The sequence below is a fragment of the Leptodactylus fuscus genome, chromosome 1 (assembly GCF_031893055.1).
Source record: "Leptodactylus fuscus isolate aLepFus1 chromosome 1, aLepFus1.hap2, whole genome shotgun sequence".
NCBI classification, from domain to species: Eukaryota; Metazoa; Chordata; class Amphibia; order Anura; family Leptodactylidae; genus Leptodactylus; species Leptodactylus fuscus.
In genome coordinates this window covers 37,413,486-37,485,574 of record NC_134265.1, presented here as the reverse complement: position 1 = coordinate 37,485,574, position 72,089 = coordinate 37,413,486, and the positions used below count along the sequence as shown (strand labels likewise).

General features: G+C 43.8%; 2 protein-coding genes across 7 annotated transcripts; both read right to left on the bottom strand.

The window, feature by feature from the left end:
• Nucleotides 1–13,936: 13,936 nt before the first annotated feature.
• Nucleotides 13,937–54,070, bottom strand: LOC142198792 (von Willebrand factor A domain-containing protein 5A-like). 6 transcript variants are annotated; one of them, XM_075269726.1, is made up of 33 exons: nt 53,940–54,070; nt 52,244–52,364; nt 50,782–50,850; nt 50,275–50,477; nt 49,180–49,402; nt 46,906–47,072; nt 46,337–46,457; nt 43,286–43,455; nt 41,178–41,266; nt 39,233–39,374; nt 38,375–38,454; nt 38,139–38,253; nt 34,782–34,943; nt 33,674–33,777; nt 32,441–32,649; nt 31,674–31,706; nt 29,735–29,761; nt 28,529–28,564; nt 27,381–27,416; nt 25,481–25,513; nt 25,260–25,292; nt 24,940–24,972; nt 24,704–24,736; nt 23,330–23,362; nt 21,218–21,250; nt 20,072–20,104; nt 19,522–19,554; nt 19,372–19,404; nt 17,940–17,972; nt 16,360–16,392; nt 16,124–16,266; nt 14,801–14,927; nt 13,937–14,688 (listed from the first exon to the last, which is right to left on the bottom strand). In XM_075269726.1, exons 3-33 carry the CDS (start codon nt 50,834–50,836, stop codon nt 14,609–14,611), a joined length of 2,685 nt encoding a protein of 894 aa, XP_075125827.1. In that variant the 5' UTR covers nt 50,837–50,850; nt 52,244–52,364; nt 53,940–54,070; the 3' UTR covers nt 13,937–14,608. The 6 variants fall into 6 exon arrangements, with proteins under 6 accessions (XP_075125827.1, XP_075125828.1, XP_075125829.1 ...); XM_075269727.1 differs by lacking the exon at nt 53,940–54,070 and adding an exon at nt 53,568–53,598; XM_075269728.1 differs by lacking the exon at nt 25,481–25,513.
• Nucleotides 54,071–59,270: 5,200 nt separating this feature from the next.
• Nucleotides 59,271–66,087, bottom strand: LOC142192127 (uncharacterized). Its single transcript, XM_075262395.1, has 5 exons — nt 66,066–66,087; nt 62,025–62,723; nt 61,767–61,817; nt 61,609–61,668; nt 59,271–59,560 (listed from the first exon to the last, which is right to left on the bottom strand). Exons 2-4 carry the CDS (start codon nt 62,719–62,721, stop codon nt 61,613–61,615), a joined length of 804 nt encoding a protein of 267 aa, XP_075118496.1. The 5' UTR covers nt 62,722–62,723; nt 66,066–66,087; the 3' UTR covers nt 59,271–59,560; nt 61,609–61,612.
• Nucleotides 66,088–72,089: the final 6,002 nt, after the last annotated feature.

Below are 72,089 nucleotides of genomic sequence, written 5' to 3'. Positions count from 1 at the left end.
CTGGTGATCACAAATTCCCAAATCCCGGATCCCTCATCTCACATCATGTAGTCACATATTCTTTGCCAGCATCTCTTTAAAAACCTCTCATCTTAGCCTGCATACAGCAGCTATGTCAGACTGAAACGGCATCGTATCGAAACCAACATGGTGTTATTCACTAGATGTAACAGGACAAAGCATTATGGATCGGTAGCACTAATGATCACAATGTTCCTGTACTGTCCACATGTCCCATCTGCTCTACATTCTTCCAATTAGATAGCAAGCTGTCATGGCGCCTGACCGATTGGATAATTGGGAGCCTATTATTTAGTTTTCAAATTTTTTTTACGATTCCGAGAATAACTTAAAGGGATTGTCTAGGATTTTTTTTATGGAATGTCCTTAGGATAGGTCATAAATATCTGATCAGTTGGGGGTAATAGATGACCCCTGCATGGGTCAGCTGTACGGGGCTCCTTCCGACTCCCAAACCATAGACAACATTGAAACTGCAAGTAGTGGCCAGGTCAATGGGAGTTGAAGTGCAGGAATGTTGCTCATCCACTACACAAGGCACTGTAGTATGGTTAGAATAGCGCCAGTCCACGTTTTTGACAAACAGGGTATTTCTTTTTAAGAAACTGATCAACCTAAGGGCGGGTTCACACCTGCGCCCGGTCTCTGCTTTCTTCAGAGAAACTGGATAGGAGACGGAAACCAGCAGCCAGTTTTCAAACCCAATCACTTGAATGGGTTTGCAAAGTGACCGCCACGGAGAGGCAGAAGACGCTCACGAGTGGACACTTTGCAAACCCATTCAAGTGAATGGGTTTGAAAACTCGCTGCTGGTTTCCGTCTCCTGTTCATTTTCTCGGGCAGAAGATGGAAACCCGCAAACAATCACCTCCAACAAGTCCAGCTGTTTATATCTTTTAATAGCTGCTGCTCCGCTGATTCTACAACAGTTGGATTTTTTTCTGTAGACTTCACAGCTCTTGAGTAATCAATGCTGATAGTTTTGGTGCCTGATATGTTATTTAGACTCCGTACTGTCAGGTGGGCGGTGTCAGGCAGGAGCAGACAAGGGTTGTGATTCTGATAGTTTCTAATTGGAACTCTGAATCACATCCCCCTGCCTGACACCACCCATCTGACATTACAGAGATGAAATAACATATCAGGCACCAAAACTAACAGCATTGATTGTTCAGGAATGGTGGGTCCTAAAAAGAAAATTCCAACTGTGCTGGAATCAGTGGAGGAGCTCTAATTAACAGATGTTAAGAAATTGAACTAGTGGAGGTGGCGAAAGGTCTTCTTTAAGGACTCAAGGAGGTGTAGGTGGCCTTCGGGTGTTCCATGTGGAGACACTGTACCTGTAACAAATCTCAAAACTTCTATCTTCATTGGAAACCAAAGCTTTTGAGAAATTATTGTTGGATTTGGTTTAATATGAACCACTTTGCTCATGTCTAACCAGAACCTTCAGTTTGTTATGCAGGAGGGGGGGACTCTAATAGTAACATTATGGGCTTGTACTTTCCCTATGAGACCCACGATTCCTCTCACTCTGATTTGGGTATACAGGCCAATAGTAGGCCACAGGGCAGCCAGCACTCATCTGCTAGTCTAGAAACCTTAGCTCACCAGCTTGTCTCATGGTGGCTACACCACACATCACCACTACGGCTCCTCAGGTCTCCAAGCACCTGGTTCTAGCCCACTGACCATCTCTTGGTGGTTTTACTGGGCCAGTGCTCTGCCGCTTCTATCAGGAGCTCCATGCTTCTATTTGTCTGCCTGCAGACCATCAGCCATGCTAAATAAGGTTGCCAGAGTTTGGTACCATTGCCACAAACCATGGCTGCTCACCAGTCCGGTGCAACAGAACATACACAAAATAACTTACACATTTTTTATGTCATCTCATCATCTCATTATAAACTAGATTCATATGGGCCCAACTCGGAATAAAATTCACAACCCCAATATTGATATGGGATAGTGACTGCTATATACGCTGTAACCTAGGGGAGTGACCACACCACTCCAGCATCTTATGTCTCACCCCTCTGACCTAGGGGGACAAAGCCAAAAGTGATAGATGCCACTGCCTAGTGAAGAACCAGTCTGAAGCTAAACATGTCCCATGTAATTAAAGTTTTTTTTGGTTTTTATTCTGATAACCTATCCATAGGTCATCATTATCTGATGAATGGGGGCATCATCAGCTGATCCTGATGTGTCCTGGCATGGGATGGGACTGGATGCAGTTCTATTCCCATTAAAATTACAATTGCAGGTATAGTGGTGGCACCAGGTATTGTAGCTCTGTGTCTATTAAAGAGGTACTCCCACGTCACATACTCACCAGTCTTCACTGCTGTAAAATCTTCTTTCTTCCTGGTTTCTTGCATCATTTGGTGGGCGGGGTTTCACATGCAACCTGCCGTTTAGCTCCGCCCCAAAATTCCCGTGTAGCTCCGCCCACCCATATTGAACTATGAAGTACAGGCAGGAGCAACTCCATTCTGTGTTACATACAGAGACTGCCTGTCTCTGCCATAATGAGCCTGATAACTGGGAGAACAGAAGAAATGAAAGCAGCTCCTCTGCCCTATCTGCTAACAGGACCTAGGTCACGTGGTGTAGACACAGGAATAGCTAGATACACAGGCTCGCTCCCTGCACTTAGCCCCTCCTCCTTCCCCCCTGAGAGCAGCAGATACATCACTTGACTCATGAGCAGCTAAGTCAGGTCTGTGGCCACTAAGAATTGAATAAAGTAAGATAGTGGACAAACAAAGCAGTTTTGCTGAAGCAGTGTATTTAGGAAAAGTCTTACATTCACATTAACAAGCAGTATAGATAGGATCCTTGTGATCGGACAACCCCTTTAAGTGGGAGCAGAGCTGCTTATGGCCCCATCTGGTACAGTAGCTTTAGGCATCTTATTGGGTGTCAGTCCCTTGGGTGCCCTTTAACCTTGCGTCTCAGCAGCACAAGCCTTTGGCATGTATGCAGAACACCTGTCCTGCCATGCTGCCACAGGTTTTGGGATGCTGCATTGATGTTTCTGTCTCTTCTACCTGCAGACATGCACATCTATTGTTCTGCGGAGGATGACAAGGATTTCAGCATGGACGACAAGTCTGCATTCAGTCTGTGTCCTCATGTGACCGCCTCAACTCAGCAGAACATCATTAGTATTCCGGGAGCGAGACAGCAGAGAGAAATCAGAAAATTAGGTCCTTACTGATCCCCTGAAGTGTGTCAGTAGAGGGATGATGGGTAATTGGCAGAACATCAAGGAAAGTGGGCTCCTGACTGCCCCCTATATGCCGTCTCCGCAGATATATAATCAGCAACTAAGTGAAGATATTATATTCGCGGGATTATGCGTTTTAGTGTTATTTTCCTTTTTACTATGAGAATTCATTACTATTTAGAATAATAACTATTATAGTAATCCTTTCTATGTTTTGTTTGGGTGGCGAATAGAGGACATTCACTGCGAAATGACGGTAGTGAACTATCCAGAGCAATGAATGCCCTGGCCTTTTCTTTTTTGTATATGTGTGGGGTCTACTGGGGTGTATTATTGTATGTGAAGTCACTGGGGATCTTTTTACTGTGTGGATGGCTACTGGGGATCATTATACTGTGTGAGTGTGGGGGCGCAGGGGATCATTATACTGTGTGAGTGTGGGGGCGCAGGGGATCATTATACTGTGTGAGTGTGGGGGCGCAGGGGATCATTATACTGTGTGAGTGTGGGGGCGCAGGGGATCATTATACTGTGTGAGTGTGGGGGCGCAGGGCATCATTATACTGTATGTGTGTGTGGGCTACAAGGAAATGTTATACTGTGTGTAGGTGCATTGGGGATCATTATACTTTGTGTGGGACAATGGGACATTATAATCTGTGTCGGACACACTGGGGAGTAATATACTTTGTGTGGGGCACTGGGGAGCGTTATACTGTGTTTGTGGGGTACTGGGAAGCATTATAGGGTATGGAGTGCTATTGAGGAGAGTACTGTGTGAATGTGGGGGATACTGGGAACGATTATATTCTGTGTGTGGGCTACAGGGTAGCATAATACTGTGTATGGGGGGAACAGGTAAAAACTATTTTTTATTTTTAATCTTCTTTGCATGCCGCATTGGTGGAAACAGCTGAAATATAGTATCCAGATGGTGCCCAAATCATACAGTGCCCAGATAAATACTATAAAGGCACATCACACTTTGCTTGAGTTGCCCACCATGTTACACCAACCACACACACTTGCTGGCAGTAAAGAATAATCACCTTCTAGAAAGGATGGAATAAAACAAGGGCGCTATTCACATCTCCCTCTTAGTCTCTCCTTACTTGGCTTTATATCCAAACTCAGAATTTCAGGATGAGAACACGGTACCAAGATGGAATACAAAAATAAAGGTAATTGGCTACAAATGTAAGAAAAACGCTTTATGAACTAGTCCGGAAATGGCCGACTCCATCCCCCCTTTAGACTAAAAGCTATACTATATCTCTAAGCTCATTCCCAAACTATTGGATAGCGACATTCAGATATTACAAGAGTGATAACTAGACATTCCCAATTTCTGCATGTATTACTTAAAGGGAGTGTGTCATCAAGATGGCCTATTTTTTAAACAAAGTTTTTATGTTTATTTATTTATTAAAATTTTTCAGATCACTATATTTAAACAAACAAACAATTAAATCCTCTAATTTTCACTCCGGTGACTAAACCTAATAATAGCCAGACACTTGACAATTCCGTAGGGATTTTCTCTGCAGCAGTCACCTGATTTACAATACAGACAGGATTACAATAGAAGATAACACCTCTCACCTCTCATCATTGGATGCACTACTGACTATAGTCACTATGTATCTATTTCTCCTTCCTGCATCGATATCTAGAAAACTCTCCCATAGACCTCAATGAGTTGGTTCCAGACTATTGCTGTCTATGGCCATGAGACTGCTGTAAAGCATATCACTAAGGTTAGGTTCACATTAGCATTGGAGTCATCGTAGGAGACTCCGACAGTTTCTACTTAAGATTGCTGGAGAGAAGGGGGTCAACATGGTGGCTCAGTGGTTAGCACTGAAGTCCTGGGTTCGAATCCTACCAGGAACAACATCTACAAGGAGTTTGTATGTTCTCCACATGTTTGCATGTGGACAAAGACATACTGGTAGGAAAAAAAGTATATTATGAGCCCTATATGGGCTCACAATATACATAAAAAAAAAAAAAAAAATTGGTGAAGAGTACTCGCAGGACTTTTCTCTCTGCCAGTTTTGGTATAAAACCGGTGCAAACTTAGACCCCATTATAGTCTATGGGATCCACAAGTAACCAATTTTAAGTGTACAAGCTTTCTGTCTTTCAGAACCCCATGTGAACCTGAACGACAGAGACCCAAACACTGGTGTGAACCTGGCGTTAATGCTGTTAACAAAGCAGAGAAGAAGGAAGAGCAAGATGGCCGCCCCTATAATGATGTACAGACAATAAAATAAAATTTTAAAAAATCTACCAATATTGCCCCTCAAGTCTCACTTTGGGCTATTTTTGGGATATTTAGACACAGATCATTGCACCCTGGGAGGGAGAGAGCTGCTACATTTAGTGGCAGCAGCAGGAACTAAAGCCAAACTGCAACCATGGCTACAAAGACCAACCCCATCATTTATGCTATTCTTAGAAAAACGAGCCTTTCTTTTTACAATGGATTGCACAGAAGCCTCACCACGACAAGAGGAACTCTCTGAACTAGTGTCCGATACTTGGGAAATCTTTAGATCCATCCCTCTAAGCACAACGGAAATGCAATTCCTAATATGGTGTTTGGCATATAACTCTGCAATACAGACCGGGACATCCTCGCAGAGTTAGCAGCTGCAGGAGGAGCGGGGTGCACTGTCCAAGGAAAGACGGTTTATTACCACCCCCGATTTCCTGATCACTGTATCAACAGTGCTTAATGGGTCATATCTATCAATAGAAGTCTGAGACTTTTCTGTCTATATTTGCACAAAATTTATGGTGCACGGAATTTACGACATACACTCACCGGCCACTTTATTAGGTACACCATGCTAGTAACGGGTTGGACCCCCTTTTGCCTTCAGAACTGCCTCAATTCTTCGTGGCATACATTCAACAAGGTGCTGGAAGCATTCCTCAGAGATTTTGGTCCATATTGACATGATGGCATCACACAGTTGCCGCAGATTTGTCGGCTGCACATCCATGATGCGAATCTCCCGTTCCACCACATCCCAAAGATGCTCTATTGGATTGAGATCTGGTGACTGTGGAGGCCATTGGAGTACAGTGAACTCATTGTCATGTTCAAGAAACCAGTCTGAGATGATTCCAGCTTTATGACATGGCATTGCATTATCCTGCTGAAAGTAGCCATCAGATGTTGGGTACATTGTGGTCATAAAGGGATGGACATGGTCAGCAACAATACTCAGGTAGGCTTTGGCATTGCAACGATGCTCAATTGGTACCAAGGGGCCCAAAGAGTGCCAAGAAAATATTCCCCACACCATGACACCACCACCACCAGCCTGAACCGTTGATACAAGGCAGGATGGATCCATGCTTTCATGTTGTTGACGCCAAATTCTGACCCTACCATCCGAATGTCGCAGCAGAAATCGAGACTCATCAGACCAGGCAACGTTTTTCCAATCTTCAATTGTCCAATTTCGATGAGCTTGTGCAAATTGTAGCCTCAGTTTCCTGTTCTTAGCTGAAAGGAGTGGCACCCGGTGTGGTCTTCTGCTGCTGTAGCCCATCTGCCTCAAAGTTCGACGTACTGTGCGTTCAGAGATGCTCTTCTGGCTACCTGGGTTGTAACGGGTGGCTATTTGAGTCACTGTTGCCTTTCTATCAGCTCGAACCAGTCTGGCCATTCTCCTCTGACCTCTGGCATCAACAACGCATTTCCGCCCACAGAACTGCCGCTCACTGGATGTTTTTTTTCTTTTTCGGACCATTCTCTGTAAACCCTAGAGATGGTTGTGCGTGAAAATCCCAGTAGATCAGCAGTTTCTGAAATACTCAGACCAGCCCTTCTGGCACCAACAACCATGCCACGTTCAAAGGCACTCACATCACCTTTCTTCCCCAAACTGATGCTCGGTTTGAACTGCAGGAGATTGTCTTGACCATGTCTACATGCCTAAATGCACTGAGTTGCCGCCATGTGATTGGCTGATTAGAAATTAAGTGTTAACGAGCAGTTGGACAGGTGTACCTAATAAAGTGGCCGGTGAGTGTATTTATGAACAGAGCACCAGAAAGAACAGAAAAGTACGACTAGCTCGACACTTCAATGTGGTGTGTTGTACTTTGGGCATCTCTGGGACTCCCGTTGAAATGCTAGGAGAAGGGGTGGGTCTGTGACCCCTGCAGCGACATTCTAAATAGGAGTGCAGTCATCCCGATTGGTGGTGGTCTCTGTGGATTCAGGATTCAAACCCAGGACTCCAGCATTGCTGTGCTAACCACTGAGCCACCATGCTACCCACACAAGGTGAGCCATCCCTGAAAATCCAGGCTGTATGTTTGCCATGACATTGGGTTTGTCAAATATCTCTTGCTCTACTTGGGCCTTAGTCCTGGGGCAATCCAAAGTGGAAAATCCAGTTCATGCATTTTCTGGATTTCCCTGTCTGAGCCTAGTCAGGAGCTGGAACTCCTTGCATAACATTTATCTGTGACACTGGTAGTCCATTGTGGCTGTATTGTCTTGTGCTGTATATTGTGGAGACAATGGCGCTGCAAGGAGACAGGGACTTCCACTATCATTGATCACTACCAGATGTACGGACCAGATTTTCCTGTCTGGGTTGCCCTATGTGCATGAGGCCTAAGTAAGACGAGTTATTTGCCAGATTCTTCTATTAGCATGCAAGCTTAGCTTTTATGTTTTATGCAGTGGCGTAGCTAGGAATGGTGGCCCTTCACAAATCACCTTCCTTCCTCCTGACTGCCCCCGACCAAAAGAGATTTCCCCTCCCTTGCATTCCTGCATGCACTATTATGCCCCATTGTGGCCCTTGCACACAGTATTATGCTATATAGTGGCCCCTGTACATAGTATTATGTGCCATAGTGGCCCCTGCGGAGAGTATTATGCCCCATAGTGGCCCCTGTACATAGTATTATGTCCCATAGTGGCCCCTTTACATAGAATCATGTCCCATAGTGGCCCCTGTACACAGTATTATGCCCCATAGTGGCCCCTGTACATAGTATCATGTCTCATAGTGGCTCCTGCACACAGTATTAAGTTCCATAGTGGCCCCTGCACACAGTATTAAGCTCCATAGTGGCCCCAGTACACAGTATTATGCTCCATAGTGGCCCCTGCACACAGTATTATGCCCCATAGTGGCCCCTGTACATAGTATTATGCTCCATAGTGGCCCCTGCACACAGTATTATGCCCCATAGTGGCCCCTGTACATAGTATTATGCCCCATAGTGGCCCCTGCACACAGTATTATGCCCCATAGTGGCCCCTGCACACAGTACTATGCCCCATAGTGGCCCCTGCACACAGTATTATCCCCCATAGTGGCCCCTGCACACAGTATTATCCCCCATAGTGGCCCCTGCACACAGTATTATGCCCCATAGTGGTCCCTGTATACACTATTATGCCCTATTGTGGACCACCCATGAACAATTATTATACTTTGGGGTCTTTTCAGACACTGTTATTTACCTGGCTCTGGCACACGTGACGTCTAGGACATCACAAAAGTAGGCCTGAAGCCTTCTGGAGCCAGGAGAGGTAAGTAACACTGTTTTTTATGTTAACCTCACCTCCCCTGGCCCTCCGATCATTATACTCGGAGGTCTGAAAAACACCCCCCTAGTATAATGATAGTGTTTGTGGGGATCACGGACCCGCAGAAGGGGAAGCGCTGGCGGCCATGAGCAGGAGCCAGGATCGGTAAGTAAATAGGGCCCATTACCTGCCGGAATTACTCCAGCAGGTAATGGCTTATTAAAAAAAAAAAAAATCTGCATTAGTAGCGGCTGCCGGCGGGGCCCCTAATGTCCTGGGTCCTATGGCAGCCGCTACCACTGCTACCCCGGTAGTTACGCTCCTGCTTTTATGTTATGTAGAGGTGAGATGGGGAATGAGTTGCTTCAAGACACCTATGGCACCACTTATCTCTGCGCAAATCCTGGGAAGGTTGATATCTATAGGGGGCCCAAAGTTTTCCTTCCACTCTACACCAACTATCAGGAAAGCCCTACAATATTTAGTGATCGCCATGATATGGTAATGCCAAAATCCAAGTCCCACGTGCTGTTATACAGCCTCCCAACAGCTGGAGAGACACCGGTGGCAAACCCCTGATGGAACGGTTCCGTAAGTATTCAGCACAAGTATATTGTACATGACATGATCCTTCTATAGGAACGTAAGGACGGCGATCCCAAATAGAACTATGTCTCCTGTGTTTTGTGTTGTCACGGAGATATCAGAGTCGAACTCCTAAGGAAACGTGAGCTGTAGAAGAGAACGACTTGTGCCGGTGTCTGCCTCTCCGCTGATATAAATAATATGCACTTTAAACTTTACTAAGCAATTCTAGTCACGACTCTAATGAGCGGGAGCGGCAGGAACGCGGCGTATACAGCACAATGTGACTAAGAATGCACCGTACGCCTCAGCCACCTGCTATAAGGTGCTAATGGACCTGTCTGGTTTCTAGAAATAAACTTGCGGTCTTTGAAGACCAGGAAACTTCTTTTGTTTTACATTTCTTCAGTCCAAACTTATTTATGTCTACATTTTTTTCTGGATTTTTTTTTTTTTTCTTTTTTATGGATAAAACGCCATGCAGCAAATTGCAGCATATCAATTATATACCAGCGTTTCCTAACGGGTATAACTGAAATAGAAAACGGTGCGGGAAAAAACGCAATGCATTTCTGCTGTGGTTTTTCCCGGCACGCTTTTTCGCTGCAGCCTGGGCCTTCTCTCAGCGTCCGGCTCTCTTCTGTGTCACACGCCCAAGGTCACCACTAAGGCCTGAGATTGGACCTCAGCAGTGACATGAGCAGGCCAAGCGTCAATTTCTGGCGTTCTTCTATGACATCATCCACCCGGATGCCACATGGAGACCCAGAAGAGGAAGGGGAGTATAAATTTTAATTATTTTTCTCACCCTCCCTGTGCCTCCACCTATTACACAGTAGGGACTGAAGAGACTCCAATGTGTAATAATTTACCACTGGCAGCCATTTTAGTTCATCCAAGATAAATTCCAAATTCCTTGTTTCGTTTCAAAACCATTTGGAATATTTGGGTAGATTCTGGCTCGGTATGAGTCGATTCATTGATCCCTAGGAGGCATACGCCATGCAGGACTTTTCTCTCCGCATTTTTCAAGTGGAATAGGCAGGGCCGCACTTCTAATGAGGTGAGGCGGCCGCCTCAGGCGGCACTTTCAGAGGTGGCGGCAGCCACGGGACTTTTATTTATTTATTTTAACTAAACTAGTCCAGGACAGGGCTGCTCTGAAAACAAACCGAGCGGCCCTATCCTGGGCTAGTTTGGACCTCTGTGTCTGAGCGCAGGTGGCATCATCACACTGCCTGTGGTCAGATGCAGATATCTTTTGCTGGGTGAAGAGAAGGCGGCGTGGTAGCAGCAGCAGCAAGGGATCACAAAGGTAGGTAAGTAAATACTTTTGTTTTTTTTATAATTGGCCGCTACATGCCGGAGTATCCCCAGCAGGTAGCGGCCTATTTACCTACCTCCCTGGGCCTGCTCATAGCCGCCCCCCACTTCCCTTTCTGCTATAGGACGCGGGGGACAGCTGTGAGAAGGCCCGTGCCCAGGCCGCGATCCCCAACTACTGCTATTATTATAAACAGGGGTCTTTTCAGACCCCTGAGTATAATAATCGGAGCCCCAGGGGAGGTGGGGGAACATAATAAACAGTGTTACTCACCTTGCTTGGATCTTGTTAATCCTAGCAGGCTTCGGGCCTGTATGGTAATGTCTCAGACCACATGATGTCTGGGACATTACCATACAGGCCCGCCCGAAGCCTGCTAGGAATAACATCGGATCCCGAACAGGTAAGTAACAGTGTTTATTATGTTTATTCACCTCCCCTGAGTCTCAGTTTATTATACTCCAGGGTCTGAAAAGTATAATAATAGTTCAGGGGTGGGCCACTATGTGGCATAAGAGTTGGGTGGGCAACTGTGGGGCATAATAGAGGTTACGGGGTCCACTGTGGTCCCTGCAACCTCTAATAGAGGTTGCAGGGGGCTGTTGTGGGGCATAGTAGAGGTTGCAGTGGGCCAATGTGGGATATAATATACATATATATATATATATATATATATATATATATATAGTTCAGGTGCGTGGATGTGGGGAAGTGAGTAGTCAAAGAGGTCTGTGTGCAAACGTTACAGAGTCAAGTTACAGCTGAAAGAAGTGGTCATGGTGGTCCAAAGGGAAGACGTCTCCTGTAAGTAACAAAATATTACTGCATTGTATTCACTCTGCCCCCACTTCCGCCGCCAGACACGACGTCAGCAGGAGCGCAGTAACGGAGCCAGGAGAAGGTAAGTATTACACCTTCAACCCTCCCGCTTCCTCCTGCACGCCTCCAAGAGGTGGTAATACCGGACTTTGCTGAGGGGACGGTGTCTCCGCCACACCGGCCGGTTCTTTATCTTTGTACACAAGAGACCAAAAGGAATACTGTGGCATGGCCTGTGCTAGAAGTCTCTCACTACTGAAATTGCTGCTGCACAACTACAACTCCCAGCATGTCAGCTACTCCGAATAGTCTGCTATCTACTCCTTCCTGTACATAAGAGATCTATCAGAGAACATCTAGGATGTATGTGGCACGAAGCTGATGACACAGGTGAGTCAGTGGTGATGCCCACACAGCAGTCAGGCGGAGGCAGCGCGGAAGTAGTGGGGGCAACAGTGTGCGGGGGCTGCAGATGGTCATGTTTGGAGACAGCCGGTCGTCATGACAACAGGAAGAAGCGCTACCGAGCTCCACGGCAATGTATGACGGTGTGTGGTGTAGAGTCTCTGCTGATGCCCCCTCCCCCACCCCATAATAGTGTGGTGTCCATTAACAATACTAAGGTGGGATATACAAGTACCCCTGACAAATGTCACCAGAATATGAAAATCAGTATTACTAATGTAATAACTAATATAGAGAATGACTGTGGTATATAGAGATCAGGAGTACTGTGTGTTATATACAGGTCTAGAATAATAACTGACCCCGGTATATAGAGATCAGTATTATTGTGTGTTATATACAGGTCTAGAATAATAACTGACCCCGGTATATAGAGATCAGTAGTACTGTGTGTTATATACAGGTCTAGAATAATAACTGACCCCAGTATATAGAGATCAGTATTATTGTGTGTTATATACAGGTCTAGAATAATAACTGACCCCGGTATATAGAGATCAGTAGTACTGTGTGTTATATACAGGTCTAGAATAATAACTGACCCCAGTATATAGAGATCAGTAGTACTGTGTGTTATATACAGGTCTAGAATAATAACTGACCCCGGTATATAGAGATCAGGAGTACTGTCTGTTATATACAGGTCTAGAATAATAACTGACCCCGGTATATAGAGATCAGTAGTACTGTGTGTTATATACAGGTCTAGAATAATAACCGATATAGAGAATGACTGTGGTATATAGAGATCAGTAGTACTGTGTGTTATATACAGGTCTAGAATAATAACTGACCCCGGTATATAGAGATCAGTAGTACTGTGTGTTATATACAGGTCTAGAATAATAATTGATATAGAGAATGACCCTGGTATATAGAGATCAGGGCGGGTTCACATCTGTGCCCCGGTCTACGCTTTCAGGTTTCCATCTTCTGCCAACAGGAGACGGAAACCTGGCAGACAGTGTCCCCTCATAAGCGTCCGTGAGCGTTTTGAGGTCTCCGCGGCGAAACCCTTCTCTTTTAACCGGACACAAAGTCATGCATGTCCGAAAAAAAAAAAACGTTTCGCCGCGGAGACCAGAAGACGCTCATGGGCAGACACTTTGCAAACCCATTCAAATGAATGGGTTTGAAAAATGATTGCCGGCTTCTGTCTCCTGTCCAGTTTCTTGTGTAGAAGACGGAAACCTGAAAGCGGAGACTGGGGCATAGATGTGAACCCGCTCTCAGTAGTACTGTGTGTTATCCACAGATCTAGAATAGTAACTGATATAGAGAATGACCCCGGTATAAAGAGATCAGTAGCACTGTGTATTATCTACAGGTCTACAATAATGACCGATACAGGTAACGACCACAGTATATAGACGTCCACATTACAAACAGGTCCAGAGTAATAACCAACACTGAGAACGATTGCTGTGGATTATTTCCCGGGGCCCTGAAACACAGTAAATGATTGGCCAAAACTGACAGATTTGGCTAGTAAATCTCAAATGTGAATGTCCAGTCTATAAAAACCAGTCTAGAATAATAACTGAGAGTGACTTCAGTATCCAGTGATGCGTAGGACTGCGCAGTATCTAAAAAGGATCGCTGGTACAATATGGAAACATGTACAGAATGTGCAGATGAATTATCTGTTGTTTCTGGTCTCTTTAATGTAATCTAGATTAATATAAAGACCCTCTGATAGATATAGCTGATTTCTTCAACATGACCTATGCTGTTAGATTTGAAATAATTTGGCGCCCTCTAGAGACTATTACTGATTATAGCACCTACAAGAAAATTAAGTCCAGCGTAAATGAAAGCATCAAAGGGAATGTGTCACCAAAATTTTTGATCTTATTTTTGAATCTAGATTTTATAACAAACAAGACTGACGGGATCACAATAGAAGATCACACCACCACAGATAACACCCATTGTGACCCATGACTGTATCCACTAATGACAATGGATGATGTTAAAGTTTATCTACTCTCCCTACACAGAGCCCATCTAGAAAACTCTCCCACAGACCTTGATCAGAGTCAGCTCGGGTCTGAAAATTATTGCAATTACACAAATTTTGTCATTTACATGTTTATGTCCTTTGTGTGTATTGGAACAACACAAAAAAAACAGAGAAATAAAAATGCAAATTGGCCATAATTCCACACCAAATTCCACAAACGCGCCGGACAAAATTGTTGACACCTTTTAAAAAATTGTGGGTAAATAACTTTGTTTCAGGCATGTGATGCTCGTTCAAATTCACCTATGGCAAGTAACAGGTGTGGGCAATATAAAAATCATTTGTCTCAGTTGTAAAATCTTTCAATGTTCTCATTTCGTTTCAAATCTTTTTTAATTTTTGTCCTTCTTTGGGGAAAACAAAATTCCGATGCTTACTGTTAGCAATTGTTCTTACGAACCCTAAGACATCCTTAATCTGTTCACGAGATGCAGTGGAGTCTTCAAGAATTGGAAACATAAGTCTCAATTCATCAAACTCAAAAGTAATTGAAACTGCTTAACCGTCCTTCATGTCAATGGAAACTTATCAGAAGTTCGGTGTTGTCCGCTCCACCAATGACCACTTTTACAAGTCCAAAGCAGCAAGATCCACCGATGACTTCAGTAATGTGATCCCGGCTCCGACCCAGTGATGTAGAGAGGAACCTGTAACAGAGAACACCACGTAACCAGTTTTGCTGCATGATCCTCGCCCTGGTGACCACTGTGTCTATGGGCACCATATGGTTAATTTACAAGGACAATGATTGGTCTTCACCTGTTTTCAGCTTAATCCATACGACTGCCTTCCTGGACAATAACTCCCACTCATCCTTATGCCCCTCACAGTGAGTATGAAGCCAGATGACAGCCAGAAGTGTCGTCCACACGGACAAGTCCATTCCCTGGAAGAGAAGGATAATACGAGGACGTGATATTCAGCTCATGAAATTCTCCATTACTCATAGTAAGGCTATGGAGTTGTAAGCCAAACTACAGACTCCGACATCTCTGTTTGTCCACAGCCCGACTCCAACTCCTGGCCAGACTCCTTCATAAATGGCTGAGAGCCATGGTCAGGCAGAAGCCTCTGATTGAATGCCTAATAATTGCCGTGAATACACTCCTTAGAAGTTTAGCTCTTCTCCTCTCAGTCCACATGAACTGCTACCTAGATGGGCAGTGTGCAGCGTGCAGTGTGGCGTGGCCTTGGTGCAGCGTGGCACAGCTAATGGTTATTGATAGAGATGGGTGAATTGGTTCCCAATGAACACAAATTCGACCCGAATATTCCAAACAGTTTTTAACGAAACTGAAGAATTTGGGATGAATTAAAATGGCCGCTGTGACATGCATTGCAGTAAGTTACTATTCTCTGGGGTCTCTTCAGACCCCAGAGTAAGATAGGTGGAGGCCCAGGAGAGGTGACAAAAATAAACACATTTAGGGTCCATTCACACAGAGTTTTTTGGCGCTGATTTTGATGCTTAATCCGCATCAGAATCCATGTGGAAAAAAACGCCTTCCCATAAAGCTCTATGGGTTCCGCTCGCTTTATTTTTCCACTCGCGGAATTCTTCTGCTAGCAGAAAAAAAAGCTGCCTTCAGGCGGGTACCGCATGCAAAAACCAACGCAGTCCATGAGAGGCGGAAAATCCATGTCACGGATTTGGGCGCGGAATTGGAAAAAAAACGTTAGCGGTGTTTTTCAAGGTCCATACACTGTGCTTGAGGAAAAAAACCAAAAACTAAAAAAAGCTTCAAAAACGCTTAAAAACCGTTTAAAAAGTGGATTTTTTCCTCGCCAAAAAGTGTGAATGGACCCGTATACTCTATTGGGACTCCTTGCGTCATCCGGTGCACTGTGCGCCCGAGGTGACCGCTAAGAACTACAAGTGGGCAACGGAAGGTGAGTATGAATGTTTTCTATTTTTTACACCTCCTCTGGTCCTCCACCTATTATACTCTGGGGTCTGAAGAGACGGCATAATATAATTTCACTTCCACGAACTAGGTCGGACCGAAAAAACGTTCCATCCCTCAATACCAGTGGCGGACCGCTGAGTGCACCAGTAACAGTCTTAGGGTCTAGAAGTAATACCTGATCAGGGTTATTGTCTTCTAAGTCTCTCGCTGATATTCCCAAGATTTCGGCTATTTCCATGCTGGGGCTCCAGGAACCATCGGCTCTTTGTAGCAAAATCAGCTTCATATGAATAGATACTTCCGGGTCAGGATGGTTGCCTGAGGGTATACGGATAAAACCCTTACATGTTACAGGATGTAAGGAAACCCATTATGTAATGGGAAACCATATAGACCAGCTGTCATGCATACCTAAAGGGGGCGCATTTCCAAACAAAAAGGCTCCTGTGGGAAAGAAAGACAAAAGTTATCATGTAATTGACCCTGCACTGTCACATGTCATACACTCACCGGCCACTTTATTAGGTACACCTGTCCAACTGCTCGTTAACACTTAATTTCTAATCAGCCAATCACATGGCGGCAACTCAGTGCATTTAGGCATGTAGATATGGTCAAGACAATCTCCTGCAGTTCAAACCGAGCATCAGTATGGGGAAGAAAGGTGATTTGAGTGCCTTTGAACGTGGCATGGTTGTTGGTGCCAGAAGGGCTGGTCTGAGTATTTCAGAAACTGCTGATCTACTGGGATTTTCACGCACAACCATCTCTAGGGTTTACAGAGAATGGTCCGAAAAAGAAAAAACATCCAGTGAGCGGCAGTTCTGTGGGCGGAAATGCGTTGTTGATGCCAGAGGTCAGAGGAGAATGGCCAGACTGGTTCGAGCTGATAGAAAGGCAACAGTGACTCAAATAGCCACCCGTTACAACCAAGGTAGCCAGAAGAGCATCTCTGAACGCCGCACAGTACGTCGAACTTTGAGGCAGATGGGCTACAGCAGCAGAAGACCACACCGGGTGCCACTCCTTTCAGCTAAGAACAGGAAACTGAGGCTACAATTTGGACAATCGAAATTGGACACTTGAAGATTGGAAAAACGTTGCCTGGTCTGATGAGTCTCGATTTCTGCTGCGACATTCGGATGGTAGGGTCAGAATTTGGCGTCAACAACATGAAAGCATGGATCCATCCTGCCTTGTATCAACGGTTCAGGCTGGTGGTGGTGGTGTCATGGTGTGGGGAATATTTTCTTGGCACTCTTTGGGCCCCTTGGTACCAATTGAGCATCGTTGCAACGCCAAAGCCTACCTGAGTATTGTTGCTGACCATGTCCATCCCTTTATGACCACAATGTACCCAACATCTGATGGCTACTTTCAGCAGGATAATGCAATGCCATGTCATAAAGCTGGAATCATCTCAGACTGGTTTCTTGAACATGACAATGAGTTCACTGTACTCCAATGGCCTCCACAGTCACCAGATCTCAATCCAATAGAGGAGCATCTTTGGGATGTGGTGGAACGGGAGATTCGCATCATGGATGTGCAGCCGACAAATCTGCGGCAACTGTGTGATGCCATCATGTCAATATGGACCAGAATCTCTGAGGAATGCTTCCAGCACCTTGTTGAATCTATGCCACGAAGAATTGAGGCAGTTCTGAAGGCAAAAGGGGGTCCAACCCGTTACTAGCATGGTGTACCTAATAAAGTGGCCGGTGAGTGTATATACTATAATATATACTGACTGGCGGATAACAGACTCTGGGCTGTCTGGAATGTGAATATTGTCATATATGGCGAGTATTGAGTATATGTATTTTTTCTATAAAGAACAGCACACAAATATGGCGCCCTCTGTTGTTTATGGGATTGACATCTGAGACCAGAGGCCACATAAGAACTACTGTATATTATGTATAAACAGTCACCAAAAACTGTCTATATATTGCTCTGCATATTATCAAAAACGTGCTTATAATCCCCACCTGAAGAGGGCGCACTTCCAAAGGTTGAGGATCCTGGGAAGAAAACAGATTACATCTATTATCTAACATCTACAAAAAAAACTGTGCGATCTCAGTAAGGTTTCTGCTTTCCTGCTGGAAATGGCCGAAATACAGATAAAGCAGGCGGCAACTTTGCAAAAGTAATGTGAATATCGTCCTATATGAGGCCAAAGTTATCAGAACTGAAATACTGGATTTAATGGAGTCTTCCATTTCTGTAGGCGCCGCGCTCGGACACGTGTATACGTGTCTAAAGGAGTGGCGCGCTACGCCGTGTAAAGGCACCCTTAGGATTAGCAGATAACTAGAAGGTGACATAAGGGAGTTTTCAATCCAAGGGATGAAGGTGTCTGTTTTAGACATAGAACAAGGATCTCTCCAAGCCTGATCTTCACACAACAAGTTTGTGGAAGTGCATATGGCATGAACTAAGGAGATTTCTGAGGACCTCAGAAGAAGTGTTGTTAATGCTGATCAGGCAGGAAAAGGTTACTAAACCAAAGGATACTAAAGAGTTTGGACTCCTTCAATCCATAGTCTATAGATTATATATAGAGACGAGCGAACAGTGAAATATTCGAGATTCGTTTCGAGTAGAGCCTCAATTTTCGACTACTCGATTGAATATCGAATCCCATTATAGTCTATGGGAAAAAATGCTCGTTTCAGGGGAAACCACTATTCGACTAAAGGAGAGTCACCAAGTCCACGAGTAGCAGGAGGAGAGTGTTTAGGAGGAGCGCTGTGCAGTTAAAGCGCACAAACCCCATTATAGTCTATGGGGTCCGTGCGCTTTAACTGCACAGCGCTTGCAGTTGCGCCGATAAAAAGTAAGCTCCCTCGTAACCGCAAGCTGCCAGCTCTCCCGACTAGGAAAGACGAGCCTGCGGCAAATCAACGCTGGCTCTGCAGCAGACTCGTCCTTGCTAGTCGGAAGAGCTGGCAGCTTGCTGTTACGAGGGAGCTGACTTTTTTGTCATAGGAATGCATTGACCAGCGTTGATTGGCCAGTGTACAGCATTCGGCCAATCAACGCTGGTTCTGCCGGAGGCTCGTCTGTGAGGAGGCGGAGTCTAAGATCGGACCACAATGGAGACTGCTGTGGTCCGATCTTAGACTCCGCCTCCTCACAGACAAACCTTCTGGCAGAACCAGCGTTGATTGCCTGAATGCTGTACACTGGCCAATCAATGCTGGTCAATTCATTCCTATGAGAAAAAGTAAGCTCCCTCGTAACAGGAAGCTGTCAGCATATTGTGATATGGTTGGCTCCATAGTACTCTGCTATTTCCTAGAATATTCTGGCTACTATCAAAGGATATCCTCATAATAATACTCATGTCGTCATATACTTGGCTAAAATTTTTGGAAAAAGTCAATGTTGATGAAAAGTCAACTCAATGATTCCTACCTGAAAAGGGCGTACTTCCAAATGCAATGTTTCCTGGAAAGAAAATGACATTAACTATTAATCATATAGAAAGTTGTATCTTTATCCTAAAAGCTCCCCAATCTAAGAAAAGGGACTGCCACCCGTATAAAATAAAAAATGCTGCCATACCTGCGGAGGGCGCACTTCCAAATGAAAAAGACCCTGTAGAAAAATTTAATGTGTTGAAGATCGGTCCTTATTTTTGTCACCATTTTCAGTTCTTAGTCCCCTTTTACAATTGGGCAGTGTAAGGGTAAGTTCACACGGAGTAACGTGCCATGTGATGTGGCACGTATACGGTGTGTGAGACTTTGCGCGCCGTAAAAGCTCCCATTGATTTCAATGGGAGCCAGGATCGTATACGCCGCGTTATTTTGCGGTCGTGATTTTGCATGACATCACAGGCCCTTCAGCCGCCCTATAGGATCACGCTATGTGATGGGCGGAGCTACACACTAATTTGGGGGTAGAGCTAAACTGCAGGTTGCATATGAAACCCCGCCCACCAAATGACACAAGAAACCAGGAAGAAAGAAGATTTTACAGCAGCGAAGACTGGTGAGTATGCAAATACCCCTTTAACTATTGCTGCTCAGTGAGTTATATTGGGAGCTGAACACATTTTGCATGCTATCAAATATCTCACCCCAAATCGATGAAAAGTCTTGCTTATCCCTACCTGAAGAAGGCGCACTCCCAAATCCCATAATTCCTAGGTAGAAAACATATTAGAAGCATTAAATCAATAGTTCTGGCTGGATATTGCAGACATACAGATATGGCAGACGACAGCTTAGTAACAGTAATGTGCATATTGTCCTATATTACTTTAGACTCACATTAGCATTCGGGTTTCCGTTCTCTGGTTTCGCTTGAGGACCCGAAAAATGAAAACCCTACCAGCTTAAAAAGCGGTTATCTACAGAAATCTGTGGACCCTGTAGACTATAATGGTTCCACTGAAAACGGCGGAGAGAAAAGTCTGGCAAACCCCATATGACTGCTGAGACCCAATCACAGGCCTCAGCGATGCCCCAGAGACCACCCAGGAAGCTGGAAGAGGCCATAAGACTGCTGATGTGGCCATAAGGTCACTAAAGAGGGCCATGAGGCCATTTCCGCACCTCCCTTGAGCTTACAATTATTAGGGTAAGTTCACACGGAGTAAAATGGAGTGTATTTTGGAGTGTAATTTTACACGTGTAAAAAATTTACGCGCGTATTTTGGAGCGTTTTTTTACACGTGGTGTTTACGGAGCGTTTACGGAAGCGTGTTTTTCTACACGCGTAAACGCTCCAAAAAAAGGTTCGTAAACGCCACGTGTAAAAAAACGCTCCAAAATACGCGTGTAAATTTTTTTACATGTGTAAAATTACACTCCAAAATACACTCCATTTTACTCCATGTGAACTTACCCTTATACTCTTGGGTTTTGTGGGTTCAGGTTGTATGCAGAACTTTTGGAACACTTGAGTCCAATCCAGTTTGGTCAGATGTGATTCACTCCTCTCTAACGCCTTCCAGAAGGTTACACTGAAATATATTATATTATCTTTATGATACCTCTTTGTTATTAATATTTCCTTGTACAAACTATACATGCAGTCGATAGTCTTTATAATACAGATACATAGCAGACGGCAGATTTGTAGTTGCCATCTTGCCAGGAATTTACCATCATCGTTGTAATAGGAGGCCTCACATGTTTCTATCTTCGGGAACTTACTGTACTACCAGTACCTGTACATATGTCATATACAGCAAAGAACAAAGTGTTTGACCCATTTCAATGGACGGTTAAATTACCGGATGACTGATCCATACCTGTAGAGTGTGCGCCTCCAAGTGACTGGGGAACTGAGGATGAAACAGATGGTGTCAAACCAAGTAAGTATTTCATTCAGTCCAGTTGTGATCTACGCCCTTCCTCAGGCCCCATTAGATGAAGAATTACTTATATCCCCAAGTCATTTGTGTGAAGCAGACGGCAGCTTAGTAGGGATTCAACAATGTCAGAGGATGGGGCCACCATCTAAGAACACAGCGACCTATGCGGTGTGAAAAGGAATGACCACAAAGAGTCTACAGAATTGTATCTACAGATGTGTCCAGCCTAACCTTCACTCATATCTGGTTAAGGTCTCCAATTTATTGCAAAAAATCCAAAAGCAATACAACATCACCATCTGCTACCATACTGTGTCAGATAAAAAGATTCTGGGGACCCACTCCCCAATAACTCCTAGAAAACAGACCATAATACCCTTTAAATTCAGGTGTCTTCTGCTGGACCATTACTGTGTTAGAACCTCGGCCCATCGCAGGTTCTTCTGGTATTATGGTGGGCCGCTGACTCTGGGTGACAACACGTGGACACATAAAGCTGATCATCTCATGCTACACATCTCAGGAGAGGCTGTACCAAGACGAAAGGTAAGGACAGACAAATCTGTATGACTATTACTCTCCCTAAAGAAGTCAATGGAAAGGTAGTCATGCCTCCATGTGGCCCCCCTCCATTAAAGTCTATGGGAGTTAAAGAAAGTGCTTTGTGCTGCTTCAAAATAACGTGTATGTGGTGTGTATATATATATATATATATATATATATATATATATATATATACACTCACCGGCCACTTTATTAGGTACACCTGTCCAACTGCTCGTTAACACTTAATTTCTAATCAGCCAATCACATGGCGGCAACTCAGTGCATTTAGGCATGTAGACATGGTCAAGACAATCTCCTGCAGTTCAAACCGAGCATCAGTATGGGAAAGAAAGGTGATTTGAGTGCCTTTGAACGTGGCATGGTTGTTGTTGCCAGAAGGGCTGGTCTGAGTATTTCAGAAACTGCTGATCTACTGGGATTTTCACACACAACCATCTCTAGGGTATTCAGAGAATGGTCCGAAAAAGAAAAAACATCCAGTGAGCGGCAGTTCTGTGGGCGGAAATGCGTTGTTGATGCCAGAGGTCAGAGGAGAATGGCCAGACTGGTTCGAGCTGATAGAAAGGCAACAGTGACTCAAATAGCCACCCGTTACAACCAAGGTAGCCAGAAGAGCATCTCTGAACGCACAGTACGTCGAACTTTGAGGCAGATGGGCTTCAGCAGCAGAAGACCACACCGGGTGCCACTCCTTTCAGCTAAGAACAGGAAACTGAGGCTACAATTTGCACAAGCTCATCGAAATTGGACAATTGAAGATTGGAAAAACGTTGCCTGGTCTGATGAGTCTCGATTTCTGCTGCGACATTCGAATGGTAGGGTCAGAATTTGGCGTCAACAACATGAAAGCATGGATCCATCCTGCCTTGTATCAACGGTTCAGGCTGGTGGTGGTGGTGTCATGGTGTGGGGAATATTTTCTTGGCACTCTTTGGGCCCCTTGGTACCAATTGAGCATCGTTGCAACGCCAAAGCCTACCTGAGTATTGTTGCTGACCATGTCCATCCCTTTATGACCACAATGTACCCAACATCTGATGGCTACTTTCAGCAGGATAATGCGCCATGTCATAAAGCTGGAATCATCTCAGACTGGTTTCTTGAACATGACAATGAGTTCACTGTACTCCAATGGCCTCCACAGTCACCAGATCTCAATCCAATAGAGCATCTTTGGGATGTGGTGGAACGGGAGATTCGCATCATGGATGTGCAGCCGACAAATCTGCGGCAACTGTGTGATGCCATCATGTCAATATGGACCAAAATCTCTGAGGAATGCTTCCAGCACCTTGTTGTATCTATGCCATGAAGAATTGAGGCAGTTCTGAAGGCAAAAGGGGGTCCAACCCGTTACTAGCATGGTGTACCTAATAAAGTTGCCGGTGAGTGTATATATATATATATATATATATATATATATATATATTGAACATAGATTTTTTTTTATCTGTACTGGTTATGTAGGATTGAAATTGTTACCTGAGGAGATGCTGTGACTGCCAAACAAACTACCTATGGAAGAACAGAGAAAGAATGTCAGTAGAAGTAATTGCTGATCATGTAGACTTGCTGACGCGTCTTTGACTATTATTATTATTATTATTATTTGTAGAGCACTATTAATTTCATGGTGCTGTCCATAATTAGATTAATTCTATGGTGTACATTATATTTTTACATTAATTTCATGTTGCTGTACATTATTAGATTAATTCTATGGTGTACAGTATAATTATATTAATTCCTTGTTGCTGTACATTATTAGATTAATTCTATGGTGTACAGTATAATTATATTAAATCCTTGTTGCTGTACATTATTAGATTAATTCTATGGTGTACAGTATAATTATATTAATTCCATGGTGCTGTACATTATTAGATTAATTCTATGGTGTACAGTATTATTACTATTATATTAATTTCATAGTGCTGTACATTATTAGATTAATTATATGGTGTACAGTATTATTATATGAATTCCATGGTGCTGTAATAATAATAAATAATAATAATAAATTTTATTTCTATAGCGCCAACATATTCCGCAGCACTGTACAATTTGTAGGGTTCAAATACAGACAGAAAGATACATTACAAAGAAAGTCATACATTATTAGATTAATTCTATGGTGTACAGCATTATTATTAATTCCATGGTGATGTACATTATTAGATTAACTCTATGGTGTACAGTATTCTTATATTAATTCCATGGTGCTGTACATTATTAGATTAATTCTATGGTGTACAGTATTATTACTATTATATTAATTTCATGGTGCTGTACATTATTAGATTAATTCTATGGTGTACAGTATTATTACTATTATATTAATTTCATGGTGCTGTACATTATTAGATTAATTTTATGGTGTACAGTATTATATTAATTCCACTGCGCTGTAGATTAATATATTAATTCTATGCTGTACATTATTATATTAATACCATGGTACTTTACAATTGAGGATTTACATATAATATACAAAATAAGTACAATACTAACAGTGACCAACTGGAATAGAGGGATAGCGGGGCCTCTCCACAAGAGCTTACAATCTTTTAGGGATGAGTGATAAGGACAGTATGTGGGGGTAGAATCTGTTCACATGGAGGTTTGGTGGTTTCGTGAAGCTTGTGATTATGGGGGACACTCTTATGTGTCATGTAGTGATTTCCATAGTAAGGGAGATGTGTGGGAGAAGTCTTGGAAGCAGTTGTGTGAAGAGCAGATAAGGGTGGAGTAGGAGGTCTTGAGAAGATCGGAGGTTACTTGGTGGACTGGATGTTCGATGTACATATTCTTAAATATCTGTTCCAAATGGGTGAAAAGTGTATTGCTAATCCTTACCTGAAGAGGGCACACCTCCAAACCCCATAGTTCCTAGAAAGAAAGCAGGTTATAACTATTATTTTCCATCTACAAATTCAGACACATCTGCTGGAATTATAGTACTACAGATATAGCAGATTTTTTAAAAAATCAAAGACTGTCCATGTAGAAATGTATTACAACATATCTGATCTCAAAAGGTGGAAAAAATGTGTTTTATTGCCTGGATTCAGTAGTGCGAGGGTGATACCTACCAGAAGAGGGCGCTCCTCCAAATCCAAATTGTACTAGGAAGAAAACAGATTATGTTAAAATATGCTATAATATATTTATTATACTTCTTTGTTCTTAAAGGGGTTGTGCGGGATTAGAAAACATGGCGTATTTCCTCTTCTCAGGAAGTGACATCACATCCATTGGTCACATGGCCTTGCTGCGGTTCAGTCTCATTCATTTTGATGGGACTGAGCTGTAGCATATAGAAGATCTTCAAAGGACCAGAATACCAAGAGCGCACTTTGTCAAGACCAAACTTACCGACCCTAAAATAAATACATATATGAATTATATATACCTGTAGGGGGCGCACTTCCAAATAAGTGTGATCCTACAATACAAGCAAAGGATATCCTAGATGAAAAACAGTCTGAACAATTGCTTAGCTACTAAATTTATGATCATAAGAATAAGCAGTAAAATATTCTGGTTCACCATAGACTAATATGAAGAATATTAAATATCTACAAAGGCTGAAAAACTATGAAGGGTAGTCACTAGCGAGAAGATAATTCCTACCAGAGGGGGGCGCACTCCCAAATGCAAAGTTTCCTGATAAGAAAACAAATGATATTAGACCTCATGATATTGTATAACCCATCGCTAATATTAAGCATCTACCTATCTTTGTATTCTTATACACCCTCTATATCCTTGATAATACAGATATAGCAGCTTTGTAGTTGGTATCGTCAGCATCACTGTAGCAGGTGCAGCCAGTTTTATTAAAGGGGTTGTATGGGATAAAAACGAGTCCCTACACTAATCTAACCCCCCCCCCCCCCCCCCGCCTACTTTCTAAATAACATAATTTATCAAAAATGTATATTTACCCTTATTATCCCAGGTACATTGCCTGGTCATCCGGTGACGATCTGTTTCTCCATTTCTGGAAACGGAACGTCACTACTACTACCCTCCCCATGCATTATACTTACCTCTATTCCTTCCAGTGTTTCTCCTGTGGGACTGCTCCTCCCTCTTTGTTGACTGTCGGCGCGCGCTATAGACCCAGCACTGTACTGTGCAGCTCCCACGCCTGCGCAGTAGAGGTGGATCGTCGCTGCAGTGTACAGTGCAGTGCTGGGACAATAGCACATGCTGGCAGTAAGAAAAGAGGGAGGAGCGTCACGTAGGAGGAAGACTGGAAGGAAGAGAGGTAAGTATATAATGGGGTCAGGGGTTGAGCTGAGTAGGTAGGGAAGGGCTAGTAGTGGGTGGGATAGCTAGAGAGACAGGGAAGGGGTGTATGAGAGGGAGGGAGAGAGGAAGGAATGGGGGAGTGAGGTGAGGGGGAGCTACTGTAGAAGTTAGGCCTGGTTCACATCTGCGTTCAGTATTCCGTTCAGGAAATCCACATGGGGACCCCCCGAATGGAATACCAAATGCACTGACAAGCAGTGAGCACTGAAAGCACACGGACCCCATAGACTATAATGGGGTTGATGTGTTTTCCGCACAGTGTCCGCACGAGTCATTCCGAGAGGACAGTAGTTCATGAAGTACTTTTCTTTCATAAGCTCAAAGCTTGTCAATGCGTTCAATATTCTGTTCGGGCATGCGGACTCCCCGAATGGAATACCGAATGAAGATGTGAACTAGGCCCTTACATAGCAGGAAGCTGAACCACGTAAATAAATGCAGAGGATAACAGGAGTTCCCAGAGACACCCAAAAATCACTCAAAACACAGCTAAAGGTATATGGGTGCATTTATCAACCCATTAATAGCACTAATAGATCTTTTAAAAAAACATTTTTTACCCGGAAAACCCCTTTAAGGTGGCGCCATCTGCTGGAACAAACCTGCATAATTTAGTATAATTCTACATGTTGGCAGCAGGTCATATATGGCATTGGATAAGGGATATATGGACATGGTATCAATATACTACTGTATTATAGGAATACTAGCTGGATGTCAGCATACAAATGTGCAGCAAATTCTGCCGTGTGAACATAACCTAAAACCTCTGCTGGTCTAGGGCAGTGTCAGGAATAATCCTTTACACAAGGGGGGTGCTCACCCCCTCATGCTCCAGCTATGTCCATGATTGTTCCTGTTCTCTCTGTGCCCTGATCATAGAGATCCTTGCAGGGAAGGAATAGACAGATGTACACAGTTCTTTTTGTGATCAGGCAGAGCTTTTTTATCTACAATATGCCCGATCCCTAAACTGCATGGCCATGTTGCCGCACATCTCAGAGGACACAATGGAGCAGATAACTAATACTGTCATCACATGACTATGTACTGTACACTTTTTAGGCCAAGCTTATCTGCTCTACTGTGTCTGACCCAATTCAATGGATGTGTAATGGAAATGAATGGAGAGGTGGCAGTGCCCCCCCCCTTGCACTGACCTCTATCTATACTATTTTATATCTGTGTTGGTTATGTGCAAAATTGAAATGGATACCTATAGAAGAGACGCCGCTACTTCCAAACAAGCCCCCTATAGAAGAACAAATAGATAATGTCAGGAGCAGTAGTCACCGGTCATGTGCTCACCTCTCTATAAACCCTGTTCACACTACACCACTGAAGGTATCAATTAAACTTTTTTTTCTTTAAAGTCAATAGTGTTTGAAAACAAATTGTATGTCAAATATATTTTTAAAGAATTTTTGGTGAGTTTTTTTTATTTTATTTTCCATGTTACTTTCTATATTAAAAAAATTCCTAAAAATCTTGCAGTTCTGACTTTGTCCACTAGGCAATATAATACGCTGAGACTTCCTGTCTTCCGTAGGTTTCTTTCCAAGAAGTCACAAAATGTTTTAGGCTACTGGCAAGAGTTGGAATTGCAAGATTTTTAGGATTTTTCTATAGATATTAATTTGGAAAATTAAAAAAAAAAAAAAAAAAAAACACCAACATTTTTAAAATCATATGTTTAACATAAATACAGAGTTCTGTGCCACGGTGTAGTTAATATGTTGACCCTTAATAACCTCCAGTAGCCGCCTCTCCAATGATTTCGTAACAGTTGGGATTTTTTCTCTAGCCCCCGCCATTCCTGAGCAATCATTTCTGTTAGTATGAACACAATTATGCTCTTTTGGTGGGTGATCCCAGGATGGAGCAGAAAGACAAGGACCACCCAACCGACAGATAGCATAATTGTGCTTAGAATAACAGCACTGATTGCTCAGGAATGGCGGGGGCTAGAAAAAAAATTCCAACTGTGCCAGTCGGGCTGTGAGGCCCCAATTAAAAGATACAAAGAGTTGGCGTTATTGGAAGTGGTGAAAGGTGTCAAGTTATACTCTGTTACATCTGAATATCTAAAGTTGGGTAAAGGAAAGAAAGGAGATCTCGCCCGGAGAAATAAACAGTCTCCAAATATCTTTCTTATAACCATATGTAAATGAGGGGAGCACACGGTGGGGCAGAGAACAGACACGTAGTCTTAAGGATTTCCTATAAACCAGCAGTAATCAGTAATAGCTTTTATCGGTATGGATTATATACTATATATGGGATTAATTCAGTTTTTGTTATTTTTATTTATTTTTTTTACTAATTTCAAGCAAAGACAAAACAATGGGAGGAAATAATTGATACCTGTAGAGGAGACGTTACTGCTTCCAAAGAGAGCACCTATGGGAGAGCAAAGAGAAGACTTCAGGAATCTCAATTCAGATGCTATTCCTTTAGGGTCACCGTACTGACCTGGGAAGTTTTTGCAATATCAAAAGTTCCCTGGGCTTGTCCACTTAGAAACTGAGTAGGCCTATAAAAAAACCCTTTCCTCCTAAATCAGATGCCTGCTAGTATAGTCCTCTAGTTCGGCCCTGTACCAATATGTGTAGTAGACAGCTTGATTCAGACTCTTGGCTTGTTTATAGTCATTTGTCTACTGATTCTGCTTCTGACGTGACCTCTCGGACCTGACCTTGGCTTTATATTAGATATCCTTTTTGTCTCCTAAATCTACCTCTGACAACCTCCTGGTACTTGCCATTTGCCTGGACATTTATTATCCTGTTTCAGATCTGCCCTGTAAGTTAATTGTGGGCTCTGGTTTCAATTAGAGGAGGGTTTAATTTTTGTACAGTTTCTGGTGGTCATAACTGGGACCGAAAATTCATCCAAATCCATCTGGCCTTGTGGCTGGTGCAGATGACAATGTTTGGGTGTCTGAGCCTATCTTTAAGCACTGTATTAGATTTAAGCAGTTGTACTAATGCTCTGTTATCAACCAGACCATTGTGAAGTCAATGCTGCGGCCCAGCAACTTCCTAGTGTGGCTACTTCAGTATTTCATTCTACTGACCGGGGGTGCTCACAGCACCCAGACCTTGTTGACCAGTGACGCAAACCACTGATATGTAACTACAATGAATGATCACCAAAACCTATGCAGAGCGTGTTCTGTAAAGAGATTTAAAAACTGTGAATGCAGCTCTGGATGCGACTGGAGTATAAGACATGGTTAAAGATGTGTAAAGCAGAGTAATTGGAAAGTAACTAGATATCAATAAGCACACAATGTTAACCTAAGACAATGGCCATGATGCCTGTGTGGTCAAAGAATTACTATGACCACAAGAGCTTTCACAGCCCTAAACACACTGCACTATCCAACCGTCCAGTTTGTGGTACGATGTTCCTCTATCCTGTATCTCGGATAATGTTAGGTTCTCACTATCAGTTGGGTTTCCGTCCTTCGGGACCTGTCTACTTAAAAAGCAATAACCTGCGGAAATCCATAGACTATAAGGGGTCCGCACGGTTTCTGTATAAAAGAGAGAAAAGTACAATTCTTACCTGAAGAGGCGCCACCGAGTCCAAACCCTGGAAAAGAAACAAAAACTAAGATTTATACATGTTTTTTGAAAAGCTATAATACAACTCCCACTCTACTTCAGGGGTAGGCAACCTTTTTGGTTCGGCATGCCGATTTTAATTAAAAAAATGATGAGGTACTCGGTGTGCCAGTCAATAAGTGTAAGCCTGACGACCCCTAAACTAAAGTCATATACCACAAACCAGAACACAGAAGTGCTGCCACCAGAGGCTTCAGGACACACGCGTTTACTGCTATTTCCTGGGACGCAGCTGTACTTTCCGATTAGAAGCAATGAAGGTCCATGTGCAGCCCCGAATTAGCAGTAAATGTACTGTATGTGTCCAGTAGCACCGTATGGCAGAATCCTTATGGTGGAAACACACTATGTATCTGGAGGCAGCTATATGCTTAGGCCACTGGAGCTTTTACTTTGATGTACAGCTGCGTTCACATGGTGCATTTTGCACACATTTTTTTTAAAATGTATGAGTTTTCTGTGCAAAAACACATCCTGAATACAGAAAACACACTGTTATACAGAATAATGTCCCATAGCGGCCCCTGCACATGGTATAAATCCCTTAGCGGCCCCTGCACATGGTATATGTCCCATAGCGGCCCCTGCCCATGATATTATGTCCCATAGTGGACCTTGCACATGGTATAAATCCCTTAGCGTCCCCTGCCCACGGTATTATGTCCCATAGTGGACCTTGCACATGGTATAAATCCCTTAGCGGGCCCTGCACATGGTATATGTCCCATAGCGGCCACTGTCCACGGTATTATGTCCCATAGCGGCCCCTCTAAACAGTGTAATATTCTAACTTTTATAATATTCCAATTTGTGCCATCCACTAGCTATTATTACATTCTGGGGTCTGAAGAGACCCCACACTATAATAAGTGGAGGGCCAAGAGAGGTGATCAAACATAAAAAAACAATGATACTCATCTTCCTTGTGCTCCCGGCGGCTCTGAGTTCTATGCTTCTACCTTACGTCGGAGACCGCTGATTGGGTCTCGGGGCCACGTCGCGTCACTAAGTATAATGATGCCGGACCCCTGAGGCCCTGTCAGTGGTCTCTTACTTCAGGCAGAAGCACCTGCAGAACACAGAGCCACTCCGAAGCGCAGGAAAGGTGAATAATATTATTTTTATGTTTGATCACCTCCCCTAGGGCTTCACTTATTATACTCCGGCACGTGTGTCGGGGGTTGCCGACCCCTGCTCTACTTTTTCAGGACACTGAACAGTTTATGTACTCAAAGTTGGTGAGCCAGTGAGGAAGCTAGAAAACATGGAATGTTAGGAGAAGAGTAAGTAGGCGTTCGGTGTCCGACAGCTAGAGTCCGATGCTAATATCCGCGCAAAATCTTGCGCTGACATTAGCATCGAACATGAGTTGTATCCGTTACATTTTGCATTATTTCAAATGGGACATCATGTGCGTTCTTTTACAGTCCGTGTCTGTCCTTAAGTGTCCGTTCACAAAGATGTCCGATTTTTCAAGCAGACAGACAAGGACAGTATAGAACACACATGATGTCCCATTTAAAATAATGCAAAATGTAACGGACACAGTTAGTCTCCGATGCTAATGTCCACGCAAGATTTTGCGCGGACATTAGCATCGGACACTAGCTGTCGGACACTGACGCTAGTGTGAACCCTGCTTAAGGAACAGGTGAATGACTGAGCTTATGGGTGAGCCATGGTAATGCTGTGATTTTATGGCCTTGACCTACTATATCTACTGTACATGGTACTTGCTTATACTACATGTTTTAGAGACATCTTCTTTATATTCCCTTTACTCTTATATCCAATAGTCCAAAAATCTACTCCTCCACCTAGACTCGGACTCTATACATACAACTGACCCTACTAAACGTGGAGAAAGGGGAAACTCTTACCTGTGCCTAAAGAGAAGACGGAAAACCCAAAAGCTGTAGAGATGGGAAAAAGGACAAATCTTCAGAATACAGAAAATGATGTAGAGTTTAGCAATTTTCTCTTCTATTTCCTTACCTTATAACTTTTTGTAAAGTAACTGCTAGTATTTCTGCCATGAAGCCTGCAGATGGGCGACAGGTTCCTGCAATGCTTACTGCTGTAGCGGGCTAGCTGAGGTGGATGATAAAATGTCGGCAGTCTGCATTCCCTACTACAGAGAGTTTAGGAATCTCATGTATATACTTCTACTGACGTCAATAATAAACCAGCATGCAGTAAGCTGGCTGAGTAGGGGAGTGGGTAGCGGTGGAATGGCAGTGAGGGAGATTGGCGAAGTGCTGACGGAGATTGGCGAGGTGCTGACGGAGATTGATGTCATTGTTTTCGAACTGGAAACTCCCTTGAAATCATTTTATCTGCCTGCAGCCACCACTAGGGGGAGCTAAGAAACTTACTGCATACTAGTTTATCATTGACTTCAGTAGATGCAGTAAGCTTGTGGTGACAGCAGACAGCCAGCAGGTTATCATTTACCTCTATATCTATGCAGGGGATTTAGAGCATTGTATCAGAAAAAACATGTCACCATGTATAATCTAATCCTAATTCTCTATGAGGCTGTCTTATTGCAGTGCCCTGTTGGATTATGATATTGCATTACGGATTATTTATACTTGTCTCTGAGACTAGAGGGTGAGAATCCCCTGGTCAAGAGGTTAGCGTGTACCTGAAGAAGGAAGCTGCTGACGCACAGGAGGACCCTCGACTGGTATCTTTGTATCCTTGATAACAGCTACAAATGCGGTAAGAGAGGAGATGACTCCAGACTGTAGACTGGTCTCCAAGATCGTCTTTTTCACCTCCTCAGAGCCCGAGTCCACTCCATACTCCAGCATAGAGATCAGAGACTTGGCGGCCAGTCTATGGATGGTTGGTCTGAAAGAAAAAAAGAAGGTTAAAGCTAATCACATTGTAAAGTGCTATTTAACCCTTTCTGGATTAGATTAGATTCTGGAAACATGGGTGACAAATCAGTATGGAGCCTGTTACATGCATAGCATTTACATGTCAGACTATGCATGAGTCCAAAGAGCACATCATTTAAGGACTCCCTCTCCATGCAGTGCCACTGCCCCTTCACTACTGATATAGTAAGACCCCATCTACATAGCTCTGTCGACCACCACAACTCAGCAATGTGATGAAATTTACAGAGCTGCAATACCACACACAACCACATAAGCCAGGATGGCGCTTTGCTAAATATTGAAGCCCATATAGGGGCTCACAATCTTCATTTTTCCCTATCAGTATGTCTTTGGAGTATGGGAAGAAATCCACACACACACACTTGGAGAACAAACTCCTTGCAGATGTTGTCCTTGGCAGGATTCAAACCCAGGACTCCAGCACTGCAAGGCTACAGTGAAAACCACTTAGCCACCACGTTGCCCCTTGACTCTATGCTATTCTTTGCAGCATAGTCATAGCCATAGGCAGCAGCAGACTGAAGTTAATTCACTAAGGTCTATGGAGCAGTTTTCTAGACATGCTCTGTGCAGGGAGAGGGAGTAGATAAGCTGTGATATCATCTACTGTCAGTAGTGGATGCAATGATAGACAAGTGGTGCTATCTATAGAGGTGTTATCTCCTACTGTAAGTGATATAAATGAGGTGACTGAAGAAAACCCCAACAGAATTGTTAAGTGCCAGCCTATTATTAGGCCTAGTGGCCAGAGTAAAAATTGCCATGTATAGTACATTTTTCCATCGTGAAATACATTTTTTTTTCCATTTTTTAAAAAAAATCAAAAATTCTTAAAAAAATATGTTCAACAGAAAAACTTGCTCTGAAAAACAGATCATTTTCCGGCAACACATTCCCTTTAAAAAAAACCCAAAACTTTGTGGTTTTTCATATTTTTTCCATTTTTGTAGCTTTCCTAATGATGAAATTACCTTTCGACATTCCTGAGATTTAGTGGGAAATTATAGGCGTTGATTATAGTTTCGCCTTTGAGCTTGTATTGCAAGGAGACGCGGCCCGTCAAGGAACCTTCCACCTGTAATATAGAAAACATCAGGGTATACAATCTGCTATTGAGAACTACCATGTGACCTAAGATTCCTCAAAGTCTCTGCCCCTTTTCTTCTGCCCTCGCCAAATTGATTTGTCTACTACTCGCATGGTCTGTTCCCTATAGCCCTCCTCTCTCATATACTGCCCATATTTCCCCCCTCTCTCAGGTCACCAGACCCCCCATTACTTTCTGCAGTGTTCTCAGCAGCAGTTGGTGCAGCTCACAGGACCTTTAGTGACATTATTTGAGGTCCTGGAAGATACATTTTAGTATAAGGGCTAGTTCACACGTGGGCAAAGGGGAGGTTTTTGACAGCGGAATTCGCTTCAAAAACCTCTCCTTTAACATGGTGGTCTATGTAGACCACTAGCTTTTTTTTTCCTCCTAGCGTTTTCCGCCTGAAGAAGCGACATGACCTTTCTTCAGGCGGAAAACGCCTGAAGAATTGCATAGAAGTGAATGGGAGGCGAAAACCGCGCAGTAAAAAACCGCGCGGTTTTTTGCACACAAAACCGCGCGTTTTTTTGCAAAAAACCGCGCGGTTTTCGCCTACAGTTTCTATAGCACATATAGGAAAAAAAACCCTAGCGAAAACCGCTAGCGAAAACCGCGTCAAAAACCTCGTCAAATGCAAAAAACAGCGTCAAAAAAACTCCTCGAGGTTTTTTACCTCGCACAAATAAGCTAGGCGGTTTTCACGTGTGAACTGACCCTAAGGTCTGCAGTGTTTTGCAGAAAATAGGAAGCAGACAAGGGTACAGGTACCGGACAGGGGTCACAGCATCAGCAATAGCAGATTTTGATTCTACCTTGAGGACTACCTTCTATAGCTAAAAAAACCAATGTAACTTTAAAGAAAATTCTGGACGCTCAGAAATCTGTCCAAATCCCTTCACTCCTGATTCAATAAGGCCTACAAGTATACACGAGGCAGTAAGGACTGATAACATGAGGGGTTCCTTCTGTGATATATAAATATATCGCACCATATTTCCCTTCAGTTGGGAATAAATTATCGACCTCTGACCCTGGAAGATGGAGGTGGGGACATTAGACAGGACGGAGGCCTCTAGTCCAGGAGGAAGGTTCCATGTCAAGGAGACGTCTGTCACACAGGGCTGCAGCGCGTGCCTCATCGCCCGAAGAACCTGATATGGTTAAAAAAAAAAGAGACAGTACTGTATAGTACACACAGAACAGTATATTACAGATGAGGCAGGACTGTATAGTACACAAAGAACAGTATATTACAGATGGGGGGGGGGGGGCAACACGGTGACCCAGTGGTTAGCACTGCAGCCTTGCAGCGCTGGAGCCCTGGGTTCAAATCCTGCCAGGAACAACATCTGCAACATCTGTATGTTCTCCCCATATTTGCGTGGATTTCCTCCCATTCTACAGAGACATAGTGATAGGAAAAAAATTTACATTGTGATCCCTATATGGGGCTCACAATCTACATAAAAAAACAAATCCCCCCCCAGTATATTACAGATGAAGCAGCGATTCCCCCACTGCCCTATAAAAAGACTCCATGGCAACTTTTGGGTAGTGTACCTGTCAGTGAGATATACTGTATTTGCTGCTAGACATGCCTGTACATTTTGACACTTTAACAGACGTTTAGAGGGGTGCACCTCAATGAGTAATAGTTATGTGAGGACATACACACATGGTGAACAGGCTACGGACAGCCCAAACAGCCCACCAAAAGGGTTGTTTGATTTATTGACAAGCAGGAGCAGCTCCCATAGTTTCCTTTCCAACCATCCTAGGTGGTTCCTTCACATCACACGCCTGTCTCTTCCCCAATAAACGTCATCTTCTCTATAATATTGCAGTCACTTACATCCTATATGTCATTATTACAGTCACATATAGAAAGTTTCATTTCATTCCATCCCACCAGTTCCTTCTTGAAATGAAACCCCTTTAAGTATCGCTCTCACTTCTGCTTTTTCCTATTTATTTTACATTGTTAGTGAAAATGCTCATTTAAAGGGGTTTCCCAGGACTGGGATATTGAGCTCCACTCCATCTTCTCACGTCAGTGACATCACATCTGTCGGCCAAGCTTCAGCTCCATTCAATCCCATTGAAATGAATGGTAATGAGCAACAACACCACTCCCAGTAACACCAGCGGTATCTTTTGTCACATGAAGGCTATCTGCTATAACGTGAGTGGCCTCTCAATGCAGACTTGTGCCTCTCCTTAGATTGGACCAAGATTATTTGTAAGTTATGCGCTTCTTATGAACCTTATAGGAGACATTATGTAGCCAGCAAGAATTAAAGGGGTTGTCCGGGAGAAACTGATCTTCATAATCTAAGCTAAACACCAACCCCCTCCCCACCTACCCTCTAAATGACTTTATGTACCAAAAATATAGAATTACTTAGATCACCGGGGTGGTCATGTGACCCCCCCCCAAGGCACATTATAAGATTTTCCGGTGAGGTTCTGTTTCTGTAATGGGGAAAACGGAACATCACCAATACTAAGCCACGTCCCACCCCATCATACTTACCTATCTTACAGTCTGAACCTTCTTGGCATGGAGTGTTGGCATGTGCAGTAGATGGCACTTCAGCTCTATTGCGCAGGCGTGGGTGGCCGAAAGATGTCAGGAATATGAGATGCCTGTGTAATAGAGCCACAGTGCCGAGAAGAAGCAACATCCCATGCCCAAAGTGTCTGGACCTGAAGACAGGTAAGTATAATGCGGTGGGTGGGGAGTGTTGACTTAGTTAGGAAAGGCTAGCTAGGGAAACAGAGTAGGTGTGAGTGAGAAAGGGAATGGTAGTGAGTGAGAGAGGGAGGTGAAGTGAGTAAGCTCTGAGTGGCCGACGGCATCATGGTAGTTGTAGGAAAATTCGCAAAAAGTGTGTCCAGCAAACCAATGTATATAAAATATAAGTTTTACTTCATATTCCAATAAAACAGAAACATCTTACATGTTCCAGGAGCAAGACAAAAAGAAGACACCATTGCTGACGCTAGGTTCACACTAGCGCCCGGAGTCCGTTCTGAGATTTCCGTTTTCTGCATGCAGAAGAGGGAAAGCTGTCAGACTGGGTCCGGCTGTGAGCTCCAGTGAGCGTTTTATGCCCTCCACCACAGAGTACTGTATGTCCGACTCTGTGTCCGATTTTAAAAAATCGGTTTCGCAACGGAAAGCATAAATCACCGGCGCTCACGGCTGGACATCTTTCAAACCCATTCAGATGACAACTTGTTGCCAAAAAGTGTTGTGTTCCCCGACATGGGTTTGCAATACATTACCGTTTGTACCTTGGCTGTCGGGTGATTACCGGTTAATTTTAAATCCAAAAAACAAATTGAATTGAGGTCAAAATTATAATGGAAACTAAGATTTAAACTATTGGTGTTAATGTCATCAAAAAACATTGGTATGGGCGCTACATTGCCCCTCCAGATGAACAGAATGTCATCAATGTAGCGCCCATACCAATGCAGAAATGAAAAATAAGGATTAGTGTCAAAAAATGTAGGACTCCTCCCACCAGGACATATATAGATTAGCTAATGAGGGGGAAAAGAGGGAGCCCATAGGCGCCCCACACACCTGTGAATAAAATTCAGAATCAAACATAAAATAATTGTGTTTTAACAAAAAAATCAACTACCTGTAAAATAAATTCACATAACTCAGGAGTCACATACAGTCACATACCTCCTGGGGTCACATACAGGTTATACACAGAGTCAGAATGTTTCTCTGTCTGTGCACGCTGCAGGGCTGCTCCTCCCACCTCCCCTTCCTGTTACAGTTCGAAAGATGCTTCCTTAGACAGGAGGGGGGGACACTTTAGGGCCCTATATCTCTGGACTGCATGAACATATCTTGATGCTTTAAGATTCATTTTAAAGATGAGAATCTCGTCTTTAAAATTATATCAAGGTCTTCATGATTGAACTTATAGTTTTGGAGTGATTCACTGTTCAAATGCTGTCAGGAATTGAGATCTGCAGTTGGATCTCAATGCCAAATAGTGTTTTCAACAGTGAATCGCTCCAAAACTATAAATTGTATCATGAAGAGCTTGGTATCATTTTATAGATGAGATTCTCATCTTTAAAATGAATCTTAAAGCATCAAGATATGTTCATGCAATCCAGAGGTATCGGCATTAGTAGGGAGGACATATTAGCTACATCCTCCGCTACAGAAGTGCCACCCTGGGAGGACATAGAGTTGACGTCCTTGGCAAGAAAAGGTTTAAGGGTTAACCAGCTGCCTAATTACATGACAGGTAAATGGGAAAGAGATGAAGCCGAAAGATGGAAAAATGTAAGAAATGAAGGAGAAATGAAATCACCTTGCTCTGCATTCTGTCCTTCCCTGTGATAAAGTCATACGTTCCACCGCCTGCCCGCGCCATGCCTTTAATGAGAGATGTGGAAGCGCCTTCACCAATCCCAAATGTGAAGCACCTGGAATTAGAAAAGGGGCACGTTACATGTGAATAAGAGCTTATTAATCTTGTATTGTGTCGTTAAATGGTCAGATCTTAATATTTTGACCTCTTTGCATAGATTTATGGTAATAACTTACCTGTGATTGTGAGAGTTCTTCCCGACTTCTTTTATCACCTCTCTTGTGTTCCCAACCTCTCCATCAGTGAAGACGAAGACCTAAAGAAAGCACAATGTAATAAAGAATGGAGTTCACAATTAAAGGGGACCTTTCACCACCTCCACCAACCCCAACTCTTTCCATCCTTCAGTAGCTTTCGCTCTACTGATGATTGAAATTTTTTCTCTAGCCCCCACCATTCCTGAGCAATCCTATTTCTTATTTTCAGCACAATCATGTGCTCTACTGTCCAGTGGGCAGTCCTTGGCAGCAACAGAAAGACAGGGACCGCCCACCCTGACAGCAGAGACTATACTGTAACTGTGCTGAAAGTAATAGCAATAATTGCTCAGGAATGGTGTGAGCTACAGAATATAATCCAATTGCCCCAGAATCAGTGGAGGGGCACCTACTGAAGAGTGCAAAGATTTGGACTAGTTGGTCACCACTTAGCTTTCCTGGGTTCCTGCATGAAAAATTTCTTATCTATGAAGTTTTGCCCCATACCACAACATAGGGAGATATTTAATATGCTATTCAGAGTCCTCACAGCTACCAAGACATTTCAGATTACAAATGTGGTTTAGAGGATAATTCCATGCGACCATCCTGCTACCACGGATGGAATTTCTCTGGAAGAAGCTCAGTGCTGCCACCACAGGAGGAGTGCAGTATTACATAATGCACAACTGAAGTGGACACTGCTCCTTGTGCTGCCCTGTGGCTCTTACAGGGGATCCTCCTAGTAAATGGTCAATACACTAACATTGTGGTATTATATATGTATAATATATATGGACCTAGAGTAGACAGCCGGTATGATATAGGTGCACTTACTTGCCTGGGGTGCTCTTGTTTCCCAGTTGAATAGATTTCCCTCAGGGGAAGGAGGATTTCTGTCCCCCCATAGTTAGAATTCATCATATTAACCTTCTTAACAGCCTCTTCCATAGACTCCTGTGTGTACTCCATGCTCTTCCTGTGGGGTGTCAGAATCACAATTTTTAGCCTTTTTAGGTACTGTGCCCAATTAAAGGGGTTTTCTGGACTAAAAGAATTAGCAACTTATTCTAAAGATAGGACACCAAAATCAGTTCTTTGGGTGTCTGACACCCAGCACCCCCACCGATCAGCAGCTAATACACAGAGAATGGGGCAGGAAAAAGCTAGCGCTGTTCTCTGCGTAGTGGTGGAACTGAGTCACTACAACTTAGCTCCTATTCAAATGAATGGGAGATTACTTGCAGGGTCTGATCTGGTCTGAGCAGCGGGAGTGTTGGTTGGGGGTTCACCACTGATCTGATATTGAGAACTATTCTTAGGATAGGTCACTAATATTTTTAGCCTGGAAAACCACTTTAAACCCCTTTATATCAGGTCAGACTAATGAATTTGATAAGGCTATAAAATCTGCCATACATATACAGATCATAGGTCTACATGGCAGGTTATTGACCTCTGTATATCAGGATGCACACAGCACTCTCTCTATATAGTAGATCTGAGCACTGAGTGGCCCCATCTGCGCCTCTTCCTCTTCTTCACTTTGTGGTCAGGGGAATTTCTATGTTATGTAACACAATGGAAAAACCCACAATCTCCTTCTCGACTGAAATGTCTGCTCAGCTCTTTCTGCTGAACGTCCCTCAAACCCACTGACCAACAACAGATATCTTATTGGGTTATATGGGTGATGTATGGACAAAGCTCCGAATTTCCTCCATGTAGTGACCGGAGATCCTGTTTACTGGCCTGTAGTGTGACCAATGCGGGCGATCCCTTGGTCAGGTGCTGTACATGCTAGCGCCACCTCTGAAGTCAGTGGTTGGCTCCAGCGGTCACAAGAATGTATGGCATATCATCAATGCAGGCCAGTAACAAAGGACCGGCAGGACCGGTAGAGAATTAAAGGGGTTATCCAGTTTCCAAAAATTGACTGCAAATACATCCACTGCAGTGCTAAATACTCTCTGTTCCCTTGTACAGCCTTTGCTTGTCTTTATTTTACTTGCTCCTCCTTGTATCTCTGTTATTTACAGGCAGACAAACTACATTTCCCATGATTCATCTGCCTGCTCTCACTCTGTGTACCTCTTGGTTCTCCACTCTTCCATCTGCGCAAATTCCCTCCCTGATACAAAGTCTGTCTTGTGTCTCGTTTCTTCAGTCCAGGCAGCACCGCTCTCCTCCACATATCTGAGTAGGCAATAAATCACTCTCATGAGTGGCTTCAAGGGGCAAGGAGGTCGCATGCTGCTTTGCCAATCTGTCTGCTGGCTGAACTGCTCACAGGGGTGGAGTCGGTGGAGCAATATTCAGCTTGTAAATGAAAGAAACATCACAGCTGTAGTGTGACTTTTTTAAATCCAACATCCCCTTTAAAGGGGTGTTCCAATTTTTTTTTATCAATGATCTTTCTTCAGGATGGGTCATCAAAAAAAGATCAGCGAGGTCTAACACCTGTGACCGTCCCTGATCAGCTGTTTCAAGGCATCATGACGCTCGTGAGACAGAGATCTTTTATTGACAACCTGTCATCAACAAAAATGACCTGCACAATCCCTTTAACTCCAAGTCCATACAGAAAATTTAGCCGGCTATAAATATTTACATTTCTAAAATGCTGCAAATTCCTTTTAATTTTTTTTTTTTTTACAACTTCTCCATTTACGTCCATTCAAACTGATCTATTGCAAATTGCAAAAAAAAAAAAAAAATCGCCTTGTGTCCTAAGGGTGGAGGGACTTGCGATTTAATGCAACTCCTACATCCTAATACTCACTCGAAGAAGGAGGAAAATGTAGACCCAAATCCATAGATATTGAAGAAACATCCAAGAGGTAAGCTCTTCAGCAGAAGGATCAGGGTCTCCTGGGGAGGAGAGGGAAAAAAAAGAAGCAGAAATGTATAATCCATAGAAAAGCAGTGTCTAAGAAGCTTGGCATGTAACTCAGGATCAGTACAGGATAAGTAATGTAATGTATGTACACAGTGACTGTACCAGCAGAATAGTGAGCGCAGCTCTGGAGTATAATACAGGATGTAACTCAGGATCAGTACAGGATAAGTAATGTAATGTATGTACACAGTGACTGTACCAGCAGAATAGTGAGCGCAGCTCTGGAGTATAATACAGGATGTAACTCAGGATCAGTACAGACTAAGTAATGTAATGTATGTACACAGTGACTGTACCAGCAGAATAGTGAGCGCAGCTCTGGAGTATAATACAGGATGTAACTCAGGATCAGTACAGGATAAGTAATGTAATGTATGTACACAGTGACTGCACCAGCAGAATAGTGAGTGCAGCTCTGGAGTATAATACAGGATGTAACTCAGGATCAGTACAGGATAAGTAATGTAATGTATGTACACAGTGACTGTACCAGCAGAATAGTGAGTGCAGCTCTGGAGTATAATACAGGATGTAACTCAGGATCAGTACAGGATAAGTAATGTAATGTATGTACACAATGACTGTACCTCAGTATAGTGAGCGCAGCTCTGGAGTATAATACAGGATGTAACTCAGGATCAGTACAGGATAAGTAATGTAATGTATGTACACAGTGACTGTACCAGCAGAATAGTGAGTGCAGCTCTGGAGTATAATACAGGATGTAACTCAGGATCAGTACAGGATAAGTAATGTAATGTATGTACACAGTGACTGTACCAGCAGAATAGTGAGCGCAGCTCTGGAGTATAATACAGGATGTAACTCAGGATCAGTACAGGATAAGTAATGTAATGTATGTACACAGTGACTGTACCAGCAGCAGAATAGTGAGTGCAGCTCTGGAGTATAATACAGGATAAGTAATGTAATGTATGTACACAGTGACTGTACCAGCAGAATAGTGAGCTGCAATTGATAACCAAATCACCAGGGCCACCAGAATACGAAAATCGGATTTATTAAAATACTATACCAAACAGGAAAACAATCGGGTACCCCTGGTCGTCACATATAACCCACACCTGGAGACGCTGAGAGGAGTCACACGCAAATTACATCCACTACTGCAAAAAGACCGCTGTCTAAAATGCATATTTCCAGACCCCCCTCGCCTGTGCTACAGACAACCACCAAACCTCAGGAATATGATTATTAGCAGCTCACTGTCACCTCCAACTAACACAGGAACATTTCCATGCGGACAGAAAAGGTGCAAAACATGCCCTCACATACTGACCACTGATAGGATAGAGATACCAAATGCTAACAGGGAATATCAAATCCGAGGTACGTTCATCTGTAACACACCTAATGTAGTGTATTTAATAATGTGCACCAAATGTCCCACTGAAAATCTGTATGTTGGAGAGACCGGACAGCAGCTTAGAATGCGTATGAATTCACATCGCCATACAATTAGAGAACGAAGAATGGACCTTCCCGTGTCAAAACATTTCTGCAATGAGGATCATAATATCACCGATCACATGAAAATTTTGGTTTTAAGAGGGAATTTTAAATCAAGGAAAGAGCGACGGATTTATGAGTATAAACTTATGACCCTGCTTCAAACACTGGAGAAGCGGTTAAATCTGTCACATGGGTTTATGGCATCTTACAGAAATCACTGACCTGAGACCCTGAGAACTGATAAGAACCTGGAATTGTTTACATTGTTTGTACCAATAACTAATAACTCTCTACCCCCCTTCCTCCTAGAATTCTATCCCTATGTGTCCTTTTGTATATAAATATACATCCTTCAGAAATGGTTTTTAAATTTACTTGAGAAAGGAGCCGAGAGTTCCGAAACGTTGTAATCTGTCATCATTATTAGTTAGCCATTAAAAGGTATCAACTACTGAAGACTATCAAGTTTTTTGTTTTTTTTAAAATGAAGTTGGACAAGGTGGACATTTCCCACTGACCTTGGCACTCTGGATACGTTGTGGAGCATTGCGCTCAGAACTGATGGGGCTGCTCATACTTCCAGATTGGTCCATAAGAAATATAAACTCTCCACCGGTCACCTCTTCCTGAGGAGTCAGAAAATTGGGAAACAAACTCAACATGACAACGGGGTCAGACATAAAGGAGCCTGAAAATTAATAAAAAGAAATATATGAGATTAACCCCTTAAGGACACAGGGTAGTTTGGGCCTTAAGGCTCAGACCCTGTTTTTCAATCAAATATGACATCTTTTACTTTATGTGAGGATAGCTTCATATTGCATTTACCTATCCAGGTGATTCCAAGACTGTTTTTTTGTGACACCTTCTACTTTATGTTGGTGGTAAATTTTGGTCATTATACTTTGTGTTTGTTTGTTAAAAAAAAGGACAATGTACTGAAAATGTCATAAAATTATCAATTTTGAAAGATTCCGATATTCTTGTAAAAAAACAGTCAGATCACACAAAATTTCTTCCTAATTAACATTTCCCATATGTCTACTTTATATTGGCATTGTTTCTTCAATGTCCTTTTACTTTTCTAGGAAGTTAGAAGGCTTAGAACTTTAGTAGCAAATTGTCAGAATTTCAAGAAAATTTAAAGATTGTGTTTTCTTGGGACCTATTTAGTTGTGAAGTGACTTTGAGGGGCCTATATAATAGAAACCCATAAATGACCCCATTTTAGAAAGTATAGCCTTCAAACTATTCAGAATAGTATATAGAAACTTTGTTAACCCTTTAGGTGTTCCACAGGAATTAATGCAAAATGGAGGTGAAATTTCCAAAAGCCACTTTTTTATGCACATTTTCCATTTCAAACTAGATTTTCCAGTAACAAAGACAGGGTTAATAGCAAAACATACCATAATATTTATTACTCTGGTTCTGAAGTTTGTAGAAATATCAAATATGTGGCCCTTCTGTGTAAGTTGACTCAAAAACAGTCCTCAGAATTGAAAAAGCACCTTTGAGGATTTTGGTGCAGCAATTTCATTAGGATAGTTTTTAGACACCATGTTGCATTTACAGAGCCCTAGTGGTACCACAACAGTGGAAACCCCCCAAAAGTGACCCTATTTTGGAAACTAGACCCCTTATATTTGTATAGGGATATAGTGACACGAGTTGGCGAGTTTTTACACGTGTTTTTTACATGTCATTGAAGTTAAAGAGGACCTTTCATCAGATCGGGCACATGCAGTGTTATATACTGCTGGAAAGCCGACAGTGCGCTGAATTCAGCGCGCTGTCGGCTTTCCCAATCTGTGCCCGGTGTAAAGCGCTATCGGTCCCGGTACCATAGCGCTTTACAGTCAGAAGGGCATTTCTGACACTTAGCCAGGGACGCCCTTCTGCCCAGCAGCCTATCGCGCTGTGCTGTGGAGCAGGGAGGAACTCCCCCCTCCCTTCCTGATAATACTCGTCTATGGACGAGCTGTGTGAGCAGAGGGAGGGGGTGTTCCTCCCCGCTCACACTGTACAGCACGATAGGCGCTGCTGGGCAGAAGGCGTCCCTGGCTAAGTGTCAGAAACGCCCTTCTGACTGTAAAGCACCACGGTCCCGGGACAGTGCGCTGTCAGTATATAGAACTGCCTGTGCTCGATCTGATGATAGGTCCTCTTTAATGGGAGTCTGATTTTTACATGTGTATTTTTTAAACTAAGGTGACTGTTTCCTGACACTAAACTACTAAAAAAACACACACACACACAAAACAAGGACAATCAGACAAGACGCAGGCAATACAACAAAGATGGGACACAGGTAAGGATGTGGACAGACGGGGGAAATTCAGGTGGTGCAATAAAGAGATGGGCAGAGGGGGAAATTCAGGTGGTTCACAGAAGTGGGCACAAACACACAGGAACAGAGTTTTGGATATATGGCAGAATATCACTGCACAGCAACCACTAGCAACCTCTCTCAACTACTGACTAAACCCAACAGAGGAGTTGAGGAAGGTTGCAAGATATAGTAGCAGTTCTGTGACATCACTGATCGCTCCTATTGGTCAGTAGTCAGTGACTAACCAATAGTGGCGATCAGGGGGCAGGACTACTACTACAGTAGCCTATCACAGCAATGGCGCCAATGCCACATCTGGATAGATGGAGAAATGCAAATAGCAGCATATCACTCACATATGCAATGGCGTTCTTCATTCACTTCACAGGGTAAACATGCAAATAGCGATTGCATATTGGCGATCGACGCCATTGCAGACATTGTTCACGTCAGCAATGGTGGCAATCACCAATATGTTCACGATCCTAATGGCAACCGTCGCCATTTGTATTCTATCAGTCAGTGACTAATGGCAGCGATCTCTAATGTGGGACCGCCACCAATTGTCTTTTTTTACAGCAATAGTACTTGCAACGACGTACTATTACTGAGCTGAGCGTTTAGGGGTTAAAAGGGATAGGAACAATACACTAGATAGGATGTATAGAGGACTAATAATTTGTAGGTAATGAAAGATATTCTATACAAAAGTTGCTTCTCTACTACTGAGCAAAAATCTACAAGAATTCTCTGCTGGTACAGTGTCTGCTTGCTGTGGTGTATTACAGTCTAGAAAGCACCAACACCATACAATAATCTCTGAGAAATAGAGTACTTACTGTCTCCATTATAGGGGCTAAGATAAAGGGCTTATTCAGGACTTGAAGGCAATTGATCCTGAGGACAGCTCTTCAGTATCAATTTCATTCAGGCCCTGGATAAACCCTTAAAGCTGTTCATCAAAATCGCGAATGCAATCATGAAGCTCCATAACTTCTATTATGGAGCCTCATGATTTCTATATACATCCCTGCTCGATATGTACATAGACATTGGTCACGATGGCCAGCTTTTAAAAACATGATTTTGTGATACTCTGTCATGCGATAACTATCCCACATGTGTCTATATGTGGCCACCCAGTGGCTGACTTATGTATTGCAGTTTGTAAAAACAGTATGGTGCGATATCATATTTAATTCCTTTCATGAGAAATTGTTTTTCCAAATGAATTCACCTGGTTCAGCCAGTTCCGAATTAACCCCGACCTCCACGGCCACGAATGGTTTGTAGACTTCTATGTAGTAAGCAAGTAACTCCACATCTCGATCAAACTTGTGTCCCTCAGCCAAGGACAGCTAAAAATGGATAAAACTAAAATTAGATCCCAGAATATGCAGAGTTTGGGTAGGTTTGCAAGGCAGGGGGTCTGCCATGATGTGTATGGAACTACTCTCTTTTACCTATTGACTGGATGAGTTGCTCTAACCAGGGTCTGCACTCGAAAGATAGTTCTGCTGGGAGCAAGCACAGGACACTTGACTTCCCCATATCTGTCCTAACTTCCTGAATTTCCTATTAGTATGTCTTTAAGAGTGTGGAAGGAAATCGTAGTACCCAGAGGAAACCCATTCAAACCAGGGGAGAACTTAAAAACTCCTGGCAGATGTCCTCGGCTGGATTCGAACCCAGGACCACTGAGCCACCATGGTATAAATCTGTATTTATTAAGGAATTGCTATATGGAAGGAAGTAAGGGAAGAAATGCATATGTGGGAAGGAAACATTTTGCTGCAAACCCCTCACCTTGGCGGCGGTCTTGCCTTCATTGTACTCCACAGGGCTGATATCACAGTTGGATTCTATCTTAGCAATGCCATAGGCAGACTGGAAGTGAGCGCTCAGACTCAGGGTATACGGGATCAGTTCTAGAGGCAGCTTCGGGCGGGTGGCAGTGACGCTCACATTATGGCCTGTACAAAGGACAAAAAACATTCACAGACAAGCAGTGCTACGAGTCTATCTGAAATCGTGAATGAAAAAGTCCTGGAAGCCTGACTTTAGGGAGACATTAGGGGGATACCCCGGATACCCAACAGATCCCAATACAGTCCCACGGGATCTGTTATTGTTTGTCATTAGATGGATCCGTTTAATCCATTTTTCTAATCTTACAATGGACCAGAATAGCAGATTAAACAACCCTGAAATAAGAGAACCCTAAAGGAAAGGGTGTAGATTGAAAAGAGGTCTATGGAATCGGAGACAGGACTTGGGTGGAGTTGGAAATATGTTGCTGAATCCTTCAAATACTTCAAAATATAAGGTTGAATTATTTTTAATTATATTATATACAAAAAATAAAAAGTTTGTTTTATAAAAAGTTTGTGTGTTTGTGAGTTTGGATGTTTGTTCCTCAATCACGCTAAAACGCCTGCACGGATTAGCCTCACAATCAGCACACACAAACAGTGGAACTGGGAAGGAAACATAGGCTACTTTTTATGCGGCTAAATACCCGTACCTCGCTACCGGAGCCGCCGAACTCATGTTCGCACTGGGCTAAAGGACCCAATATGACGTCATCTCAGGCCCATCAGACGTTCGCCCATAGGATCGCGTGAGTGTGTGGGCGGCACTATATAGTAGTGTGCGGGCTCAAGAACATGGCATCGCGTTGCTCCGGGCTGCCACCGCCATGCAGCCTTGGTGTGTGACTCTGCGGCGTCTGTCGGCTTTGTGCTCACGGCGTGCCTCCTCACTATTTAGCCTCTGCTGGCGGGGAGTGACAGTAGTGGCATGCCTCGGCTCCACATACTGCGTGAGTACTACGGGGGAAGCACCTCTGCAGCCGACAGCGTGGGGGGGTTTAATGGTATGTCGGGAGCCTGCTAAAGGAGCGGGGTTTATTGCCTGGAGACGGGAGGGGGGTGCCAGGAGACTGCTGGACAGTAGGGGGGGGTTGGTGCCCGGAGACTGCTGGAGATGGGAGAATGGGGGAGGGGGACTGCTGGAGAGGGGTCCGGTAGTCTGCTGAAGGGCGGGGGGGGGGGGGCGGAAGTCTGCCGGGGGGTGCGCTGGAAATGTGAGGACGCAGAAGGGAGGCTGTGGGGGCCTCCTAGAATGAGAAGGTGTGTTGTGCGCGGACAGGTGGCTGGAGGAATTGGGGGAGCCGGGCCTCGCCTGCAGATACTGCGCATATACTAGAACCAGGACGCAAACCTAGGCGGATTATTGCCAGCACCCATTCCATACGTATACGCGGGTCGGTGCCAACAAACAAACAAAGTCGCAGGCAGATGCTAGTATTGTATAATTCATTACATGTATAGTTTGTTACATATTGACTTCCATAGGAATACAATCAGTAGATTATTACAGAGTTAGGGGAGCTTTAGTGTCTCTGTCTGACCCAGGCTGCCTGCCATTTATGAAGGAGTTGGAGTCGGAGAACGAGCCAGGCTATGGAAAAATTGAGGAGTGACAGTCAAAGTCAGTGGTTTGGCCTACTGACTCCATAGCCTTGGTTGAAATATAGACAAAGCAGTAGCTGCGACCTATATATAAGGTAGAAACATACACAGGTAAAGCAGTAGCTGTGAGCTATACTTTGAGCTTACCTAAACTTTCACCAAACGTTGCATTCTCCCTGAGCTGGTGGGTGTAGACTATAGCTGCTATGTCATCTCTCATACACGTCACATGGAAAATAGAAGAAAATCTGCTCATCCAACTCATTTTCTCTCTTTTTAGCAGCAGCAGCAGCAGCAGCAAGATTTTGGACATACTGATGTGCATAAAGCACTTGGGATGAAATAGAAACTTCCTATTTAGCTGCTTCTACCTGATATCTCTGTGAATTGAATTCTGCATTGTCCAAGCCAGACGGATTCAGCAAAGATTTCAGAATGAATGTCAGTTTATGTAAAACTTTTGAAAAATTATTTAAAATGACATCACAGGTTGATAATACAACAAACTATTCAGCTGCAGAGTCCCCTGCAAATTGTAATATGTTCACTTGGGGGCAGCATCAGTAATATTTCTCTATAAATCCCTTATAATAATCGTAATCCGTACCTGCTGGCGTATACCTCGGATTGAGAATGGCTGGAAGCACAAACCGCACAGCTCCGTCTGCCTCTATTGGAACCTCCTGCACATATTTTATGGAGACCTCGGCCATCTGACTGGGGGGCAGGTTACCAACGCTGCAGGTGAATACATCAGAGGAGTCCTCATTCTCCTCCAGGAGAAATGCCTGCTGGCCCTGACGTATGGCATCATCGTAAGTTTTGTGAGCCTTAAGGAGAAATTACAGGTTAAGAATGGGTTCATGGGTTTTTCCGGTATTATGATACTGGTCACCTGTCCTCAGGATTGGTCAAATTGGTGGTGGTCCGATGTCCAAAACACTTAGGGTAAGTTCACACGGGGTTTTTTGGACCGGAACCTGAGGTGGAGGCCGCCTCAGGTTCCAGTCCAAAATACAGGTAGCCGCGGCTGCACTGCACCGGCATCCAGTCGCGCACTCTGCTCTGGATTCGGCCCAATGAATGGGCCTAGTCCCGAAGAGGGGTGTCTTCAGGCCGAATCTCGAGGCCTGAAGAATGAGCATCTCGTTTCTTTTTCCAGGAGCTGGAACAAACCGGCTCCCGGAACAAAGACCTGACCGGCTCCCATTGATTTCAATGGGAGCCGTCTTTTTGGTCAGAATTTTGAGGCCTCAAAATCCTGACCAAAAAACTCTGTGTGAACTTGCCCTTACAGATCAGATGATTGAACGGGCTACAGAATTTGGATACATGAAGTAGCCTCTTCACTGCGTACTAAGCGAAGCGCCATATATTGCATAGTGGTTGTATCTGGTATTGCAGCTCAGCCCCATTCTTTGGAATGGGACTAAACTGCAGAATGGCCATGTACCCAATGAATGTGATATCACTGGCCTGAGAAGAGGAAGCAGAGCTCAGCCAAGCTCTTAACACAGCTGATCGGTGGGGGTCCTAGGTGTTGGACTTTGGTCTATCCTAAGAATTAGGTCACCAATATCATTGTCTTGGAAAGTCGTCTTTGTAGCAATCAGAATCTCAGTCCCCTCTACTGCTCCCATATGCCCTACTGGGACACATGAGGTGGGTAGACAACTCCTTTAGTTACTGGGAAATAACAAACCTCTTTCTTCTCCTGGAGATCAGCCACAATGGTCTTCCCCTCCACAGTGGCCTCAAAACTGTAAACGGCACAGTCTTCATCCATGGGGAATACAAAGATCGCCTCCACCGCCTTTTCCTCCTCATTCTTGTACTTGAGCGTTGCAGACACATCAGCCACGAAACCTTTCACCTGGACATCAACTGAGATGCCCTGCAGAGGAACTAAAGGACCCAGTTACAATGAAGGAACCCAAGAAAAGTCCCTGGAAAGGAACAGTTGATGGTGCATCATATATACGTGAGACTATGCTTTATGATGTGGTCACTTATACTATGTAGCGATTTGGGGTCTAAGATATATAGGTGCAGCCTAGCAAATAGTGCATATAAGGATGCAACATGGGATGACCATGGATAATACCAAATGGCAAATTCAGCTCTGCTACATCTGCATATTATACAACCTATGAAACAGCTTTACAGACTGTAGGCACCATGTTGAAATATAGTCCCTCATCATTCTCACCTGGTCTCCTGGACTCCGCAATAATAAGCCCAGAATGTGGCGGTAACAACGGCATTGTATCTGGTTGACCTGGGAATAAGACACAATGTGCAACATCAATGAAGGTTATTCCTACACAAATCCTGATGAAGAGACACAAGTCATTTATTTCTTACAAAGGGTACAAGTTAGTGGTTACCGCACAATCTTGAGGAACAAAACTTGCTGGTTACACTATGGCAGATGAACAAGGCTTGCTGGTTACAGTATGGCAGATGAACAAGGCTTGCTGGTTACACTATAGCAGATGAACAAGGCTTGCTGGTTACACTATAGCAGATGAACAAGGCTTGCTGGTTACACTATGGCAGATGAACAAGGCTTGCTGGTTACACTATGGCAGATGAACAAGGCTTGCTGGTTACACTATAGCAGATGAACAAGGCTTGCTGGTTACACTATGGCAGATGAACAAGGCTTGCTGGTTACACTAGGACAGGGACAAAAGGGACACAGTTGCAGTCCTCACTGCCTGGCTAGAATACCGATAGGGTGCAGTCCTGGGGTTGCTCATAAAGGCAAAAAAATTCTCATATGTATTCCCCAAAATGGTATAAATAAGGACTACATCTTATGGCGCAATAAACGCCATAACACCACCACACCACCATACACAGAAACATAAAAAAAGTTCTGAGTGTCAGAATATGATAACTAAAATCATTTTGCACATTTTTCAAAATTTTGCATTTTTATAAAAGTATTAATACATTGTGATCACTGTATATTTGGTATCATCATAATTGTACCAAAAAAATATGAGAAACATGAATTTTTTCTGCAAGGTGAAGAAAACCTTATATTCGATATTTATACGTAGAAGGCCTCAGCACACAACCGAGTGTGCAGGCCAAAAATAATGAAGGCGGACGTCACACTTGGATGTGCAAAATCGTGTGTTTTATTAAACACCACTTGTGTGTATGGAAGAGCAAAGTAAAATGTTTTTTGGTCAAGTTTAATAAAACGCACGATTTTGCACATCCAAGTGACGTCCACCTTCATTATTCTGAACAAGGATTGGGACCCTACGTCCACACTACACGGTTGACAACTGTATCCCTCCTCAATTTTTTAAAGGAAGGCACTACATCTAAGATAATAGCCCTCCACATCTAAGATAATGACCTTTCACAGTGCCCCCACATCTAAGGCAATAGCCCCCAACAGTGCCCCCCACATCTAAGATAAGAGCCCTCCACAGTGCCCCCACATCTAAGATAAGAGCCCTCCACAGTGCCCCCACATCTAATAAAATGACACACCACAGCGCACCCCTCCTCTAAGACAACAACCCCCCAACAGTGTCCCCACATTTAAGATAATGGCCCTTCACAGTACCCCCCACATCTCATATAATAGCCCCCAACAGTGCTCCAGCTCAGTGATGAGGAGTGAGTAGTAAGCAGCATTCATTACTCACCACTCTGCTCTTTTGTGTTGTAATCTCACCCACTGTGTGCCAGGGGCACAGTACAACCAGGGCAGCCGCCGTTAACCCATGTGGTCACAACCTTCCTGTACGCTTTCAGGATACTGAATCACTGCAAAAAAACCACATGTAATATAAGCAGATACTGACTTTGCAGTATATTAGTTACATACGTTAGCTTTTCGCTGACGATTTCCCCCTTTGGATACAACACTGTTGATAGAATTATTTTTCTGCTCCATAAAATCTGCGTCATTTCCGTCCTGTGTGAACACATTCTTAATTTTTCCCTGCTTGTATAAGACTAGGGCTACCCGACGACATTGGCCGTGACTCCCATGACCAAATATCACCTTATGACTCTGCAAATCCATCACTAATGTAAGTGAATAGGGTCACATTGGGATCCTGAGGGGTGCCGTGACTGCGACTTCTAGCCACATAAAGATCAAGCACTGCTGTGGGGTTTTTGGGAATGCAGCGGCCTGGCTCCTCTATCAGTCTAGACGCTACAGCGAGGCCTCTGGTCTGTGCCAGTCGCTACATTGGCTGCCTATTCAATACAGAATAAAATATAAAGTTATCCCCCTCATCCACAAGGCTCTCCATAATGCCGCACCTCCATACATTTCCTCCCTCATCTCTGTCTACCGCCCAACCCGTGTTCTCCGTTCACTCAATGACCTAACACTTACATCCTCTATTATCAGAACCTCCCATGCTCGTATACAAGACTTCTCCCGAGCTGCACCACTTCTCTGGAATGCTCTACCCCGGACAATAAGATTAACTCCCAACTTCTACAGTTTCAAACGCAAACTAAAGACACATCTTTTCAGACAGGCTTATCACAATTTCTAATGTAAACCCTTCCGTACCATAATTAGAATCCCCAAAATGTAACCCTCCTCTGTCCCTGCTCCCACATTACCCCACATGATATGATGCCATCTCAGGATAACTTTATAGGTCCAAGCTCCATCCACATGTTAAAGGACACGACTGGTGACGGCTCATAAAGTCTTATGTTTGTGTAATGACAGTCACCTCTATTACAAAAGTGTCTGACCTCTGTATAAGCAATGCCACCCCTGCTACCTCTTGTGTCACCCCCTCTACCTCATAGATTGTAAGCTCTTGTGAACAGCGCCCTCAGTCCCATTGTGTGAAATGACTTTCTTTGTAATGTATCTTTCTGTCTGTATTTGAACCCTACAAATTGTACAGCGCTATATAAATAAAATGTATTATTTATTATTATTAGGAGTCGCACCCGCAGCACCCTCTGGGTTGTATTGTGACTTAATTCACTTACATTTGTGAAGACGACACGGGGCAACACAAGGATCTTTCCCGTCGCAGCCAAAGTCGTGAAGTAGCACTTGACTAAAGGTAATGCAAAAAAAGAATAAGAAGATCTGCAGCAGTCAACTTATTACTGTCATGGCGCTAGCGGGGGGGGGGGGCAGGGGGTAGGTTGTATTGGGAAGGGGTTCGGGGGTAGGGGAAGCTCTTCTTGCAAAAACACAATAAGACTTATTACTAAATCGAAAGTTAAGAAACCAACTATAGGAGAAGTAAAGGACGTTCACTATATGTGTATATCATATTCGTACACAGTCTGTGGGACTACAGATCCCAGCGTGTACTAGAGCATGCTGGGGATTGTAGTCCTGCACAGTCTTACCTCCAGTGTCATCCTCCTCGGGCTGTGTATTTATCTGAAGTTGTGATTACCGTACTGGCTATAATACAGGCCAACGAGGAGTGCATCAATGCAGTGAGCAGTGAATAACTGCGGATGTATTCTAATATGTAAGGTAATTACCATATGACAGGCTAGAATTCCAATGTGGAATTGCACAAGAGTATGAATTTTGGGCTCATATATTCTACTATTTATGGTACCTAGTGCACCACTGCGCGTGTATTCTATTATTTATGATAGGTTCTCTACAGGCGCACAGTAGTGCAGGGTATGGACATGGGATGCGCGTGTATTCTATTATTTAAGGTAAATCCTACAGTGTAGTGACAGGAAAGGCGGAAGTGTTGGTGAGTCACTACCGTAATCATCATAATATAAGCTACAATCCTTATACAGGAAAAGGTCTGAACATGAATTCTGTGGTGTTGTTATAACACTTGTTCTTATTCACACTGTGTGCTTGAGTCACAGTTGTAAAAAGAAAAAAAAAATGAAAGAAAAAGAAAAAAACCCCATATATATATATATATATATATATATATATATATATATATAAATTTCTTTTAATGTGCATCCATAATATTAAAACCACCTCAAGGTCTTCTGCACACCCCTAATGCTGAGGTCTGAGGTAGCGGTCCGCAGCAAAAAAAGCGTTGCTGTAAAAACTGCACTGACGATGCACTCCGTTTTTTCCTGCAGTGCTTTTCACAGTTTCCTCTGCGGATTTCTGCTTCCATTGTACCTATATATAGGGAAACCGCTGGCATTTCCGTAGGTATAATTGACATGCTGCAATTTCCAAAACTGCAACAAAACTGACATGTAAACTGGGGACAACTGGAGGGGAACCTTAAGAGGGACATTAAACTGGGAACAACTGTACCCAAGCAGCGGCCGCCTGCTGTCCGGGCCCCACTTGCATTGTGACAGCAGGCAGGAGAAACTTCTATCTCCTGCCCGCTGTCCCCAGGCCCTGTGCCGGCATCTATACTAATAGATTGAAGGACCTGGGACGTGACGTCATCAAAGGTCCTTTAATCTACTAACATAGACTCAGTGTCTTTTGTGGGCGGAGCTACCCAGATTGTACAGGTCAGTGTACAATGGGGGGAATGGGATATAGGCTGTGAGGAAGAGGGGTACATGGGTGTGCAGGCTGTGTGTGAGCAAGAATGTGGTGGAATGAGGGGTTCCCCGCTCCATATCACCCTCTTGCCCCCCTCTTGTTCATACATACCCTGCACCCCACGTCACCCTGTTGTTCACATATAGCCTGCACGCCCACATACCACTCTTGGGGGGGGGGCGCCATTCCTAGTTACGCCACTGCTTTTAATGAATATTAATAAAAGTTAAATTTTAGTGCACTTTTTTCTTTCTTTTTTCTGTTTTGTATACCCCTGCGTGCATTAACGATTTATACAATTATTTTTGTTTGTTAATCTCTGTTTTCTTCCAGCTGAAGTTCCCTCTGCATGTGACTACCTGTGACATCACGTGGCCCCTGAAGCCCATCAGCAGTCTAAGGGAAGGGACCTGGAACGTCACAGCCTGTGAGGAGTTCAAGAAGACAGCGGAGCTGCAGGACCGGACCGTGCTGGGAGGACATTGGAGCACTGGCAATAGGTGAGTATATTTAGTATGTTTTGGGGGTGGAATGGGCTCACCTCCTCGGACTAATTATAAAAAAGAAAAAAAATTATATTGCACAGCCTCTTTAAAGTGTCACACATTAGGGGGGTCATCCAGGCATAATTTGTTATGGTTTATCCTCAGGATAGGCCTGAGATACCTGATAAGTACGGGGCCAATACCCAGCCCTTGCAATGATCAGCTGTACGGAGCCACTTCTGGCACCAGTCCTGTACACAAAACGGGGCCAGAAGCAGGAAGCTCTGTCCACTGTATATCAGCTGGCACCGTCACTGCAGCTTATTGAAGTCAGTGGGAGCTGAGCTGCAGTGTAGGCGCCGGGCAACTAAACAGTGGATGGAGCTTTCCGTTTCCAGGCCTGCGTTGTGTACAGAAGAGGGCCCAGAAGTGGCTCCTTACAGCTGATGGGGCCATGTGTCATCCCCGTAAAAAAGATTAACCCTGGACAGTCTCTTTAATATGCATCGTCCAGGTTAATGTCCCCCCCACAGAATGTCAGCCTCCATCAAGTATACTCACCTGTCCCCAGCACCCCATTGTCCCCAACTGTGTCTGTTCAGTTTCATGGCAGCGCCTCATTTCTGGAAATCCTGTACCTAATTGGTCTTTGCAGTCACATAAGGTGCAGGACTCCCAGCAAGAAGGCACTGGCACAAGACTGAATGGACACTGGCAGTGGACAACAGTGTGCCGGGGACAGATGAGTATGCTTTTTTATTTATTTATTTACTTTTTATTTTACACCTTATGCCCGTTACATCGGTTGCTCCTCTGCAGATCAGCTTTTCCAGGACAGAGCATCTACAGGTGATGGCAACAATTCTAGGAGTCATGCTGTTCACTTGCCATCCGGGGTGTAGCAGTAGGTTTAAGTAGTGCATTGGTGCACATAGTATAACACGTGAGCAGCATGGCTCCCAACATGTTATTACCTTTAGTCGCCCTGTCTTGGTACCGCTGGTCTGCAGGGGTCCTGATGGTGGGCCCCTAGAAACAATTCCACTGGTGGCCCTACATATCCCAGTCCAACACTGATCCCATCTATGTATTCCAGGGACTTAAAATTTACCTTAATTCATCCTGTGGATTCTTCATGATTTGGGGGTCCTAGCCTGGTTCTGACCCTCGGGTCACGTGCCTGTGCTATGGGGGGTGGCAGACTATAGTAAAACTCGTCCCTATAACCCAAATAATTACCTGTGAGATCAGGTGAGGAGAGGGCAGAGTGACCCAGGGTGGAGAGCAGGATCTGATCATGTGACCGGGGCCGGAAGTAGGCCAGAGACCCCGGGTCCATCATGAAAAATGTACTGGATGAATTAAAGTAAACCCAGATAACCCCTTTAAGGATAAGACCACACATTACAGAAAAACGGTGTTTTCGTTTTGTTGATCCACTAAACCATTTCCTATTGACTGATCTGATCGGGTCATTTGGGCCAGAAAAACATGTTCCTATTAACTTTATTATTGTAAAAATGGATGCCATGTCTTGTGAATGGGGCCTAAGGGTCTTTCGAAACGTACAATAGTTGCAGCTAATTTTGAAAACAAATTGTGTTGATCTGGCCGTATAGTTGGGAGAAGGTATTTCGGGGCCCGAGGCAGATTAAGCACATTGTACCCTCTCCCTTTAAGAATCTGTTCAGAACTACATTACTTTTGAATGAAAGATGTAAATACATGGATACAGGCAAAATGAGAAACTATTGAATTATCTCACAGGCCCATCTTTAACATTACAGTCTTACCCTTCTCTTTTGTTCTCCTTATGGCCCAGGCCAGGCTATAGTTATAGCATATAGATCCACTATGCTGCTATTGTACATGTACATAACAGCGGTTAGTCATTGGTAAGTGGAGTACATATAGGGGGGGGGTGAAGGACGAAATAACAACCCCTCCACACCCCTGCCCAATATTATGACATACATAATTGAAGTGCACTGCATGAATGGGAACTTCCATTCATAGAAGCCATAGATCTCAGATCATGAATGGAAAAGGTACACAGACCTCAGTGGACCCAACGGATGCTAAAAGAGTCTGTATTTAGCATCTGCTGGGCAGATAGACATTGATATACTTGTTTGATAATGTAGAACAAAAAAAAAAAAAAAAAAGTTTTTTGGCCCCTTATTGATGGACAGTAATAAAAGCAGTGCTGCAATTCCCAGGAAGCGCCACTATGCAGTGGATGGAGCTACTCTACCACTCCTTTTAGTTTTATTTCCCATCCAGTAGCTTGGGGGTTAGCTTTATTAGCTGATATGTGTGGGGTGTGTGTCGGTGTTGGACCCCTACACATCACATACTGATGACCTATCCTGCAGACAGATCATCTGTAGGGTTCAGCGATCGGGAAAGATCGGATCCCAATTGGCGATCGAGCAAATTTCATGATCGCTATTGGGATCAGGATCGGCTGGAAAATGATCGAAAATCAGATTTTAAAAACAATCCTGAAGTCTCAAGATCAGCTCAACCCTACTCCATAAACATAAAGTAACTAGAGTTGAGTGATCGGAATCGGGAAAGATCGGATCTCGATCGGCGATCGAGCAAATTTCACGATCACCATCGGCTGAAAAGTGATTGAAAGTCAGATTTTAAAAACGATCCTGAAATCTCAAGATCGGCTCAACCCTAATCATCTGTAGGAAAAGTTGATTTGTGGCCTAGAAAATACTTTCAAAGGTTAAAACCTGTCCAGTTTTTTTCTTAAGCTGTATATCTGGTCATGGTTGCCAAGAGTCCTTCAATGTGGATGTTTCTTACGCCAATCTTTGTTATGTTGAATAGTTCTGAATGGCGGGAGGTGTCTAGGGATTTGGGAGACCACCTCTTTGAGAAACTAATAATGTGAGATATTAGAAGTTTTACTTGGAAAGGAAAGCATCAGTCTTACTGCAAGTTTCCCCCCATCAATCTGCATCCAATACCCCATCATGAGTGTGAAAGAATTTTAGAATTTTTTTTAAAAGGAAAAACTAAATTCTATATAGAGAACCATTTCAGACTCTTAAAATTAAACCCGAGCAGCCTCCCATATCTCTTGCTCCTCTTAGAGATGTTTCTACACCTTGGCTAAAGTCCAACTTCATGTAAATTCAGTAGATTGGACTTGATTTAGAGAAAAACCCCTGTCTCTAGAAGGTCTCACAGATGACAATGTAAAAATGAAGCGATGAGGAGGAAAGACCTGTCTGTAGAGCTCAGAGACGGGATTTTAGATGGGTACACAAACATGTGCCAAAAGCACAGTGGCCTCGATAATTCTTAAATGGAAACAACCAGAACCATTCCTCGAGCTGGTCGTCCCACCAAACTAAGTAATCTGGAGAGAAGGGTCTTGGTAAGGCAAGTGGCCAAAAGCCAATGGTCACTCTGGCTGAGCTCCATAGATCCTGTGTACAGGTTGGAAAAACTTTGGAGATAGGGCCTTAGCCTCATTTAGGCAATTACTTACATTATGATATTGCATGTAATGATATCCTATGAGAACGCAGGACTTGTATTTTTGATTATTGTGGAATTCACATTAAAACCCTCCAAAACACGTCTCTCACATTGCACAGAAGACTTAACCGGCAACATGATCCAATAAGCCAAACTTACTGTAAGAAATAAATTGACCAGAACTTGACAGAGGAATTCCTGAGCTTTATTTAAAAAAGTTCCAGTAGAAAGGAAAAGGCAAATTTTATACCCCACACAAAGAAAATGAAAGATTGTCGTCCTGGAGAAGGACAGTCGGAAGCATGAACTGTTACTGAGAGTCCACGTAACAAGACCATTCTTCGGGAGGACGGTTCGGACAGGGACATCCCCAAATACATCCAAGAAGATTGCTCCTCTGCTTTTGGTTGAAAACCAAGAACTTTGGGTTCCACAGAAGGTTTCAGCAACTCGTTTCCAGCTTTGATGATCATCCAGAGAAGAACCTGGAACATTAGGTAATAAAAATGATGTAATATTCACCTACACTATCCATATTGAGTGTAGAAAGACGCAACTGAATAGCAGGAGGTTCTGTTGCCTACATACTAGGTGTTGTGGTGTTGTTTAGTTGTATCTTTCCATACCTCATGTCATATTGAATAAGCGTCCCATATACACAGGACTGGAATCAGGGGATGGTTAAATAGGACATGTACCAGGGCTGTGTTTCCTGGGGACCTTTAAAAGGATTTTCTTGCCCAAACGCATGTTTGATACTGCTGACCTATCCATAGGTCATCCCATAGATCAGTTTCTCTGTCTGGAGGCTACAGCAGTGGACAAGAAGCATTATAGTCTATGGGGTCTGCGGGTTTCCACAGGTAACCATTTTTTAAGCGGACCCAAAGAACGGAAAACCCACGCGCAGGTGTGACCCTAGAGTAGGCAATTTGTAAAGTTCTGTAAAGTCATTCTAACATATAATAAATGTATTTTTCTTGTGTATTATAACATTTTTGCATCTTTTGGTTTACAAAATCCTTCTCATGCTTTATATGTAATGCACCTCCCTCCCCTTGAAATATTTGCCACATTCAGAAAGATTTGGATTTGAGCAGAATTTCTTTTTTAAAGGGCCTGTACATCGAATGTACATGAACATAGGATGTCCATGGATGGCAACTAAGATATCTGGAGCTCCTATGCTCTTCATATTTATGACCAAAGGTGGCCATACACATTAGTCTAATTATTAACCAAAATCATTGGTATAATTTACAATAAATCAGCCATATTGTCATCTTCTGGAAAGATTGTTTGCCCTTTGTCTTGGAGTAAGCGTGTATGACCAATGTGAACTGCTGTAACAGGCAATATGGACTACAATGTGTTAGGACTATGTTGACGGTACAATCAGTGGCGTAACTACCGCGGTAGCAGGGGGAGCGGCTGCCACAGGGCCCGGGACATTAAGGGCCCGGTAACAGCTGTTACCCTTGCGTATTTCTTTTCTTAATAGGCCATTACCGGCTGGAGTAACTCCAGCCGGTAACGGACCCTATTTACTTACCGATCCTGGCAGGGGCTGTGATTGGTAAGTAATGCCGCAGACCCCACAAGTACTATTATTAGACTCGGGGGTCTGAAAAGATATAAGTATAAGGATCAGAAAGGTAAAGGAACATAATAAACGTGCTACTTACCTTTCCACGTTTCTGGCAGGCTTCGGGCCTAGTTGTGTGACGTTCCTGATGTCACATGACCTGGGCCTGCGTCCCGGGTCATGTGACATCAGTACGTTATTAAAGATGGCCGAAACCACCAAAGATTGTAGCGGAGCCAGAGATAGGTTAGTAATGTGTCCCCCCGGGTCTCCGAATATTATACTCTGGGGTCTGAAAAGACCCCAGAGTATAATAATTGTTCATGGGTGTTCATTATGGGGCATAATACTGAGAGACATTATACTGTGTTCTGGGGCCACTATGGATATAATACTGTGTACTGGGGCCACTATGGGGCATAATACTATGTACTGGGGCCACCATGGGGCATAATACTGTGTACTGGGGCCACTATGGGTATAATATTGTGTACTGGGGCCACTATGGGGCATAATACTATGTACTGGGGACACTATGGGACATAATACTGTGTACTGGGGCCACTATGGGGCATAAAACTATGTACTGGGGCCACTGTGGGGCATAATACTTTGTATGGGGGCCATTATGGGGCATAATACTGTGTACTGGGTCCACTATGGGCATAATACTGCATACTAGGGCCACTATGGGGCATAATACTGCATACTGGGGCCACTATGGGGCATAATATTGTGTACTGGGGCTACTATGGGCATAATACTGTGTGCAGGGGCCACTGTGGGGCATAATAGAGCGCACAGGAAAGTTTGCCAAGGGCCCCGCCCTTCCTAGTTACGCCACTGGGTACAATCACATGGTTTAATGGTTGCGCAACAATCAACCTACTTGTGTCCAATGTGTATGGACACTGAATATGCCAAAGCCACTCAGTATACAGTTATTACCTTATTATTGACTTTCCGTCACCTCCGGTGTCTCACTGGGTGGAGCATCACTGGCGGGCTCTAGGACAATAAAGATGCTCATCATTCTGAACTTGACAAACAAACAAACAAAAAAAAAAAAAAAAAAATAACATCCCCTGCAATATTAGGACCCCTACCTGCAGCTGGCGCCGCCTCTTCTGGCTCCTTGGAGGGTTCCACCTTATCATCTGGGTATAATAAATAAAGAAAAAGAAAGTTTCATCATATTATGGTAGAGTCCTCAAAAGACAATCCATCCACTACCCATGTGTCACCAATGTAGATACAGTACATTGCCATGATCTACTCCATGCCGAAGCATCACCTATGGATCCAGCTATATATAGACAATGGCTTGCCAGACTTTCTATCACAGGCCCTCATGTCAGATATACCTGATGACTGTACTTCATTATCTGCTGATGGAGTCTCACTTTCTGAGACTGGAGCTTCAGTTTCCGCTGAAGGAGTTGGGTTCTCAGTTGGTGTAGCCTCTGTGGCTTCTGAAGGAGCCTCTTGCACTTCAATTGGAGTTTTAATGGCCAGTTGTGGAGCTGCACACAACACAAGTGGAGGAGCACTCTCTGTGGAAGATGCTTCAGCTGATGCGGGTGGAGCCTCGCTCTCTGTGGGTGGAGCCTCACTCTCTGTGGGTGGAGCCTCGCTCTGCGTAGGTGGAGCCTCACCTTCTGCTGGTGGAGCCTCACTCTCTGCTGGAGGAGCCTTACTTTCTGTAGGTGGAGCCTCACCCTCTGTGAGTGGAGCCTCAGTGGATTCTTCAGATGGAGCTTCAGTGCTTGCTGGAGCTGGAGCCTCTTGCTCTGTGTTGGCAGCCTCAGTGGCTTCTGCTGGAGCTTCGTTCTCTGTGGGTGGGGCAGTCTTCTCTTCAGTTACAGGCTGGTTATCTGCAGATGCTGTTACAGTGACTTCTGGTGGAGTCTTATTTTCTGTATTGGCAGCGTCAGCGGCCACAGATGGAGCCGCACTTTCTGTGGTTGAAGCCTCAGCTGAGGGAGACTCATTTTCGGTAGTTTTACTGTCCTCTGCAGGGGCATCAGTGCCCTGTGGTAGAGTCTCCTGCTCAGTAGACATGGCTAAAAACAAGAATACAGAAATGTTATCTCATAGACAATACAGTACTGTGCAAAAGTTTTAGGCTCAGATTTTTTTTTTATTTTTTTTTTAGATAAAAATCCAGGAATGTAAGAATACTTTCATAAATAGAAGGGCTAATAGTTTAGATTTGTCAATTAATAAAATAAAGTAAATGAAGAAAAGAAAAATGACCTTTGCCCTTTGGAAGAAAAGTGATGATCTGGCCCCCCACAGAGCCCTGATCTTATTATCATCCAGTCTGTCTGGGATGACATGAAGAGACAGAAGGATTGGAGCAAGCCTACATCCACAGAAGATCTGTGCTTAGTTCTCTATGGTGGGAACAACCTCCTTGCCGAGTCCCTTCAAAAACAAGTCTACAAGTGTATCCAGAAGAATTGATGGAGGGCAAAGGTCACACCAACAATTTATGTAATTTAGATTTCTCTTTTCTTCATTCACTTCATGTTAATAATTAACAAAAAGAAACTATTAACTCTTGTATAACTGAAAGCATCCTTAATGTCGAGCATTTTTTTTCATATTTGCCCAAAACCTTTGCACGGAATACAAAAAAATTACAGAAATGACATTAGACTTCAGGCGGTTTCTTAAAGACTTCCTCAGAAATCTCCAGCTGACAGAGGAGTCTTGAAACACACATAACTTTATATGCTACTGTCATTAGTCAGAGCTCAGACCCTCGAGCAGTAAGAATGTACACGCTACAATATCAAGTGCAAATCCAGATCATTGCCGCAGGGTGAAGATCAGCTGCTGGGGTCAAGTTCAGACATTTTATCTGAGTATGAAGCCGTAGATTCCAAGTATGAATTAAAGAAGGAGATTTGCACAGGTCAACTCACAACCCCGTGATTCTCAGCACTCCTTGCAACCTCTCCATTCCTGATCAGTCACATGTTTTTTTGGAGATTTGACCCTCTTGACTCAACTGAGTACAGCCACAAAAATAGTATGAAAAAACACAATGGAACGCCATCAGTTTACAATGGAATATATTCTAAATCTCATTCTTTAAAAGGGTCAGATCAGAATATACCATAAAGGTCTGATAGATTTGGGGGCCCATCTCTGGAATATCAGGCAATGCATAAATCCTATCCTATCCTACTAATCCTATCCTATCCTATCCTCCTATCCTATCCTACTAATATTATCCCACTTCCTATCCTATCCTACTAATCCTATCCTACTAATATATAGATAGATTGTAACCTTGATTAACACATAGGCTACTTTTATCCTGGTAAATGACATGGCTTCACGACTGTTATGAATTTATGTTCACATACTATATTAAACTACTCTTGCAGCAGCTTCTCAGCTTCTGATAAAGCCAGGTCTGTTATCTCTCTATGTAAACATGCAGATAACACTGAGTCCATTCTGTACAAGCATCTGCATATTATCTTATCTGCATAAGTGTTCTATGTCCTCTAAGCAGCGTGCTGAGACACTGAGATGAAAACCCCTTTAATCCAAATTGTCAGTTTCCCAATTTTAAACATGCTGGGAAAAAGAAAGTCAAATTTGTTGCAAAAGTAAAAAAAAGAAACAAAAACCAGAGGTATGAAGGTAGCCAGAAGTCAAAAGAGTTCTCCTCAAACGGATCTGAGGAGGATTGAGCAAGCTAGGTATCAAGCGGCTGTTACAGCAGCCGAAATGCTGGATCATCAACGCCAACAACATGCTCATTGTATGGCTTCCCAGCGAGATGCCGGAACAATCACAAGCATGGCGCAAGGAACAAATTCAGCAGCAAGACAGCTTGAGAGCTGCCGAAATACTGGAGCAGGCGTACCATCGACGGCAGCAATCTGCTGAATATAGGGGGATCATCAACGCCAACAACATGCAGACAAAGTCACAGGCAGATGCTAGGGTCTCATATTTGGGGCCCCATCTCTGGACTATCAGGCTATGTATACCTGATAGATTTAGGGTCCCAGCTTTGGAACGTCTGATAGATTTGGTGTCATAGCTCTAAGAGATCAGAATATGCCAAAAATGTCTGATTGGTTCTGGGTCCCACCTTATGAGTATCAAGCTGTGCATAAATATGTGATAGATTAGAGGGTCCATTTCTGCAATATAAGGCTATGCATAAATGTCTAATACAGGGGTAGGGAACATACAGCTCTCCAGCTGTTGCAAAACTACAACTCCCAGCATGAATACTTACTCTGCTGTTCTTGGAACTCACATGTAAGTGAGAGGAGCATGTTGGGAGTTGTAGTTTCACAGCAGCTAGAGAGCCGAAGGTTCCCTACCCCTGGTCTAATAGATTACGGGTCCCATCTCTGGAATATTAGGCTATATCTATAAACGTCTGATAGATTTGGGGTCCCGTCTCTGGAATATCAGGCTATTCATAAATATCTGATATATTTGGGGTCCTATATCAGGATATACATAAATGTCTTATAGATTTCAGTTCCCATCTCTGAAATATCAAGGTATACAATAAAAGATGTGCCCATTTCCGGAATAGGACACATCTTTTTCCTGGAACTTCCATAGAAGTGAATGGAGAGAGCCGAGGCCACCTCTTTGGTCATGGCAACCGTAGCACCAGTTGGGGGCCCTTGTTTTGTATACAGTTGGATAGGTCATTAATGTCTGCTGAGTACAAAAACCACATTGGCATCAATAATAGAAAAAACACCCCTACTATTGTTTTTGAAAATTTCACACACAAGCCCAAATCACAAAATTGGTGATTGAAGGCTGGTGTATGCGGACTGTTGGAAAACAGTATATTGGGCCCCCTTGTAACCCATCCTGGCCTCTGGTCCATACATGTAAAATTACATAGCAATTTCTTCTGAGCTAAATGATGATTATTTTGGCTGGGTTCACATCTGTGTTGGAGTTTTCCAAGGATGGATCCCTTACATGAAGAACCCCAATGGGGCATGATGGATCCCACTGACTGCAACAATTTTACTGGACAAAAAGTAAACAATGAAGATGAATTTTTAGCAAACTCTTTGGACTAGTGGTGGCATTGTAATTGAGGCAGAAGTAAGTTGAAGTAAGTTGATGGCCAAACAACTATTATCTGGTCAATATTCATTACGTCAATGTAGCCATATGGCAAAAACATTGATACTGGAGAAGGTTGAGCAATAATTTTGGAACCTTGTCTTACCAAAAGAACATTTAGATAACAACTTTACAAACGTCCGACTATCTGCCTTTGGTCAGCTAAAAAATGTTTCTTGGACCCCTTTCTTTAGTCATATCTTAGAGATGGAGAAAGTTATAAGATAGCTGCACCCTATGAAGATCCCAATGCAGGTTCAGTCCTTAGAACTTACCTTGTGTTGCTCAGGATCTGCTCTGTGGAGAGAGGATGGACGTCCACACAGTCTATAAGGTCGTAGGCTTAAAGGGGGTGTGTACAACGTGGCTGGTCACAGAGCTGGGTGTGTTCAGCCGCTTCTATGATTATACCGCCTCGGGCATCAAATGGTTAAAAGAGACCCTCTCCTACATCTAAGAATCTGAGCTTTAAAACAGGTATTGAAGTGAGTGACAGAAGGAATGTACGGCTGATACTACGGACGATAGAGGCTCAGAGCGGTGTACGGCTCTAACATCACAGTCATGAGCTGATGTATCTAAGCCTGTCATGTGTGCTACTGTCTATTGTGTTGGAATAAAGAATCTCTATATGGCAACGTACACTCACTGGCCACTTTATTAGGTACACCATGCTAGTAACGGGTTGGACCCCCCTTTTGCCTTCAGAACTTCCTCAATTCTTCGTGGCATACATTCAACAAGGTGCTGGAAGCATTCCTCAGAGATTTTGGTCCATATTGACATGATGGCATCACACAGTTGCCGCAGATTTGTCGTCTGCACATCCATGATGCGAATCTCCCGTTCCACCACATCCCAAAGATGCTCTATTGGATTGAGATCTGGTGACTGTGGAGGCCATTGGAGTACAGTGAACTCATTGTCATGTTCAAGAAACCAGTCTGAGATGATTCCAGCTTTATGACATGGCGCATTATCCTGCTGAAAGTAGCCATCAGATGTTGGGTACATTGTGGTCATAAAGGGATGGACATGGTCAGCAACAATACTCAGGTAGGCTTTGGCGTTGCAACGATGCTCAATTGGTACCAAGGGGCCCAAAGAGTGCCAAGAAAATATTCCCCACACCATGACACCGCCACCACCAGCCTGAACCGTTGATACAAGGCAGGATGGATCCATGCTTTCATGTTGTTGACGCCAAATTCTGACCCTACCATCCGAATGTCGCAGCAGAAAGCGAGACTCATCAGACCAGGCAACGTTTTTCCAATCTTCAATTGTCCAATTTCGATGAGCTTGTGCAAATTGTAGCCTCAGTTTCCTGTTCTTAGCTGAAAGGAGTGGCACCCGGTGTGGTCTTCTGCTGCTGTAGCCCATCTGCCTCAAAGTTCGACGTACTGTGCGTTCAGAGATGCTCTTCTGGCTACCTTGGTTGTAACGGGTGGCTATTTGAGTCACTGTTGCCTTTCTATCAGCTCGAACCAGTCTGGCCATTCTCCTCTGACCTCTGGCATCAACAACGCATTTCCGCCCACAGAACTGCCGCTCACTGGATGTTTTTTCTTTTTCGGACCATTCTCTGTAAACCCTAGAGATGGTTGTGCGTGAAAATCCCAGTAGATCAGCAGTTTCTGAAATACTCAGACCAGCCCTTCTGGCACCAACAACCATGCCACGTTCAAAGGCACTCAAATCACCTTTCTTCCCCATACTGATGCTCGGTTTGAACTGCAGGAGATTGTCTTGACCATGTCTACATGCCTAAATGCACTGAGTTGCCGCCATGTGATTGGCTGATTAGAAATTAAGTGTTAACGAGCAGTTGGACAGGTGTACCTAATAAAGTGGCCGGTGAGTGTATAGAGTTGTGGCCAAAAGCTTTGAGACGGAATAAAATGTTTGTTTTGTGTCAGTGTTTTTGGATCTTTCATAAATTTTTACACTTTTTTTTGACGAATACACCAAGTTTATACAAAGACTCGATGGGGCAGATTTATTACGTTTTACGACTTTCTAAAACTTGTCTTCCCGAAAAGGGGTTGTGGCGAAGGGAGGAAAGGGACCATTCATCAAATCTGGTCTAAACGATGGGAGAAATCTATGGCAGCTATGAGATGGGTACAGTTTCCCCCAAGGGCACGGCTCGGCAAAGGGTGCACCACATTTCTAAGGAGGCGAGCTCCTCATCATATATGAGGCTCATCCCTCCACCAGTTCCAGGGCTATGAAGACCGTCAGTCTTCATAAATCTGCCCCAATATTTCCAGCCTTGACCCTTATTTTTCAAGACTTCTACAATTTGCCCTTACATACTGGATATCAGCTTCTGGACCAAATCGGGACTGGTGACAACTGACTAATCTGTGCTTGGAGTTTATCACAATTTTTACATTTTTTTTTTTGTCCACCTGCTTTTTGAGGATTGACCACATGTTCTCAATGGGATTGAAAGCTGGGGTGTTTCCTTGCCTTGAAGCTGAAATTTCATTCTTTTGTTCACTGAGACACTTAGCATGGTGCTCCACAGGGGCGTAACTACCGGGGTAGCAGTGGTAGCGGTTGCCACAGGGTCCAGGACAATAGGAGGACCAGGGTGCTGGTCCATTTTCAGGGTGCTGCCTGAAGATGGATGTGACAGCAGCTGGCGTTTTGCAGAGGAGCTTCCTCCTCCACAGTCTAGCTTTTAACAGTGCTGTCCGGGCCCCTGCCTCCCAGCACTTGCATGATGACAGCGGGCAGGAGAAACTTCTATCTCCTGCCTGCTGTCCCCAAACCCTAATACCTTCTGCTGTTGTCTATCCTAGTAGGCTACAGGACCTTTGATGAGTGTCATGATATCATCAAAGGTCCTTTAGCCTACTAATATATGATCAGAGACTTGTGTGAGCACAGCTATTCTAGATGGTACAGGTCTGCGTACAATGGGGAGAAAGGGTTGCAGGCTGCCCGTGAGCAAGAGGAGGGAGTGGGGGTGAAGACTATGTGAGCAAGAGGGGTACATGGATGTGCAGGCTGTGTGTGAGAGAGAGGGGGGAATGGGGGTGCAGACTATGTGAGCAAGAGGAGGGAATGGTGAAGTGCAGACTGTGAGCAAGAGGGGTACATGGGTATGCAGGCTGTGTGTGAGAAAGAGGGGTACATGGGCATGCAGGCTGTATGTGAGCAAGAAGGGGGAGTGAGTGGTGCAGGCTGTGGGTGAGTAAGAGTGTAGTGGAATGGGGGGGGGTTCCCCCCTCCACATCACCATCTTGCTCGCACACAGCTTGCACCCCCATTCCCCCCTCTTGTTCACATACAGCTTGCATGCCCATGTACCCCTCTTGGGGGAAGGGGGGGGCATTTCACAGGGCTCAGCCATTCCTAGTTACGCCACTGGTGCTCCATCATGCTGGGAGAAGCATTGTAGTGAGTTTTTCATCTCTAGTACACTGACCCATTATATTCTAATGGCTGTGTATGGGGCCTTGATCCTGGCGCAAATCTCAGGACAGTTATTGTACCGGAGGAAGGGAATGGGGACGTGGAGTCATTTTACCATGGTCCTGTCTGGTCAACACCGGTCACATGGGCATGCCGAGTATCATGATGATAATGGTGACCCCAGGTGTATGATGACGTCATGACGCCCAGAGTGACCATTGTAGCCCAATCACTGGCCTCCGCATTGACCCCGGGCACATGACATCACTAAGGAGGCTGAATGAGAGCCAGACACTACAAGGATCTCCAAAAGAGTCGAGGGCAGGTGAATATAAATGTTATTTTTTACACCTCCCCTTGGCCTCCTCTTACTATAGTCTGGGGTCTAACCCAAAACGAATCTGGGACCCGAGCCACCCAAACTCGAACAAAATGAATCTTGAGAGGTTGCTCTATCCAGCACTATGGAATTAATGGCACTATATGAATAGATAATAGTGAGATGTCTATTGTGCTACTGTATATAAGACTAATATCATACGTGACACCGTCTTCTGCGCTACCTATTCTATACGACATTCTCAATTCTTATCATGAATTATATAAGTGAATAACTTTTCACTCCAGCACAGCTGTACATAAGCCAAGTTATTTTCCCAGCAGAGACCTTTACCTTATTACATTCATGAAGCTTCGCATCCCCCCTCCCCCTAACATATCTGTAACATTTATAGCTATTACATTAGCGATTTCTTTGGTTACCTTGTATCAGTTTAGATCTGTCAAGTTTGCTATCCTGGGGCGTCACCTACGGAATTACTTTGTATTATATGTTTAGACACGTTCTGTCATTTATCGCATTTTACCGCTAATGCAGCCAGCTCAGCAGATATATAGCATACACTATAAGGGTCATATATTCAATATCAAGGGATACTTGTTCTTGTTTCACAGCAATTAAGTACAATAAATCATTATCTTGAGAAAAAGTGGTTTTCAGGGTTCACAATGATCTATCCTTAGAATAGTCCATCAATATTAAATTGGTTAAGTTTCAATTTTTGACACCATTGCCACTTTACATAGTAAGGGGCATTTCTGGGACTGATATATTCATGACCTATCCTTAAGCACCCATTGTTTACAATTAAAAAGGTTTTCTGAGATTAAAATATTGATGACCTATCATATTAGTGGGGGTTCAATACATGGCACCCACACTGATCAGCTGTTTGATGAGTCCATAGTATTTGGGTTTGGAGTTCTGCAGCCTTTTCACTACTTACCAAGCACAGAGCCATACATTTGTATAGCAGTTGTGATTGGTACTGTATCTTAGCCCTAGAGACTTGAATGGGACTGAGTTGCAAACAGGCCATGTAGCCAGTGGCGTAACTAGGAATGGCGGGGCCCCGTGGCGAACTTTTGACATGCCCCCTCCCCCCCAACTGACACCGAAGACCTCGACCGACCCCCTCCTCCGTACTCTATTATGTTCCTTAGTAAGTCCTTCACACAGTATTATGTCCCTTAGTGGCCCCTGCACACAGTATTATGCCCCATAGTGGCCCCTGCACACAGTATTATCCCCCATAGTGGCCCCTGCACACAGTATTATGCCCCATAGTGGCCCCTGCACACAGTATTATGTCCCTTAGTGGCCCCTGCACACAGTATTATGCCCCATAGTGTTCCCTGCACACAGTATTATGTCCCTTAGTGGCCCCTGCACACAGTATTATGCCCAATAGTGGCCCCTGCACACAGTATTATCCCCCATAGTGTCCCTTGCACACAGTATTATGTCGCACTGTGGACACCCATAAACAATTATTATACTCTGGGGTCTTTTCAGACCCCAAAGTATAATAATCAGAGACCTGGGGGAATAAAAACATAAAAAAAATTACTGTTTCTTACCTGTCCCCGGCTCCTACGCTGTCTTCTCTGCTGCCGTCCTTCTTCTATGACGTTGGACGTCACATGACCCGGGACGTATGCCGGGTTCATGTGATGTCAAAGATGTCAGACAACTAGGAAGGAGGCCTGGCAGGATCGTGGAGAGGTAAGCAACAGTGTTTGTTACGTTCCCTTACCTCTCCCGGTCCGCCGATCATTATACTCGGGGGTCTGCAAAGACCCCCGAGTATAATGATAGTATTTGTGGGGCCCGCGGTGTCACTTACTGATCCCGGCCCAGGAAACGCCAATGCTGCATCCATGGAGGTCCTTGGAGACCCAAAAAATGGAAACTCAATCCGCTTAAAAAGCAGTTAACCATGTAAACCTTCAGACCCCATAGACTATGGGGTTATGGGGACTTCTGGGCTTCTGCCAGGACATTTCAAGTGGAATAGGGGACGGATTAGATGGGTGACCGTATGGCCATAAACTGTTTCTTTATATAATGTGTAGGTAATGGACATTGTAGCGACAACTAGATAAGGTCAGAAGGTTCTTTACTGAAACTTGTGAAAAATTTTACTTGCTTACTAGTTTATGGTTCACCATTGTACACACTCCTGTCTTGGACATCACTTCTGGCTTCTCGTGACTTTGTTGTTTGGTTTCTCCTCTGTTGGTTTCCCCACAGGTTTGGGGACTCTGAGTTTTGATCCCTTTAGTCCCTGCTACTGGAGTTTTACTATCTAAGGGCTAGTTCACACGGGGGCAATTTAACAGCAGATTTCGCCTCAAAATCTGCCTCCATACAATGGTGGTCTATGGAGACCGCTAGCTTTCGTTTTTCTGCTAGCAGTATTTTGCCACTATCAGAAAAAAAGAAGTGACAGGACCTTTCTTCAGGCGATTTCCCCCTGAGGAAAGCAATAGAAGTGAATGGGAGGCGAAAAACGCGTTGCGTTTTTGGCGTG

Coding starts and splice junctions, on each gene's coding strand:
- LOC142192127 (XM_075262395.1), bottom strand. CDS start 62,721: ATGTCTACTGAGCAGGAGACTCTACCACAGGGCACTGATGCCCCTGCA. Junction 61,818..62,024: donor TAATGAAGTACAGTCATCAG/GTATATCTGACA, acceptor TATTATACCCAG/ATGATAAGGTGGAACCCTCC. Junction 61,669..61,766: donor AGAGGCGGCGCCAGCTGCAG/GTAGGGGTCCTA, acceptor TTATTGTCCTAG/AGCCCGCCAGTGATGCTCCA.
- LOC142198792 (XM_075269726.1), bottom strand. CDS start 50,836: ATGCCGTTGTTACCGCCACATTCTGGGCTTATTATTGCGGAGTCCAGG. Junction 43,456..46,336: donor TTCGGAACTGGCTGAACCAG/GTGAATTCATTT, acceptor ATTAATTTTCAG/GCTCCTTTATGTCTGACCCC. Junction 20,105..21,217: donor TGGAGGCGCACACTCTACAG/GTATGGATCAGT, acceptor TTTTCTACCTAG/GAATTATGGGATTTGGGAGT.